General features: G+C 35.4%; 2 protein-coding genes across 3 annotated transcripts; one reads left to right on the top strand and one right to left on the bottom strand.

Annotated features, from left to right (window-relative positions):
- Nucleotides 1–36816: 36816 nt before the first annotated feature.
- cnpy1 (canopy FGF signaling regulator 1) lies at nucleotides 36817–57125 on the top strand. 2 transcript variants are annotated; one of them, XM_076078889.1, is made up of 6 exons: nucleotides 36817–36954; nucleotides 40753–40855; nucleotides 42008–42123; nucleotides 54578–54790; nucleotides 56322–56418; nucleotides 56946–57125. In XM_076078889.1, the coding sequence occupies exons 2-6, from the start codon at nucleotides 40762–40764 to the stop codon at nucleotides 56984–56986; spliced, it is 561 nt and encodes a 186-aa protein (XP_075935004.1). In that variant the 5' UTR covers nucleotides 36817–36954; nucleotides 40753–40761; the 3' UTR covers nucleotides 56987–57125. The 2 variants fall into 2 exon arrangements, with proteins under 2 accessions (XP_075935004.1, XP_075934998.1); XM_076078883.1 differs by lacking the exon at nucleotides 36817–36954 and adding an exon at nucleotides 37670–38860.
- Nucleotides 57126–67596: 10471 nt separating this feature from the next.
- LOC142933760 (homeobox protein engrailed-2b-like) lies at nucleotides 67597–70644 on the bottom strand. Its single transcript, XM_076077980.1, has 2 exons — nucleotides 70149–70644; nucleotides 67597–67913 (listed from the first exon to the last, which is right to left on the bottom strand). Exons 1-2 carry the CDS (start codon nucleotides 70642–70644, stop codon nucleotides 67597–67599), a joined length of 813 nt encoding a protein of 270 aa, XP_075934095.1.
- Between the last annotated feature and the right edge of the window lie 1445 nt (nucleotides 70645–72089).

The raw sequence follows: 72089 nt of genomic DNA, 5'->3' as shown, positions 1-72089 counted from the left end.
CTAATATGAATACAATAAGTGCAACAAACTAGTATAAATACAATAAGTGCAACAAACTAGTATGACTACAATAAGTGCAACAAACTAATAGGAATACAATATGTGCAACAAACTAATACGAATACTATAAGTGCAACAAACTAATACGAATACAATAAGTGCAACAAACTAATACGAATACAATAAGTGCAACAAACTAATACGAATACAATAAGTGCAACACACTAATACGAATACAATAAGTGCAACAAACTAGTATAAATACAATAAGTGCAACAAACTAATACGAATACAATAAGTGCAACAAACTAGTATAAATACAATAAGTGCAACAAACTAGTATGAATACAATAAGTTCAACAAACTAATACGAATACAATAAGTGCAACAAACTAGTATAAATACAATAAGTGCAACAAACTAGTATAAATACAATAGGTGCAACAAACTAATACGAATACAATAAGTGCAACAAACTAGTATAAATACAATAAGTGCAACAAACTAGTATGACTACAATAAGTGCAACAAACTAATACGAATACAATAAGTGCAACAAACTAATATGAATACAATAAGTGCAACAAACTAATATGAATACAATAAGTGCAACAAACTAGTATAAATACAATAAGTGCAACAAACTAGTATGACTACAATAAGTGCAACAAACTAATACGAATACAATAAGTGCAACAAACTAATATGAATACAATAAGTGCAACAAACTAATACGAATACAATAAGTGCAACAAACTAATATGAATACAATAAGTGCAACAAACTAGTATAAATACAATAAGTGCAACAAACTAGTATGACTACAATAAGTGCAACAAACTAATAGGAATACAATATGTGCAACAAACTAATACGAATACTATAAGTGCAACAAACTAATACGAATACAATAAGTGCAACAAACTAATACGAATACAATAAGTGCAACAAACTAATACGAATACAATAAGTGCAACACACTAATACGAATACAATAAGTGCAACAAACTAGTATAAATACAATAAGTGCAACAAACTAATATGAATACAATAAGTGCAACAAACTAATATGAATACAATAAGTGCAACAAACTAGTATAAATACAATAAGTGCAACAAACTAGTATGACTACAATAAGTGCAACAAACTAATACGAATACAATAAGTGCAACAAACTAATATGAATACAATAAGTGCAACAAACTAATACGAATACAATAAGTGCAACAAACTAGTATGAATACAATAAGTGCAACAAACTAATACGAATACAATAAGTGCAACAAACTAATACGAATACAATAAGTGCAACAAACTAATATGAATACAATAAGTGCAACAAACTAGTATAAATACAATAAGTGCAACAAACTAGTATGACTACAATAAGTGCAACAAACTAATAGGAATACAATATGTGCAACAAACTAATACGAATACTATAAGTGCAACAAACTAATATGAATACAATAAGTGCAACAAACTAGTATAAATACAGTAAGTGCAACAAACTAATATGAATACAATAAGTGCAACAAACTAATATGAATACTATAAGTGCAACAAACTAGTATGACTACAATAAGTGCAACAAACTAGTATAAATACAGTAAGTGCAACAAACTAATATGAATACAATAAGTGCAACAAACTAGTATAAATACAATAAGTGCAACAAACTAGTATGACTACAATAAGTGCAACAAACTAATACGAATACAATAAGTGCAACAAACTAATATGAATACAATAAGTGAAACAAACTAATATGAATACAATAAGTGCAACAAACTAATATGAATACAATAAGTGCAACAAACTAGTATAAATACAATAAGTGCAACAAACTAGTATGACTACAATAAGTGCAACAAACTAATACGAATACAATAAGTGCAACAAACTAATATGAATACAATAAGTGCAACAAACTAATACGAATACAATAAGTGCAACAAACTAATATGAATACAATAAGTGCAACAAACTAGTATAAATACAATAAGTGCAACAAACTAGTATGACTACAATAAGTGCAACAAACTAATAGGAATACAATATGTGCAACAAACTAATACGAATACTATAAGTGCAACAAACTAATACGAATACAATAAGTGCAACAAACTAATACGAATACAATAAGTGCAACAAACTAATACGAATACAATAAGTGCAACACACTAATACGAATACAATAAGTGCAACAAACTAGTATAAATACAATAAGTGCAACAAACTAATACGAATACAATAAGTGCAACAAACTAGTATAAATACAATAAGTGCAACAAACTAGTATAAATACAATAAGTTCAACAAACTAATACGAATACAATAAGTGCAACAAACTAGTATAAATACAATAAGTGCAACAAACTAGTATAAATACAATAGGTGCAACAAACTAATACGAATACAATAAGTGCAACAAACTAATACGAATACAATAAGTGCAACAAACTAATACGAATACAATAAGTGAAACGAACTAATATGAATACAATAAGTGAAACGAACTAATACGAATACAATAAGTGAAACGAACTAACATAAATACAATAAGTGCAACAAACTAATATAAATACAATAAGTGCAACAAACTAGTATAAATACAATAAGTGCAACAAACTAATACGAATACAATAAGTGCAAAAAACTATTATAAATACAATAAGTGCAACGAACTAATATGAATACAATAAGTGCAACAAACTAATATGAATACAATAAGTGCAACAAACTAGTATTAATACAATAAGTGCAACAAACTAATATGAATACAATAAGTGCAACAAACTAATATGAATACAATAAGTGCAACAAACTAGGATAAATTCAATAAGTGCAACAAACTAGTATGACTACAATAAGTGCAACAAACTAGTATAAATACAATAAGTGCAACAAACTAATACGAATACAATAAGTGCAACAAACTAATATGAATACAATAAGTGCAACAAACTAGTATAAATACAATAAGTGCAACAAACTAGTATGACTACAATAAGTGCAACAAACTAATAGGAATACAATATGTGCAACAAACTAATACGAATACTATAAGTGCAACAAACTAATACGAATACAATAAGTGCAACAAACTAATACGAATACAATAAGTGCAACAAACTAATACGAATACAATAAGTGCAACAAACTAATACGAATACAATAAGTGCAAAAAACTAGTATAAATACAATAAGTGCAACAAACTAATACGAATACAATAAGTGAAACAAACTAATATCAATACAATAAGTGCAACAAACTAATACGAATACAATAAGTGCAACAAACTAGTATAAATACAATAAGTGCAACAAACTAGTATAAATACAATAAGTTCAACAAACTAATACGAATACAATAAGTGCAACAAACTAGTATAAATACAATAAGTGCAACAAACTAGTATAAATACAATAAGTGCAACAAACTAATACGAATACAATAAGTGCAACAAACTAATACGAATACAATAAGTGCAACAAACTAATACGAATACAACAAGTGAAACGAACTAATATGAATACAATAAGTGAAACGAACTAATACGAATACAATAAGTGCAACAAACTAATACGAATACAATAAGTGCAACACACTAATACGAATACAATAAGTGCAACAAACTAGTATAAATACAATAAGTGCAACAAACTAATACGAATACAATAAGTGCAACAAACTAGTATAAATACAATAAGTGCAACAAACTAGTATAAATACAATAAGTTCAACAAACTAATACGAATACAATAAGTGCAACAAACTAGTATAAATACAATAAGTGCAACAAACTAGTATAAATACAATAGGTGCAACAAACTAATACGAATACAATAAGTGCAACAAACTAATACGAATACAATAAGTGCAACAAACTAATACGAATACAATAAGTGAAACAAACTAATATGAATACAATAAGTGAAACGAACTAATACGAATACAATAAGTGAAACGAACTAACATCAATACAATAAGTGCAACAAACTAATATAAATACAATAAGTGCAACAAACTAGTATAAATACAATAAGTGCAACAAACTAATACGAATACAATAAGTGCAAAAAACTAGTATAAATACAATAAGTGCAACGAACTAATATGAATACAATAAGTGCAACAAACTAATATGAATACAATAAGTGCAACAAACTAGTATTAATACAATAAGTGCAACAAACTAATATGAATACAATAAGTGCAACAAACTAATATGAATACAATAAGTGCAACAAACTAGGATAAATTCAATAAGTGCAACAAACTAGTATGACTACAATAAGTGCAACAAACTAGTATAAATACAATAAGTGCAACAAACTAATACGAATACAATAAGTGCAACAAACTAATATGAATACAATAAGTGCAACAAACTAGTATAAATACAATAAGTGCAACAAACTAGTATGACTACAATAAGTGCAACAAACTAATAGGAATACAATATGTGCAACAAACTAATACGAATACTATAAGTGCAACAAACTAATACGAATACAATAAGTGCAACAAACTAATACGAATACAATAAGTGCAACAAACTAATACGAATACAATAAGTGCAACAAACTAATACGAATACAATGAGTGCAAAAAACTAGTATAAATACAATAAGTGCAACAAACTAATACGAATACAATAAGTGAAACAAACTAATATAAATACAATAAGTGCAACAAACTAATACGAATACAATAAGTGCAACAAACTAGTATAAATACAATAAGTGCAACAAACTAGTATAAATACAATAAGTTCAACAAACTAATACGAATACAATAAGTGCAACAAACTAGTATAAATACAATAAGTGCAACAAACTAGTATAAATACAATAAGTGCAACAAACTAATACGAATACAATAAGTGCAACAAACTAATACGAATACAATAAGTGCAACAAACTAATACGAATACAACAAGTGAAACGAACTAATACGAATACAATAAGTGAAACGAACTAACATAAATACAATAAGTGCAACAAACTAATATAAATACAATAAGTGCAACAAACTAGTATAAATACAATAATTGCAACAAACTAATACGAATACAATAAGTGCAACAAACTAGTATAAATACAATAAGTGCAACAAACTAATATGAATACAATAAGTGCAACAAACTAGTATGACTACAATAAGTGCAACAAACTAGTATAAATACAATAAGTGCAACAAACTAATACGAATACAATAAGTGCAACAAACTAATATGAATACAATAAGTGCAACAAACTAGTATAAATACAATAAGTGCAACAAACTAGTATGACTACAATAAGTGCAACAAACTAATAGGAATACAATATGTGCAACAAACTAATACGAATACTATAAGTGCAACAAACTAATACGAATACAATAAGTGCAACAAACTAATACGAATACAATAAGTGCAACAAACTAATACGAATACAATAAGTGCAACAAACTAATACGAATACAATAAGTGCAAAAAACTAGTATAAATACAATAAGTGCAACAAACTAATACGAATACAATAAGTGAAACAAACTAATATGAATACAATAAGTGCAACAAACTAATACGAATACAATAAGTGCAACAAACTAGTATAAATACAATAAGTGCAACAAACTAGTATAAATACAATAAGTTCAACAAACTAATACGAATACAATAAGTGCAACAAACTAGTATAAATACAATAAGTGCAACAAACTAGTATAAATACAATAAGTGCAACAAACTAATACGAATACAATAAGTGCAACAAACTAATACGAATACAATAAGTGCAACAAACTAATACGAATACAACAAGTGAAACGAACTAATATGAATACAATAAGTGAAACGAACTAATACGAATACAATAAGTGAAACGAACTAACATAAATACAATAAGTGCAACAAACTAATATAAATACAATAAGTGCAACAAACTAGTATAAATACAATAAGTGCAACAAACTAATACGAATACAATAAGTGCAACAAACTAGTATAAATACAATAAGTGCAACAAACTAATATGAATACAATAAGTGCAACAAACTAATATGAATACAATAAGTGCAACAAACTAGTATAAATACAATAAGTGCAACAAACTAGTATGACTACAATAAGTGCAACAAACTAATAGGAATACAATATGTGCAACAAACTAATACGAATACTATAAGTGCAACAAACTAGGATAAATACAATAAGTGCATCAAACTAGTATGACTACAATAAGTGCAACAAACTAGTATAAATACAGCAAGTGCAACAAACTAATATGAATACAATAAGTGAAACAAACTAGTATGACTACAATAAGTGCAACAAACTAATAGGAATACAATATGTGCAACAAACTAATACGAATACTATAAGTGCAACAAACTAGGATAAATACAATAAGTGCATCAAACTAGTATGACTACAATAAGTGCAACAAACTAGTATAAATACAGCAAGTGCAACAAACTAATATGAATACAATAAGTGAAACAAACTAATACGAATACTAGAAGTGCAACAAACTAATACGAATACAATAAGTGCAACAAACTAATACGAATACAATAAGTGCAACAAACTAATACGAATACAATAAGTGCAACAAACTAATACGAATACAATAAGTGAAACGAACTAATATGAATACAATAAGTGAAACAAACTAATACGAATACAATAAGTGCAACAAACTAGTATAAATACAATAAGTGCAACAAACTAATACGAATACAATAAGTGCAACAAACTATTATAAATACAATAAGTGCAACAAACTAATATGAATACAATAAGTGCAACAACCTAATATGAATACAATAAGTGCAACAAACTAATACGAATACAATAAGTGCAACAAACTAGTATCAATACAATAAGTTCAACAAACTAATACGAATACAATAAGTGCAACAAACTAGTATAAATACAATAAGTGCAACAAACTAGTATAAATACAATAAGTGCAACAAACTAATACGAATACAATAAGTGCAACAAACTAATACGAATACAATAAGTGCAACAAACTAATACGAATACAATAAGTGCAACAAACTAATATAAATACAATAAGTGCAACAAACTAGTATAAATACAATAAGTGCAACAAACTAATACGAATACAATAAGTGCAAAAAACTAGTATAAATACAATAAGTGCAACAAACTAATATGAATACAATAAGTGCAACAAACTAATATGAATACAATAAGTGCAACAAACTAGTATAAATACAATAAGTGCAACAAACTAATATGAATACAATAAGTGCAACAAACTAATATGAATACAATAAGTGCAACAAACTAGGATAAATTCAATAAGTGCAACAAACTAGTATGACTACAATAAGTGCAACAAACTAGTATGAATACAATAAGTGCAACAAACTAATACGAATACAATAAGTGCAACAAACTAATATGAATACAATAAGTGCAACAAACTAGTATAAATACAATAAGTGCAACAAACTAGTATGACTACAATAAGTGCAACAAACTAATAGGAATACAATATGTGCAACAAACTAATACGAATACTATAAGTGCAACAAACTAATACGAATACAATAAGTGCAACAAACTAATACGAATACAATAAGTGCAACAAACTAATACGAATACAATAAGTGCAACAAACTAATACGAATACAATAAGTGCAAAAAACTAGTATAAATACAATAAGTGCAACAAACTAATATAAATACAATAAGTGCAACAAACTAATACGAATACAATAAGTGAAACAAACTAATATAAATACAATAAGTGCAACAAACTAATACGAATACAATAAGTGCAACAAACTAGTATAAATACAATAAGTGCAACAAACTAGTATAAATACAATAAGTTCAACAAACTAATACGAATACAATCAGTGCAACAAACTAGTATGAATACAATAAGTGCAACAAACTAGTATAAATACAATAAGTGCAACAAACTAATACGAATACAATAAGTGCAACAAACTAATACGAATACAATCAGTGCAACAAACTAATACGAATACAACAAGTGAAACGAACTAATATGAATACAATAAGTGAAACGAACTAATACGAATACAATAAGTGAAACGAACTAACATAAATACAATAAGTGCAACAAACTAATATAAATACAATAAGTGCAACAAACTAGTATAAATACAATAAGTGCAACAAACTAATACGAATACAATAAGTGCAACAAACTAGTATAAATACAATAAGTGCAACAAACTAGTATGACTACAATAAGTGCAACAAACTAATAGGAATACAATATGTGCAACAAACTAATACGAATACAATAAGTGCAACAAACTAATACGAATACAATAAGTGCAACAAACTAATACGAATACAATAAGTGCAACAAACTAATACGAATACAATAAGTGAAACAAACTAGTATAAATACAATAAGTGCAACAAACTAATATAAATACAATAAGTGCAACAAACTAATACGAATACAATAAGTGAAACAAACTAATATAAATACAATAAGTGCAACAAACTAATACGAATACAATAAGTGCAACAAACTAGTATAAATACAATAAGTGCAACAAACTAGTATGAATACAATAAGTTCAACAAACTAATACGAATACAATAAGTGCAACAAACTAGTATAAATACAATAAGTGCAACAAACTAGTATAAATACAATAAGTGCAACAAACTAATACGAATACAATAAGTGCAACAAACTAATACGAATACAATAAGTGCAACAAACTAATACGAATACAACAAGTGAAACGAACTAATATGAATACAATAAGTGAAACGAACTAATACGAATACAATAAGTGAAACGAACTAACATAAATACAATAAGTGCAACAAACTAATATAAATACAATAAGTGCAACAAACTAGTATAAATACAATAAGTGCAACAAACTAATACGAATACAATAAGTGCAACAAACTAGTATAAATACAATAAGTGCAACAAACTAATATGAATACAATAAGTGCAACAAACTAGTATAAATACAATAAGTGCAACAAACTAGTATGACTACAATAAGTGCAACAAACTAATACGAATACAATAAGTGCAACAAACTAATATGAATACAATAAGTGCAACAAACTAATACGAATACAATAAGTGCAACAAACTAATACGAATACAATAAGTGCAACAAACTAATATGAATACAATAAGTGCAACAAACTAGTATAAATACAATAAGTGCAACAAACTAGTATGACTACAATAAGTGCAACAAACTAATAGGAATACAATATGTGCAACAAACTAATACGAATACTATAAGTGCAACAAACTAGGATAAATACAATGAGTGCATCAAACTAGTATGACTACAATAAGTGCAACAAACTAGTATAAATACAGCAAGTGCAACAAACTAATATGAATACAATAAGTGAAACAAACTAATACGAATACTATAAGTGCAACAAACTAATACGAATACAATAAGTGCAACAAACTAATACGAATACAATAAGTGCAACAAACTAATACGAATACAATAAGTGCAACAAACTAATACGAATACAATAAGTGAAACGAACTAATATGAATACAATAAGTGAAACAAACTAATACGAATACAATAAGTGAAACAAACTAATACGAATACAATAAGTGCAACAAACTAATACGAATACAATAAGTGCAACAAACTAGTATAAATACAATAAGTGCAACAAACTAATACGAATACAATAAGTGCAACAAACTATTATAAATACAATAAGTGCAACAAACTAATATGAATACAATAAGTGCAACAACCTAATATGAATACAATAAGTGCAACAAACTAGTATAAATACAATAAGTGCAACAAACTAATATGAATACAATAAGTGCAACAAACTAGGATAAATACAATAAGTGCAACAAACTAGTATGACTACAATAAGTGCAACAAACTAGTATAAATACAGCAAGTGCAACAAACTAATATGAATACAATAAGTGCAACAAACTAATACGAATACAATAAGTGAAACAAACTAAAATGAATACAATAAGTGCAACAAACTAATATGAATACAATAAGTGCAACAAACTAATATGAATACAATAAGTGCAGCAAACTAGTATGAATACAATAAGTGCAACAAACTAATATGAATACAATAAGTGCAACAAACTAGGATAAATACAATAAGTGCAACAAACTAGTATGACTACAATAAGTGCAACAAACTAATATGAATACAATAAGTGCAACAAACTAGTATAAATACAATAAGTGCAACAAACTAGTATGACTACAATAAGTGCAACAAACTAATAGGAATACAATATGTGCAACAAACTAATACGAATACTATAAGTGCAACAAACTAATACGAATACAATAAGTGCAACAAACTAATATGAATACAATAAGTGCAACAAACTAATACGAATACAATAAGTGCAACAAACTAATACGAATACAATAAGTGCAAAAAACTAGTATAAATACAATAAGTGCAACAAACTAATACGAATACAATAAGTGAAACAAACTAATATAAATACAATAAGTGCAACAAACTAATACGAATACAATAAGTGCAACAAACTAGTATAAATACAATAAGTGCAACAAACTAGTATGAATACAATAAGTTCAACAAACTAATACGAATACAATAAGTGCAACAAACTAGTATAAATACAATAAGTGCAACAAACTAGTATAAATACAATAAGTGCAACAAACTAATACGAATACAATAAGTGCAACAAACTAATACGAATACAATAAGTGCAACAAACTAATACGAATACAACAAGTGAAACGAACTAATATGAATACAATAAGTGAAACGAACTAATACGAATACAATAAGTGAAACGAACTAACATAAATACAATAAGTGCAACAAACTAATATAAATACAATAAGTGCAACAAACTAGTATAAATACAATAAGTGCAACAAACTAATACGAATACAATAAGTGCAACAAACTAATACGAATACAATAAGTGCAACAAACTAATATGAATACAATAAGTGCAACAAACTAATACGAATACAATAAGTGCAACAAACTAATACGAATACAATAAGTGCAACAAACTAATATGAATACAATAAGTGCAACAAACTAGTATAAATACATTTAAGTGCAACAAACTAGTATGACTACAATAAGTGCAACAAACTAATAGGAATACAATATGTGCAACAAACTAATACGAATACTATAAGTGCAACAAACTAGGATAAATACAATAAGTGCATCAAACTAGTATGACTACAATAAGTGCAACAAACTAGTATAAATACAGCAAGTGCAACAAACTAATATGAATACAATAAGTGAAACAAACTAATACGAATACTATAAGTGCAACAAACTAATACGAATACAATAAGTGCAACAAACTAATACGAATACAATAAGTGCAACAAACTAATACGAATACAATAAGTGCAACAAACTAATACGAATACAATAAGTGAAACGAACTAATATGAATACAATAAGTGAAACAAACTAATACGAATACAATAAGTGAAACAAACTAATATAAATACAATAAGTGCAACAAACTAATACGAATACAATAAGTGCAACAAACTAGTATAAATACAATAAGTGCAACAAACTAATACGAATACAATAAGTGCAACAAACTAGTATAAATACAATAAGTGCAACAAACTAGTATGAATACAATAAGTTCAACAAACTAATACGAATACAATAAGTGCAACAAACTAGTATAAATACAATAAGTGCAACAAACTAGTATAAATACAATAAGTGCAACAAACTAATACGAATACAATAAGTGCAACAAACTAATACGAATACAATAAGTGCAACAAACTAATACGAATACAACAAGTGAAACGAACTAATATGAATACAATAAGTGAAACGAACTAATACGAATACAATAAGTGAAACGAACTAACATAAATACAATAAGTGCAACAAACTAATATAAATACAATAAGTGCAACAAACTAGTATAAATACAATAAGTGCAACAAACTAATACGAATACAATAAGTGCAACAAACTAGTATAAATACAATAAGTGCAACAAACTAATATGAATACAATAAGTGCAACAAACTAATATGAATACAATGAGTGCAACAAACTAGTATAAATACAATAAGTGCAACAAACTAGTATGACTACAATAAGTGCAACAAACTAATACGAATACAATAAGTGCAACAAACTAATATGAATACAATAAGTGCAACAAACTAATACGAATACAATAAGTGCAACAAACTAATACGAATACAATAAGTGCAACAAACTAATATGAATACAATAAGTGCAACAAACTAGTATAAATACAATAAGTGCAACAAACTAGTATGACTACAATAAGTGCAACAAACTAATAGGAATACAATATGTGCAACAAACTAATACGAATACTATAAGTGCAACAAACTAGGATAAATACAATAAGTGCATCAAACTAGTATGACTACAATAAGTGCAACAAACTAGTATAAATACAGCAAGTGCAACAAACTAATATGAATACAATAAGTGAAACAAACTAATACGAATACTATAAGTGCAACAAACTAATACGAATACAATAAGTGCAACAAACTAATACGAATACAATAAGTGCAACAAACTAATACGAATACAATAAGTGCAACAAACTAATACGAATACAATAAGTGAAACGAACTAATATGAATACAATAAGTGAAACAAACTAATACGAATACAATAAGTGAAACAAACTAATATAAATACAATAAGTGCAACAAACTAATACGAATACAATAAGTGCAACAAACTAGTATAAATACAATAAGTGCAACAAACTAATACGAATACAATAAGTGCAACAAACTATTATAAATACAATAAGTGCAACAAACTAATATGAATACAATAAGTGCAACAACCTAATATGAATACAATAAGTGCAACAAACTAGTATAAATACAATAAGTGCAACAAACTAATATGAATACAATAAGTGCAACAAACTAGGATAAATACAATAAGTGCAACAAACTAGTATGACTACAATAAGTGCAACAAACTAGTATAAATACAGCAAGTGCAACAAACTAATATGAATACAATAAGTGCAACAAACTAATACGAATACAATAAGTGAAACAAACTAAAATGAATACAATAAGTGCAACAAACTAATATGAATACAATAAGTGCAACAAACTAATATGAATACAATAAGTGCAGCAAACTAGTATGAATACAATAAGTGCAACAAACTAATATGAATACAATAAGTGCAACAAACTAGGATAAATACAATAAGTGCAACAAACTAGTATGACTACAATAAGTGCAACAAACTAATATGAATACAATAAGTGCAACAAACTAGTATAAATACAATAAGTGCAACAAACTAGTATGACTACAATAAGTGCAACAAACTAATAGGAATACAATATGTGCAACAAACTAATACGAATACTATAAGTGCAACAAACTAATACGAATACAATAAGTGCAACAAACTAATACGAATACAATAAGTGCAACAAACTAATACGAATACAATAAGTGCAACAAACTAATACGAATACAATAAGTGCAAAAAACTAGTATAAATACAATAAGTGCAACAAACTAATACGAATACAATAAGTGAAACAAACTAATATAAATACAATAAGTGCAACAAACTAATACGAATACAATAAGTGCAACAAACTAGTATAAATACAATAAGTGCAACAAACTAGTATGAATACAATAAGTTCAACAAACTAATACGAATACAATAAGTGCAACAAACTAGTATAAATACAATAAGTGCAACAAACTAGTATAAATACAATAAGTGCAACAAACTAATACGAATACAATAAGTGCAACAAACTAATACGAATACAATAAGTGCAACAAACTAATACGAATACAACAAGTGAAACGAACTAATATGAATACAATAAGTGAAACGAACTAATACGAATACAATAAGTGAAACGAACTAACATAAATACAATAAGTGCAACAAACTAATATAAATACAATAAGTGCAACAAACTAGTATAAATACAATAAGTGCAACAAACTAATACGAATACAATAAGTGCAACAAACTAGTATAAATACAATAAGTGCAACAAACTAATATGAATACAATAAGTGCAACAAATTAATATGAATACAATAAGTGCAACAAACTAGTATAAATACAATAAGTGCAACAAACTAGTATGACTACAATAAGTGCAACAAACTAATACGAATACAATAAGTGCAACAAACTAATATGAATACAATAAGTGCAACAAACTAATACGAATACAATAAGTGCAACAAACTAATACGAATACAATAAGTGCAACAAACTAATATGAATACAATAAGTGCAACAAACTAGTATAAATACATTTAAGTGCAACAAACTAGTATGACTACAATAAGTGCAACAAACTAATAGGAATACAATATGTGCAACAAACTAATACGAATACTATAAGTGCAACAAACTAGGATAAATACAATAAGTGCATCAAACTAGTATGACTACAATAAGTGCAACAAACTAGTATAAATACAGCAAGTGCAACAAACTAATATGAATACAATAAGTGAAACAAACTAATACGAATACTATAAGTGCAACAAACTAATACGAATACAATAAGTGCAACAAACTAATACGAATACAATAAGTGCAACAAACTAATACGAATACAATAAGTGCAACAAACTAATACGAATACAATAAGTGAAACGAACTAATATGAATACAATAAGTGAAACAAACTAATACGAATACAATAAGTGAAACAAACTAATATAAATACAATAAGTGCAACAAACTAATACGAATACAATAAGTGCAACAAACTAGTATAAATACAATAAGTGCAACAAACTAATACGAATACAATAAGTGCAACAAACTATTATAAATACAATAAGTGCAACAAACTAATATGAATACAATAAGTGCAACAACCTAATATGAATACAATAAGTGCAACAAACTAGTATAAATACAATGAGTGCAACACAATAAGTGCAACAAACTAGGATAAATACAATAAGTGCAACAAACTAGTATGACTACAATAAGTGCAACAAACTAGTATAAATACAGCAAGTGCAACAAACTAATATGAATACAATAAGTGCAACAAACTATTATAAATACAATAAGTGCAACAAACTAATACGAATACAATAAGTGCAACAAACTATTATAAATACAATAAGTGCAACAAACTAATATGAATACAATAAGTGCAACAACCTAATATGAATACAATAAGTGCAACAAACTAGTATAAATACAATAAGTGCAACAAAATAAGTGCAACAAACTAGGATAAATACAATAAGTGCAACAAACTAGTATGACTACAATAAGTGCAACAAACTAGTATAAATACAGCAAGTGCAACAAACTAATATGAATACAATAAGTGCAACAAACTAATACGAATACAATAAGTGAAACAAACTAAAATGAATACAATAAGTGCAACAAACTAATATGAATACAATAAGTGCAACAAACTAATATGAATACAATAAGTGCAGCAAACTAGTATGAATACAATAAGTGCAACAAACTAATATGAATACAATAAGTGCAACAAACTAGGATAAATACAATAAGTGCAACAAACTAGTATGACTACAATAAGTGCAACAAACTAGTATAAATACAATAAGTGCAACACACTAATATGAATACAATAAGTGCAACAAACTAATATGGATACAATAAGTGCAACAAACTAATATGAATACAATAAGTGCAACAAACTAATATGAATACTATAAGTGCAACAAACTAATACGAATACAATGAGTGCAACAAACTAATACGAATACAATAAGTGCAACAAACTAATACGAATACAATAAGTGCAACAAACTAGTATAAATACAATAAGTGCAACAAACTAATATGAATACAATAAGTGCAATAAACTAGTATAAATACAATAAGTGCAACAAACTAGTATGACTACAATTAGTGCAACAAACTAATACGAATACAATAAGTGCAACAAACTAATATGAATACAATAAGTGAAACAAACTAATATCAATACAATAAGTGCAACAAACTAATATGAATACAATAAGTGCAACAAACTAGTATAAATACAATAAGTGCAACAAACTAGTATGACTACAATAAGTGCAACAAACTAGTATAAATACAATAAGTGCAACAAACTAGTATAAATACAATAAGTTCAACAAACTAATACGAATACAATAAGTGCAACAAACTAGTATAAATACAATAAGTGCAACAAACTAGTATAAATACAATAAGTGCAACAAACTAATACGAATACAATAAGTGCAACAAACTAATACGAATACAATAAGTGCAACAAACTAATACGAATACAACAAGTGAAACGAACTAATATGAATACAATAAGTGAAACGAACTAATACGAATACAATAAGTGAAACGAACTAACATAAATACAATAAGTGCAACAAACTAATATAAATACAATAAGTGCAACAAACTAGTATAAATACAATAAGTGCAACAAACTAATACGAATACAATAAGTGCAACAAACTAGTATAAATACAATAAGTGCAACAAACTAATATGAATACAATAAGTGCAACAAACTAATATGAATACAATAAGTGCAACAAACTAGTATAAATACAATAAGTGCAACAAACTAGTATGACTACAATAAGTGCAACAAACTAATACGAATACAATAAGTGCAAAAAACTAGTATAAATACAATAAGTGCAACAAACTAATACGAATACAATAAGTGAAACAAACTAATATAAATACAATAAGTGCAACAAACTAATACGAATACAATAAGTGCAACAAACTAGTATAAATACAATAAGTGCAACAAACTAGTATAAATACAATAAGTTCAACAAACTAATACGAATACAATAAGTGCAACAAACTAGTATGAATACAATAAGTGCAACAAACTAGTATGACTACAATAAGTGCAACAAACTAGTATAAATACAGCAAGTGCAACAAACTAATATGAATACAATAAGTGCAACAAACTAATACGAATACAATAAGTGAAACAAACTAAAATGAATACAATAAGTGCAACAAACTAATATGAATACAATAAGTGCAACAAACTAATATGAATACAATAAGTGCAGCAAACTAGTATGAATACAATAAGTGCAACAAACTAATATGAATACAATAAGTGCAACAAACTAGGATAAATACAATAAGTGCAACAAACTAGTATGACTACAATAAGTGCAACAAACTAGTATAAATACAATAAGTGCAACACACTAATATGAATACAATAAGTGCAACAAACTAATATGGATACAATAAGTGCAACAAACTAATATGAATACAATAAGTGCAACAAACTAATATGAATACTATAAGTGCAACAAACTAATACGAATACAATGAGTGCAACAAACTAATACGAATACAATAAGTGCAACAAACTAATACGAATACAATAAGTGCAACAAACTAGTATAAATACAATAAGTGCAACAAACTAATATGAATACAATAAGTGCAATAAACTAGTATAAATACAATAAGTGCAACAAACTAGTATGACTACAATTAGTGCAACAAACTAATACGAATACAATAAGTGCAACAAACTAATATGAATACAATAAGTGAAACAAACTAATATCAATACAATAAGTGCAACAAACTAATATGAATACAATAAGTGCAACAAACTAGTATAAATACAATAAGTGCAACAAACTAGTATGACTACAATAAGTGCAACAAACTAGTATAAATACAATAAGTGCAACAAACTAGTATAAATACAATAAGTTCAACAAACTAATACGAATACAATAAGTGCAACAAACTAGTATAAATACAATAAGTGCAACAAACTAGTATAAATACAATAAGTGCAACAAACTAATATGAATACAATAAGTGCAACAAACTAATATGAATACAATAAGTGCAGCAAACTAGTATGAATACAATAAGTGCAACAAACTAATATGAATACAATAAGTGCAACAAACTAGGATAAATACAATAAGTGCAACAAACTAGTATGACTACAATAAGTGCAACAAACTAGTATAAATACAATAAGTGCAACACACTAATATGAATACAATAAGTGCAACAAACTAATATGGATACAATAAGTGCAACAAACTAATATGAATACAATAAGTGCAACAAACTAATATGAATACTATAAGTGCAACAAACTAATACGAATACAATGAGTGCAACAAACTAATACGAATACAATAAGTGCAACAAACTAATACGAATACAATAAGTGCAACAAACTAGTATAAATACAATAAGTGCAACAAACTAATATGAATACAATAAGTGCAATAAACTAGTATAAATACAATAAGTGCAACAAACTAGTATGACTACAATTAGTGCAACAAACTAATACGAATACAATAAGTGCAACAAACTAATATGAATACAATAAGTGAAACAAACTAATATCAATACAATAAGTGCAACAAACTAATATGAATACAATAAGTGCAACAAACTAGTATAAATACAATAAGTGCAACAAACTAGTATGACTACAATAAGTGCAACAAACTAGTATAAATACAATAAGTGCAACAAACTAGTATAAATACAATAAGTGCAACAAACTAATACGAATACAATAAGTGCAACAAACTAATACGAATACAATAAGTGCAACAAACTAATACGAATACAACAAGTGAAACGAACTAATATGAATACAATAAGTGAAACGAACTAATACGAATACAATAAGTGAAACGAACTAACATAAATACAATAAGTGCAACAAACTAATATAAATACAATAAGTGCAACAAACTAGTATAAATACAATAAGTGCAACAAACTAATACGAATACAATAAGTGCAACAAACTAGTATAAATACAATAAGTGCAACAAACTAATATGAATACAATAAGTGCAACAAACTAATATGAATACAATAAGTGCAACAAACTAGTATAAATACAATAAGTGCAACAAACTAGTATGACTACAATAAGTGCAACAAACTAATACGAATACAATAAGTGCAAAAAACTAGTATAAATACAATAAGTGCAACAAACTAATACGAATACAATAAGTGAAACAAACTAATATAAATACAATAAGTGCAACAAACTAATACGAATACAATAAGTGCAACAAACTAGTATAAATACAATAAGTGCAACAAACTAGTATAAATACAATAAGTTCAACAAACTAATACGAATACAATAAGTGCAACAAACTAGTATGAATACAATAAGTGCAACAAACTAGTATAAATACAATAAGTGCAACAAACTAATACGAATACAATAAGTGCAACAAACTAATACGAATACAATAAGTGCAACAAACTAATACGAATACAACAAGTGAAACGAACTAATATGAATACAATAAGTGAAACGAACTAATACGAATACAATAAGTGAAACGAACTAACATAAATACAATAAGTGCAACAAACTAATATAAATACAATAAGTGCAACAAACTAGTATAAATACAATAAGTGCAACAAACTAATACGAATACAATAAGTGCAACAAACTAGTATAAATACAATAAGTGCAACAAACTAATATGAATACAATAAGTGCAACAAACTAATATGAATACAATAAGTGCAACAAACTAGTATAAATACAATAAGTGCAACAAACTAGTATGACTACAATAAGTGCAACAAACTAATATGAATACAATAAGTGCAACAAACTAATATGAATACAATAAGTGCAACAAACTAATACGAATACAATAAGTGCAACAAACTAATACGAATACAATAAGTGCAACAAACTAATATGAATACAATAAGTGCAACAAACTAGTATAAATACAATAAGTGCAACAAACTAGTATGACTACAATAAGTGCAACAAACTAATAGGAATACAATATGTGCAACAAACTAATACGAATACTATAAGTGCAACAAACTAATATGAATACAATAAGTGCAACAAACTAGTATAAATACAGTAAGTGCAACAAACTAGTATGACTACAATAAGTGCAACAAACTAGTATAAATACAGTAAGTGCAACAAACTAATATGAATACAATAAGTGCAACAAACTAGTATAAATACAATAAGTGCAACAAACTAGTATGACTACAATAAGTGCAACAAACTAATACGAATACAATAAGTGCAACAAACTAATATGAATACAATAAGTGAAACAAACTAATATGAATACAATAAGTGCAACAAACTAATATGAATACAATAAGTGCAACAAACTAGTATAAATACAATAAGTGCAACAAACTAGTATGACTACAATAAGTGCAACAAACTAATACGAATACAATAAGTGCAACAAACTAATATGAATACAATAAGTGCAACAAACTAATACGAATACAATAAGTGCAACAAACTAATATGAATACAATAAGTGCAACAAACTAGTATAAATACAATAAGTGCAACAAACTAGTATGACTACAATAAGTGCAACAAAATAATAGGAATACAATATGTGCAACAAACTAATACGAATACTATAAGTGCAACAAACTAATACGAATACAATAAGTGCCACAAACTAATACGAATACAATAAGTGCAACAAACTAATACGAATACAATAAGTGCAACACACTAATACGAATACAATAAGTGCAACAAACTAGTATAAATACAATAAGTGCAACAAACTAGTATAAATACAATAAGTTCAACAAACTAATACGAATACAATAAGTGCAACAAACTAGTATGAATACAATAAGTGCAACAAACTAGTATAAATACAATAAGTGCAACAAACTAATACGAATACAATAAGTGCAACAAACTAATACGAATACAATAAGTGCAACAAACTAATACGAATACAACAAGTGAAACGAACTAATATGAATACAATAAGTGAAACGAACTAATACGAATACAATAAGTGAAACGAACTAACATAAATACAATAAGTGCAACAAACTAATATAAATACAATAAGTGCAACAAACTAGTATAAATACAATAAGTGCAACAAACTAATACGAATACAATAAGTGCAACAAACTAGTATAAATACAATAAGTGCAACAAACTAATATGAATACAATAAGTGCAACAAACTAATATGAATACAATAAGTGCAACAAACTAGTATAAATACAATAAGTGCAACAAACTAGTATGACTACAATAAGTGCAACAAACTAATATGAATACAATAAGTGCAACAAACTAATATGAATACAATAAGTGCAACAAACTAATACGAATACAATAAGTGCAACAAACTAATACGAATACAATAAGTGCAACAAACTAATATGAATACAATAAGTGCAACAAACTAGTATAAATACAATAAGTGCAACAAACTAGTATGACTACAATAAGTGCAACAAACTAATAGGAATACAATATGTGCAACAAACTAATACGAATACTATAAGTGCAACAAACTAATATGAATACAATAAGTGCAACAAACTAGTATAAATACAGTAAGTGCAACAAACTAGTATGACTACAATAAGTGCAACAAACTAGTATAAATACAGTAAGTGCAACAAACTAATATGAATACAATAAGTGCAACAAACTAGTATAAATACAATAAGTGCAACAAACTAGTATGACTACAATAAGTGCAACAAACTAATACGAATACAATAAGTGCAACAAACTAATATGAATACAATAAGTGAAACAAACTAATATGAATACAATAAGTGCAACAAACTAATATGAATACAATAAGTGCAACAAACTAGTATAAATACAATAAGTGCAACAAACTAGTATGACTACAATAAGTGCAACAAACTAATACGAATACAATAAGTGCAACAAACTAATATGAATACAATAAGTGCAACAAACTAATACGAATACAATAAGTGCAACAAACTAATATGAATACAATAAGTGCAACAAACTAGTATAAATACAATAAGTGCAACAAACTAGTATGACTACAATAAGTGCAACAAAATAATAGGAATACAATATGTGCAACAAACTAATACGAATACTATAAGTGCAACAAACTAATACGAATACAATAAGTGCCACAAACTAATACGAATACAATAAGTGCAACAAACTAATACGAATACAATAAGTGCAACACACTAATACGAATACAATAAGTGCAACAAACTAGTATAAATACAATAAGTGCAACACACTAATATGAATACAATAAGTGCAACAAACTAATATGGATACAATAAGTGCAACAAACTAATATGAATACAATAAGTGCAACAAACTAATATGAATACTATAAGTGCAACAAACTAATACGAATACAATGAGTGCAACAAACTAATACGAATACAATAAGTGCAACAAACTAATACGAATACAATAAGTGCAACAAACTAGTATAAATACAATAAGTGCAACAAACTAATATGAATACAATAAGTGCAACAAACTAGTATAAATACAATAAGTGCAACAAACTAGTATGACTACAATTAGTGCAACAAACTAATACGAATACAATAAGTGCAACAAACTAATATGAATACAATAAGTGAAACAAACTAATATCAATACAATAAGTGCAACAAACTAATATGAATACAATAAGTGCAACAAACTAGTATAAATACAATAAGTGCAACAAACTAGTATGACTACAATAAGTGCAACAAACTAATACGAATACAATAAGTGCAACAAACTAATATGAATACAATAAGTGCAACAAACTAATACGAATACAATAAGTGCAACAAACTAATATGAATACAATAAGTGCAACAAACTAGTATAAATACAATAAGTGCAACAAACTAGTATGACTACAATAAGTGCAACAAACTAATACGAATACAATAAGTGCAAAAAACTAGTATAAATACAATAAGTGCAACAAACTAATACGAATACAATAAGTGAAACAAACTAATATAAATACAATAAGTGCAACAAACTAATACGAATACAATAAGTGCAACAAACTAGTATAAATACAATAAGTGCAACAAACTAGTATAAATACAATAAGTTCAACAAACTAATACGAATACAATAAGTGCAACAAACTAGTATAAATACAATAAGTGCAACAAACTAGTATAAATACAATAAGTGCAACAAACTAATACGAATACAATAAGTGCAACAAACTAATACGAATACAATAAGTGCAACAAACTAATACGAATACAACAAGTGAAACGAACTAATATGAATACAATAAGTGAAACGAACTAATACGAATACAATAAGTGAAACGAACTAACATAAATACAATAAGTGCAACAAACTAATATAAATACAATAAGTGCAACAAACTAGTATAAATACAATAAGTGCAACAAACTAATACGAATACAATAAGTGCAACAAACTAGTATAAATACAATAAGTGCAACAAACTAATATGAATACAATAAGTGCAACAAACTAATATGAATACAATAAGTGCAACAAACTAGTATAAATACAATAAGTGCAACAAACTAGTATGACTACAATAAGTGCAACAAACTAATATGAATACAATAAGTGCAACAAACTAATATGAATACAATAAGTGCAACAAACTAATACGAATACAATAAGTGCAACAAACTAATACGAATACAATAAGTGCAACAAACTAATATGAATACAATAAGTGCAACAAACTAGTATAAATACAATAAGTGCAACAAACTAGTATGACTACAATAAGTGCAACAAACTAATAGGAATACAATATGTGCAACAAACTAATACGAATACTATAAGTGCAACAAACTAATATGAATACAATAAGTGCAACAAACTAGTATAAATACAGTAAGTGCAACAAACTAATATGAATACAATAAGTGCAACAAACTAATATGAATACTATAAGTGCAACAAACTAGTATGACTACAATAAGTGCAACAAACTAGTATAAATACAGTAAGTGCAACAAACTAATATGAATACAATAAGTGCAACAAACTAGTATAAATACAATAAGTGCAACAAACTAGTATGACTACAATAAGTGCAACAAACTAATACGAATACAATAAGTGCAACAAACTAATATGAATACAATAAGTGAAACAAACTAATATGAATACAATAAGTGCAACAAACTAATATGAATACAATAAGTGCAACAAACTAGTATAAATACAATAAGTGCAACAAACTAGTATGACTACAATAAGTGCAACAAACTAATACGAATACAATAAGTGCAACAAACTAATATGAATACAATAAGTGCAACAAACTAATACGAATACAATAAGTGCAACAAACTAATATGAATACAATAAGTGCAACAAACTAGTATAAATACAATAAGTGCAACAAACTAGTATGACTACAATAAGTGCAACAAAATAATAGGAATACAATATGTGCAACAAACTAATACGAATACTATAAGTGCAACAAACTAATACGAATACAATAAGTGCCACAAACTAATACGAATACAATAAGTGCAACAAACTAATACGAATACAATAAGTGCAACACACTAATACGAATACAATAAGTGCAACAAACTAGTATAAATACAATAAGTGCAACAAACTAATACGAATACAATAAGTGCAACAAACTAGTATAAATACAATAAGTGCAACAAACTAGTATAAATACAATAAGTTCAACAAACTAATACGAATACAATAAGTGCAACAAACTAGTATAAATACAATAAGTGCAACAAACTAGTATAAATACAATAAGTGCAACAAACTAATACGAATACAATAAGTGCAACAAACTAATACGAATACAATAAGTGAAACGAACTAATATGAATACAATAAGTGAAACGAACTAATACGAATACAATAAGTGAAACGAACTAACATAAATACAATAAGTGCAACAAACTAATATAAATACAATAAGTGCAACAAACTAGTATAAATACAATAAGTGCAACAAACTAATACGAATACAATAAGTGCAAAAAACTAGTATAAATACAATAAGTGCAACAAACTAATATGAATACAATAAGTGCAACAAACTAATATGAATACAATAAGTGCAACAAACTAGTATAAATACAATAAGTGCAACAAACTAATATGAATACAATAAGTGCAACAAACTAATATGAATACAATAAGTGCAACAAACTAGGATAAATTCAATAAGTGCAACAAACTAGTATGACTACAATAAGTGCAACAAACTAGTATAAATACAATAAGTGCAACAAACTAATACGAATACAATAAGTGCAACAAACTAATATGAATACAATAAGTGCAACAAACTAGTATAAATACAATAAGTGCAACAAACTAGTATGACTACAATAAGTGCAACAAACTAATAGGAATACAATATGTGCAACAAACTAATACGAATACAATAAGTGCAACAAACTAATACGAATACAATAAGTGCAACAAACTAATACGAATACAATAAGTGCAACAAACTAATACGAATACAATAAGTGCAAAAAACTAGTATAAATACAATAAGTGCAACAAACTAATACGAATACAATAAGTGAAACAAACTAATATAAATACAATAAGTGCAACAAACTAATACGAATACAATAAGTGCAACAAACTAGTATAAATACAATAAGTGCAACAAACTAGTATGAATACAATAAGTTCAACAAACTAATACGAATACAATAAGTGCAACAAACTAGTATAAATACAATAAGTGCAACAAACTAGTATAAATACAATAAGTGCAACAAACTAATACGAATACAATAAGTGCAACAAACTAATACGAATACAATAAGTGCAACAAACTAATACGAATACAACAAGTGAAACGAACTAATATGAATACAATAAGTGAAACGAACTAATACGAATACAATAAGTGAAACGAACTAACATAAATACAATAAGTGCAACAAACTAATATAAATACAATAAGTGCAACAAACTAGTATAAATACAATAAGTGCAACAAACTAATACGAATACAATAAGTGCAACAAACTAGTATAAATACAATAAGTGCAACAAACTAATATGAATACAATAAGTGCAACAAACTAGTATAAATACAATAAGTGCAACAAACTAGTATGACTACAATAAGTGCAACAAACTAATACGAATACAATAAGTGCAACAAACTAATATGAATACAATAAGTGCAACAAACTAATACGAATACAATAAGTGCAACAAACTAATACGAATACAATAAGTGCAACAAACTAATATGAATACAATAAGTGCAACAAACTAGTATAAATACGATAAGTGCAACAAACTAGTATGACTACAATAAGTGCAACAAACTAATAGGAATACAATATGTGCAACAAACTAATACGAATACTATAAGTGCAACAAACTAATATGAATACAATAAGTGCAACAAACTAGTATAAATACAGTAAGTGCAACAAACTAATATGAATACAATAAGTGCAACAAACTAATATGAATACTATAAGTGCAACAAACTAGTATGACTACAATAAGTGCAACAAACTAGTATAAATACAGTAAGTACAACAAACTAATATGAATACAATAAGTGCAACAAACTAGTATAAATACAATAAGTGCAACAAACTAGTATGACTACAATAAGTGCAACAAACTAATACGAATACAATAAGTGCAACAAACTAATATGAATACAATAAGTGAAACAAACTAATATGAATACAATAAGTGCAACAAACTAATATGAATACAATAAGTGCAACAAACTAATACGAATACAATAAGTGCAACAAACTAATATGAATACAATAAGTGCAACAAACTAATACGAATACAATAAGTGCAACAAACTAATATGAATACAATAAGTGCAACAAACTAGTATAAATACAATAAGTGCAACAAACTAGTATGACTACAATAAGTGCAACAAACTAATAGGAATACAATATGTGCAACAAACTAATACGAATACTATAAGTGCAACAAACTAATACGAATACAATAAGTGCAACAAACTAATACGAATACAATAAGTGCAACAACCTAATACGAATACAATAAGTGCAACACACTAATACGAATACAATAAGTGCAACAAACTAGTATAAATACAATAAGTGCAACAAACTAATACGAATACAATAAGTGCAACAAACTAGTATAAATACAATAAGTGCAACAAACTAGTATAAATACAATAAGTTCAACAAACTAATACGAATACAATAAGTGCAACAAACTAGTATAAATACAATAAGTGCAACAAACTAGTATAAATACAATAAGTGCAACAAACTAATACGAATACAATAAGTGCAACAAACTAATACGAATACAATAAGTGCAACAAACTAATACGAATACAATAAGTGAAACGAACTAATATGAATACAATAAGTGAAACGAACTAATACGAATACAATAAGTGAAACGAACTAACATAAATACAATCAGTGCAACAAACTAATATAAATACAATAAGTGCAACAAACTAGTATAAATACAATCAGTGCAACAAACTAATACGAATACAATAAGTGCAAAAAACTAGTATAAATACAATAAGTGCAACAAACTAATATGAATACAATAAGTGCAACAAACTAATATGAATACAATAAGTGCAACAAACTAGTATAAATACAATAAGTGCAACAAACTAATATGAATACAATAAGTGCAACAAACTAATATGAATACAATAAGTGCAACAAACTAGGATAAATTCAATAAGTGCAACAAACTAGTATGACTACAATAAGTGCAACAAACTAGTATTAATACAATAAGTGCAACAAACTAATATGAATACAATAAGTGCAACAAACTAATATGAATACAATAAGTGCAACAAACTAATATGAATACTATATGTGCAACAAACTAATACGAATACAATAAGTGCAACAAACTAATACGAATACAATAAGTGAAACAAACTAATACGAATACAATAAGTGCAACAAACTAATACGAATACAATAAGTGAAACAAACTAATATAAATACAATAAGTGCAACAAACTAATATGAATACAATAAGTGCAACAAACTAGTATAAATACAATAAGTGCAACAAACTAGTATGACTACAATAAGTGCAACAAACTAATACGAATACAATAAGTGCAACAAACTAATACGAATACAATAAGTGCAACAAACTAATACGAATACAATAAGTGAAACGAACTAATATGAATACAATAAGTGAAACGAACTAATACGAATACAATAAGTGAAACGAACTAACATAAATACAATCAGTGCAACAAACTAATATAAATACAATAAGTGCAACAAACTAGTATAAATACAATCAGTGCAACAAACTAATACGAATACAATAAGTGCAAAAAACTAGTATAAATACAATAAGTGCAACAAACTAATATGAATACAATAAGTGCAACAAACTAATATGAATACAATAAGTGCAACAAACTAGTATAAATACAATAAGTGCAACAAACTAATATGAATACAATAAGTGCAACAAACTAATATGAATACAATAAGTGCAACAAACTAGGATAAATTCAATAAGTGCAACAAACTAGTATGACTACAATAAGTGCAACAAACTAGTATTAATACAATAAGTGCAACAAACTAATATGAATACAATAAGTGCAACAAACTAATATGAATACAATAAGTGCAACAAACTAATATGAATACAATAAGTGCAACAAACTAATATGAATACTATATGTGCAACAAACTAATACGAATACAATAAGTGCAACAAACTAATACGAATACAATAAGTGAAACAAACTAATACGAATACAATAAGTGCAACAAACTAATACGAATACAATAAGTGAAACAAACTAATATAAATACAATAAGTGCAACAAACTAATATGAATACAATAAGTGCAACAAACTAGTATAAATACAATAAGTGCAACAAACTAGTATGACTACAATAAGTGCAACAAACTAATACGAATACAATAAGTGCAACAAACTAATATGAATACAATAAGTGCAACAAACTAATACGAATACAATAAGTGCAACAAACTAATACGAATACAATAAGTGCAACAAACTAATATGAATACAATAAGTGCAACAAACTAGTATAAATACAATGAGTGCAACAAACTAGTATGACTACAATAAGTGCAACAAACTAATAGGAATACAATATGTGCAACAAACTAATACGAATACTATAAGTGCAACAAACTAATATGAATACAATAAGTGCAACAAACTAGTATAAATACAGTAAGTGCAACAAACTAATACGAATACAATAAGTGAAACAAACTAATACGAATACAATAAGTGAAACAAACTAATATAAATACAATAAGTGCAACAAACTAATACGAATACAATAAGTGCAACAAACTAGTATAAATACAATAAGTTCAACAAACTAATACGAATACAATAAGTGCAACAAACTAGTATAAATACAATAAGTGCAACAAACTAGTATAAATACAATAAGTGCAACAAACTAATACGAATACAATAAGTGCAACAAACTAATACGAATACAATAAGTGCAACAAACTAATACGAATACAATAAGTGAAACGAACTAATATGAATACAATAAGTGAAACGAACTAATACGAATACAATAAGTGAAACGAACTAACATAAATACAATAAGTGCAACAAACTAATATAAATACAATAAGTGCAACAAACTAGTATAAATACAATAAGTGCAACAAACTAATACGAATACAATAAGTGCAAAAAACTAGTATAAATACAATAAGTGCAACAAACTAATATGAATACAATAAGTGCAACAAACTAATATGAATACAATAAGTGCAACAAACTAGTATAAATACAATAAGTGCAACAAACTAATATGAATACAATAAGTGCAACAAACTAATATGAATACAATAAGTGCAACAAACTAGGATAAATTCAATAAGTGCAACAAACTAGTATGACTACAATAAGTGCAACAAACTAGTATAAATACAATAAGTGCAACAAACTAATATGAATACAATAAGTGCAACAAACTAATATGAATACAATAAGTGCAACAAACTAATATGAATACAATAAGTGCAACAAACTAATATGAATACTATAAGTGCAACAAACTAATACGAATACAATAAGTGCAACAAACTAATACGAATACAATAAGTGCAACAAACTAATACGAATACAATAAGTGAAACAAACTAATACGAATACAATAAGTGCAACAAACTAATATGAATACAATAAGTGAAACAAACTAATATAAATACAATAAGTGCAACAAACTAATATGAATACAATAAGTGCAACAAACTAGTATAAATACAATAAGTGCAACAAACTAGTATGACTACAATAAGTGCAACAAACTAATACGAATACAATAAGTGCAACAAACTAATATGAATACAATAAGTGCAACAAACTAATACGAATACAATAAGTGCAACAAACTAATACGAATACAATAAGTGCAACAAACTAGTATAAATACAATGAGTGTAACAAACTAGTATGACTACAATAAGTGCAACAAACTAATAGGAATACAATATGTGCAACAAACTAATACGAATACTATAAGTGCAACAAACTAATATGAATACAATAAGTGCAACAAACTAGTATAAATACAGTAAGTGCAACAAACTAATATGAATACAATAAGTGCAACAAACTAATATGAATACTATAAGTGCAACAAACTAGTATAAATACAATAAGTGCAACAAACTAATATGAATACAATAAGTGCAACAAACTAGGATCAATACAATAAGTGCATCAAACTAATATGAATGCTATAAGTGCAACAAACTAATATGAATACAATAAGTGCAACAAACTAATATGAATACTATAAGTGCAACAAACTAGTATAAATACAATAAGTGCAACAAACTAATATGAATACAATAAGTGCAACAAACTAGGATAAATACAATAAGTGCATCAAACTAGTATGACTACAATAAGTGCAACAAACTAGTATAAATACAGCAAGTGCAACAAACTAATATGAATACAATAAGTGAAACAAACTAATACGAATACTATAAGTGCAACAAACTAATATGAATACAATAAGTGCAACAAACTAATACAAATACAATAAGTGCAACAAACTAATACGAATACAATAAGTGCAACAAACTAATACGAATACAATAAGTGAAACGAACTAATATGAATACAATAAGTGAAACAAACTAATACGAATACAATAAGTGAAACAAACTAATATAAATACAATAAGTGCAACAAACTAATACGAATACAATAAGTGCAACAAACTAGTATTAATACAATAAGTGCAACAAACTAATACGAATACAATAAGTGCAACAAACTATTATAAATACAATAAGTGCAACAAACTAATATGAATACAATAAGTGCAACAACCTAATATGAACACAATAAGTGCAACAAACTAGTATAAATACAATAAGTGCAACAAACTAATATGAATACAATAAGTGCAACAAACTAATATGAATACTATAAGTGCAACAAACTAATATGAATACAATAAGTGCAACAAACTAATACGAATACAATAAGTGCAACAAACTAGTATGACTACAATAAGTGCAACAAACTAGTATAAATACAGCAAGTGCAACAAACTAATATGAATACAATAAGTGCAACAAACTAATACGAATACAATAAGTGAAACAAACTAAAATGAATACAATAAGTGCAACAAACTAATATGAATACAATAAGTGCAACAAACTAATATGAATACAATAAGTGCAACAAACTAATACGAATACAATAAGTGAAACAAACTAAAATGAATACAATAAGTGCAACAAACTAATACGAATACAATAAGTGCAACAAACTAATACGAATACAATAAGTGAAACAAACTAATACGAATACAATAAGTGCAACAAACTAATATGAATACAATAAGTGAAACAAACTAATATGAATACAGTAAGTACAGTAAGTCCATCGTAACCCAGGACCTAAAGTGGGAGCTGAACATCAGCTGCATTACCAAGAAGACTCAGCAGAGGATGTACTTCCTGAGGCAGCTGAAGAAGTTCAACATGCCAAAGACCATGATGGTGCACTTCTACACTGCCATCATTGAGTCCATCCTCACCTCCCCATCACCATCAGGTACCATTGTATCCTTTGCTCTGCTGAGCAGCTGATTTGCTCCATACTATAGCAGTCGGGCTCATCAACAAGGCCCGAGACCCCAACTGACAATTCTTCTTCACAACCTAAATATACACTTGACACTTTAATAACAGACTTATTTTAACAGACTCTTATATTGATTGTTTGTTTATCACATTTTGTTGTACATTTTCATATCTATTTTTAATTATGTCTATTGCACTGTGTTTATTGTCATGCACCAATCACCGGGTCAAATTCCTTGTATGTCCAAACATACTTGCCAATAAACCGATTCTGATTTTGATGTATAAAAGAAGAAAGTGTCATTACGTCATCAAGACAGGATTCCAATTTTGCATTGGTACCAGACTTTAGTGCTAGTTCTATTAAAATGAATTGTGCGGGCATAGCAAGTCCCACTATAACCCATCATTTCATTTAATTCAATTCAATTTATTTTGTAAAGCCCAAGATCACAAATTTGCCTCAGAGGGCTTCATTCATCATGACTGTGTTCTACTAAACCTTCTACTAAAGAATTCTCTTACACAAATCAAAATAAGTAAATTATGTGATTATGTGATTGACTGATATTTTGAATCTAAATGTGCATGTTTGTTTTCCTTGTTTGCTCTCGAAACAGATCATGGCTCCGCAGCAGCTGCATTATAGCTCAACTCAAGTTAGCTACATCATGATACATGACCAAACTAGTTTGCTGACAAAATCAGTTTATTAATGGCTCTGAGTATAACTGGTTGGACTCGATGATATGGCCTGTCTGTGTTAGATCAATATAAGACTTGACCGTATGCAACAATGCCTGCAGTTTGCCTTAGTGGTTTACTTCATACCAGTCGTCTAACATGATTTGCTAGCACACATAAGTCATGACAGAGATAAAGCTAGAAGGGCTGTACAATTTGCTATAACTCACCAACACTGCAGCTCCATGTCTGTTTGTTTTACACCTTTACAAGGATTATTTCTGGCTAATGTTGAGGGTTTTATCTCCAAATGAATGTAGGACGTCTCAACAGAGATATTGCTGGCTAACGTTAGCGAAACAATGTGCAATTGCAAATTTAGTTAATTGACAAACAAAGTAACAAGTACCGGTGTAAAGGTTCAGATTTATAGACGCATTACCAGTCCTTGAAGTGGGCAGGTACTCATCGGTACCGGCACTTCTCACAATCTGTCGGTACTCTCAATCTCTCCACATCAGGTTCTCTGGGCAAATCATAATGGAGTGCAACGATTAGAAAGTTGTTGGTCATACCATCTTTATTTGTTGAACAAATAGCCTATAATGAAACATTTCTTGAAAGTTTTCTGAATCTGCTCTTTTGATTTACAGAATATGGTTTTACCAAACGGCAACCTCCGGTTCTGTAAAGTGAAGCCAATGCAGAAATGTCTTAAACTTGCATTTTATCTACTGACCACCAGGGGGCGACTCCTCTGGTTTCAAAAATAAGTCTGATTATATGGAAGTCTTGTATAAAATTACTCTACTTCTCTCTTGATTTATTACCTCAGTAAACATTGTAAACATGAGTTTATGGTCTCAATCTCTAGTTTCAAGTCTTCTTCAATACAGCATGATGTTCATTTAGTACATTATGGTCCATTTAGAGTTGACTGTAAAGCGGAGTTTTCTTTGGGGCGAGGCTACGTTGTGATTGACAGGTTGCTGCGGCTAGCAGAGTTGTATACGGTGTCTCTACGTCACTCCTCCGCATTCCAAATATGGTCACCTCCGTTCAGAAAACAAGATGCTGATAGCCGTGATCCAAGATGGCGACGGCCAAAACGCTTTATAAAATGTGGCAATTGGTGCCACCTCCTGACAATAATAGAGAGAAAAGGCTGACATTAGCCCTCCTGAATATTATTAAATATCATTAAGAGTTTGATGTTTGGTTAGTCAGTAATAACAAAGATACTCCATTACAATCAAATACATGTATACTAACGGCGTGGCACCAAGAGTTCAGTGACGTAATGACCTTTAATATAATCCTTGTTGCAGTGTATGTGAATAACATCAAGTGACAGGAAGTAAACATGAACCCAAGCTGTTGCCTAGCAATGCCAATCCATTAAAATGATCTACTGGCTCTTTGTGAAATAAAATATTGTTTTCGGTCTTTTAGAGAGTGCTACTAAAGATAAAGTTAGCTTAGCATTAGCAAAGAGTGAAAAAATAGAGAAGGCTCCAATTTCATCTCAAATTTATCATCCCTTTTTGTTTGTCAAGTAATTCTCAGTTTACACGACACAACTTAAGCCGATATTTTGCGTGGCGATATTGTATCGATACACGGACGCTAAGTATCGATCTTTTATTATATAAACTATTTTAAAAAATGTACTAGAAAAATCAAATCAATTGCTTTTTCAGTCCACTAGATGGTGCTGAGTTGTTTTCTGGTGAGGTCAGCAGAGGTGCCGGGTCAGCGTGATTGGTAGGAAGTTGGTCAAAACAAAGATGGCGACATCGGAGAAAGAAATCAGAAATGCACCGTCCGCGTTTAAATCAGACGTCTGGACTTATTTTGGATTTTTTAACAAGGGAGGGAAGAAGGACATGGATATGACGCATGGATATGACGCATGGTTATGACGCATGGTTATGACACATGGTTATGACACATGGATATGACACATGGATATGACTCCGGCGTTTTTTCACCGACACAGTCGTGCCCAAGCTCTACAGAAGTGAAGCTTAAAGTTGAGGAGTTGCCGTTCAGTTAGTGGGATTCCTGCATGTGAAGTGTTTCGCTCACACGCTCAATCTGGCCTCACAACGGGGTTAAATCTGCCAACAGTAGCCAGGCTCATGGGGAGAGTGCAGCACATGACTGGCTCTCTGCCCTCGACGTCCACGCATCGCAAGTTATACCGAGTTATATAAGTCTTATATCCTACTTATATAAGTTATAGACACGTTTGCATTCAGTTAAGTTGGACTATGTAGTGATACAAACAGTTCAGTTTGTCAGGTTTATGCAACATTTATGACATTGTTGGTCAGTCTGTCTGCTTGACAATCCTATTGTGCTGCAATAAAAATGATTGAAGTGAGATGAACAGACTGAAACTTTTATCTTATTAGATAAAACATGTTGACACAGTTTTCCTTTGGGGACATCATTTGAAGTTGAAAAAAGTAATAAATCGCAATATATGTTATCGCAATACTCAGAATATCGCAGTATCGTGATAATATCGCAGTATCGTGAAAATATCGCAGTATCGTGATAATATCACAGTATCGTGATAATATCGTATTGCGGGACCTCTGGTGATTCCCACCCCTAGTAGCTACCTGAGCTGTGTTGCATTTGCAGTTGTTGTTGTTGCACCTGGAGTGTTGGATTTTTGCATGAATAAAGATCACACATAACAGTGACAGATCTGCATAGGGGTAATAGTAAAAGAGTGTGGAAACAGCCTTTTTTTGTGTGCCGACGACATCATAACGCTGCAACCGTGTCGCTTCTCGCGTGTGTTGTCCTGATAAGGGATATCATAGGGGATTCCCCCGGTGGAAGTTCTGGGTGATCCATGTTAAAGTTGACCTGTGGAGTTTTGTAAACAGACAAAAGTCATGTTTACATTCATTGTAACTCACCAAAAATAATTGTGTGATTCCCTGAGGTCTAACAAATGTGTTGAATGCATTCTGTTCTTTAAAAAAAATGTTGATTACTTTGCAAAAGTAATCTAAATGTCTCTAATGTACATGTATCTAAAAGACTGCAACTCTGAGCACAAATCATTCGTATTTGTTCTCAAATAGAGATTCCAAAACAACATTACAAGTGAACTATTTACAATCCACTACCTAAAACTCAAAAGCACACTTTTGCTAACCTCTGTTAAATGTTGTCTAACAGCTTTTACCCAGCTCGGATTAGTCTGACTCTACCTTTCACATGCAGCGCTGCACGTCATGATGTACTGAGGACATTTATCTCTACCTTGATGTTATAGACCACATTCAATTAGTAGGAGGGAAACCAGGTCAGATCCCCCTGTGAAGACACCACCTGGCTCCCCGTCTAACACTCACTGACACACATGCACACAAGTGAGAAAGATTTACAGTGTATTGGTTGATTAACCCCAGCATAGAGGAGAGCTTTTATGTTTTTAGGTAGTGTTTTAATGTGATCTATTTTTTTAATTTTAGCATACATTTAATTTGCATGGAACCTTTTATACTTAAATAAAATCTGTTTTTATTAAAGCTTACATCTGTGTATTGCATTTACCTAACCATAACAGGGAGAGGGTTTTTTGGGGCATGGTAATTAGATTGCGTTGTATTTATTACATTGTATATATGGACCCATATTAATAATCTATATTCTGGTATTTGTTAGCAGAAATTGAAGTCTCATTTTCTTATTCTACGACAGCGTTCTGGAACACACCGCCTGAGACACGTAGCGGTGTGATTGGTCTGTGCTCTGTGAGTTTGGAACATGATTGGTTGAGCAGACCGGTGCCCGACCGAACGTGGCTCCACAACAGCCGGGCACGTAAAGACACACGCTGCACTGACAACCGCGCCAAGTTAGACGGAACTAGGCGGAGGGACACGAGACGTCACTGTGCCTTCAAGATTAAAGCAGAACTCGTCTCGTATGGAGTAGGCCTATAATCAATGTTTACTTACTGGGACTTACCGTCTTCATGTTAAGTGTGCTCTCAATCCACATCTATTACCATAGTCAATATAGTCGTGTCATACTCAAGTATTGCAAAATGTTGTTAAAAATGTGTTTTACGTTGAAAGTCACGACCGGAAAGTAAACACTAGTAGTGTGAATGAAGCTGTCAGTGAGTTGTGGTGAGATACTAAGCATGTACAGAAAAAGTAGTTCACGACAGCTCGTCATCGTAACGTTAGTCACAACACCGCTGAACGACCCCGCGTCCGCTGCCAGCTGACTGTAGCTTGCTCTCATCGACAGGTAAGACAAGCTACCTGCTAGCCGACCAGCTACCCCACAGCCTCGGTATGTACCGCGGGCACTACTGCCAAATATAGGATCGTCATTTGGTCTCGCGTAATGGCCAACACTGGTAAAACACGTAATAAAATAGGTTTTACGTTTTGTCTCGAGTCAGCCCACATTTCGGCATGCACCCAATACACCAAGCACCGCAGGTTAGGATCCTAGGTCTACTTTATGTTGGTTCTCCTGTTCTTCTCATTTGACCGAAGTACCCAACTGCACTTCATTGTCACAGTGTACACTTGTTTGCTTTACTTCCCACATGTGTTCCAAGATTTCTTCAACAGAACACACGATGCACGTCTGCCCGCAGGCTGAGCGGTACAACACTGCCAGAGGTTTCGGGTGCAGTCACCATCTGCTACCATCAAACGACCGACTGAACACCTCTAGCGTTATCACTGAGTGAGGCGTGTGTGTGCAGCACGCGCTGCCAAGAGTTGTCTTTGCAATGGCTAAAGTAACCTAACCTGAGCCAACAAGGAAGGCAAATGGAGAGGCTGCAAATGCGTGTCACCTGTCCGCGTGCATGTGGCAATGCAGGCCACTTTAGGGTTGCCCGACATCCTACAGAGTTGACAACTCTTCACAGGCAGTCCACGTGAACTCGGTGGAGTGAGCGCATTCAAGGGTCTGGACCCAAGCAAAGTCCAGGGTGATCTTCTTTATTGTAATGTAACCTCCGCCTTAATTGTTTGTATGCACATGTAATTGTTTTGCCACATGTAATATTAGTTATTTAAAATCAACATTTTGAGCAACTAGTTAGGTGTAAATAAAAACGTGAGTCCCATCTAAGGCCAACTGATGACAGGAGAGCATGTGAAAGCCCATACACACCTACTGTACACTCAAACAAACCTATTTCCTGCGTCCTGGTGAATTGTTACGCACCAATTCATGGTGAAAATGTCTTTTCATTTGCTAGTCTGCTGTGCAGTGTTAGAATAAAGTCATATTTCTGTGTAAGAGACGCAGAACACGGCTTGGGACTCTGGTCTCTGAATGAAACAAAGTTCTGGTCAGGATTAAATCTCACCATTGTGTGGCTTGTTGTCTTCACAAATGTTCCTGGAGTCTGGAGACCGTCCCAAACAAAGCACAGATGTCTATAAGCGAAGGGGACGCAGAGACAGTGACCCTGAGCTACCGGTCAGAGGAGACCACTGCAGAGCAACCTATTCTATTCCTCCGTTATCCTTGAAATGGAACAGGTTTTTATAACAGTGGGCCAAACATTCCATTGTAGTTGACAGATTGCAACCATTGCTGTTGAGGTCGCATGCTGCCCCTTACTTTACCAGAGGCATTGCTGCGTCTATTAGTCACCTTCCAAATATGGCTGAACAATGAATCTAAATTGTATGAAAATATCAATATGGCCTGCAGGGTCATGTTATCTGTGTTTCTAAATGAAGTGTTGTTGTCCTGGCCTACACGTCATGTTCTACTGAACTAAAGATCTTTGTTTGGTTCAGATCACAGCAAAACAAAAACAGAATCATTTTAATGTTTATTAATGATAATGACAATAATGATAAATAATAAATTATTATTTTCTCAAATATCACAAATGCAACATCAGTCAAAATAGACATTTAGATATAAATGAAATTTCAGAGATGTTTTGGAATACATTTATTTATCCAAAGTGCTCTTTAATTATTTGTTTTTCCCAGTAAACCTCAAACACATCGAAGTGTGACCCCAGAACTCTGCTAGCTAAATACTGAACTGTGGACTTTGCATTCTGCTTAAATCCTAAATTACACCTTCGTAATTGTGTCTCACCTTCACTCCAGCCAACCACTGCTTACACGTCAGGGTGAGGCGGATGTTTCAATCCAGACTGGCACCAAAGGTAAAGACGCTTAATGATAAACACAACAACAGCATGCTGCAGCTGATACATGAGGGAATCATTGGTTCCTAAAGAAGATCCACCCATCACACATGTAATGGGAATGCTACACAGTTACTCACATTCATTGTATGCTTTGAAACTGAATTTTAGAAGCTGAAATACCTTTAAATCTCAAACACGCAAACTTGTCACCTTTAAGCAAAATTGGCCTCTTTGAATGTGAAATAGGACGCCAGCGTGATTCATGAGAGTGAGGGGCTTTAAATCTTTGTCACTCCTGTTGCATGCCTGAATATTTGAGTGTGTGATACCTGATAGCACAATCCTTTAGAGCAGGGGTCTTCAATGTTTTTCAGGCCAAGGACCCCCAAACTGATAGAGAGATGGAGCAGGGACCCCGACTATATATATTGTATAAAATAGTGTTTTATATTAAACTGGGCCTAGTGCCATGTATAAACATACCTCTTTATTGTGCATTCAATACTAAGCTATTCAAATAATACACAGGTTCATATATTCATGTTGTTATTTTAAACATGTGCAAGGTACAGTGAGTAGGGAGACCGTGCCACTGCCATTTATAAACATACCTTGTCAGCTGATACCAATGCCAATATCAACATTGTCTGTCAATTGCATGATAATCATGCATACAAACTATTCACACTGATGTTTTATTTTAAACATAAATGTGGAAACGAAAAATTAGTGATGACCTATAAGTGCCACTGCCATGCATAAAAATACCTGTTATCTTTCATACAATACTGAACTATTACAATAATGACAGATTCATGTTTTGAGAATTTTTTAATTTTTTAATTTTTTATTGTCTAATCAACCAAAACTTTCGCGGACCCCCTGCAGTACCTCCGCGGACCCCCTAGGGGCCACGGACCCCCTGTTGAAGACCTCTGAATTAGACTGTATGGGCCCAGTATTAGAGGTGAAATGCTGCACCCATTTGTTTGCAGCATAGCCAGATCACACGCATCTTTAAAGCCCCTGAACAATGAGCATCCACCCAACAGGCCGTCTCTCTTCTTTGGCCAGTTAGAATCTCAGGACTATGTGGACATGCAGACACTGAGTTTACATATCCCTCACATCCGCTTTTTCTCCACCTGTTAGGTTGCATCAACTTCCACCTTTACTGGGTTTTGGTGACTACAAATTACAAATGATTCCAAATTAATTTAAATTGTAACTGTCTGTTCTCTTATAAGTCAGAGAGCTCATCAAAGAATCAAAATAATACGTATGACAGTATGATAGTATGTGGACAGTTAATACAAATAGAAGTAGAGAGAAGGAGCCCCTGGTTCCTGAAGTGTTTCTGTGTTCCCGTTTCATTTTGTTTCTTTGAATGAACACAGAGAGTCAGGACTCTGCGGGATAATGTAACGCTCATAGCAGTTTGAATTATGTGCACTTTCTTTCTGACAAATCAGGTTTGCTCTTTGTCATTTTGGCGAATGGCTCTAAATACTACAATACCCATGAGCCTCTGCCCCTGTTGCTCTGGAGAAGGAACTAGTCCGAGGCACAGCTCAGAGCAGTAGCAAATTCCAAACGCTTCTTTGTTGACATTGTTATAATTCCTGAATTCATCCAAAATTGACCCAGAGTCCAAAAGTGAATTGATTTCAGCTGCAAATTGTAAAATCCATTTTCTCAAAAGCGTAAGCATCTGTTTCCAGCTGTTTGTTCGTAAATGATTGTAGTTGAGAGATTTTCTGACTCACTTCATGTGCTGGCGAATAATTCAGTTGAATGGAAAAGGGCAGTTTTGCTCATTGAACTCCTTTATAAAAGACGTGATGATGGGATGTAATGTGCTACGGTCTAATTAGACTCTCAGTATAACTGTCTGCCTGTCCTGTTAGGTCACCAATATGGCCTCATGGATTATTCAGATGACTGTGATGGTGCTGTCTGTCTTCACCAGCAGCAGCCAGGGGAAGAGGGACAAGGAGATCTACTGCTCTGGTAAGTCCCCGGTGCTCTAACTGTACCATGATGCTGGTCGTAATGTGACCAGTCGAGTTATTTAACAGACATTCAATCTGTCAGGTTTGAAGTTTGAAACTGCTATGCTATTTGACCCAGTGACACTAAGGTCCATTCCCTCTCTATTAACACCGTTGAAGGTGTTGGTTTTGAGTTTGTTGATACATATGAATATTATCTGGGCTGAACAAAAACATTACCTGCAACCACTGTTGTGCCAACTCATTTTCAGCATCATTTAAAAAGAATAAATGAGTTGCTGCGATCTTTCTTTATATTCTATCTGAAGGTCAGACTGTCAGCAGCTGTACCTTAATGTCTGTAATATGCTCCGTATACACACGAGCACAACGTTACACCAGGAAGGAGCTGTGGAAGATCTAACCTTTACTGTGTAACATCAGCCAATGTTTGCACGCCACAGCTCTATTGTTACAGTGTATACGTTGGTCAACAAATAGCAGTAGTTAGTGGTGCAACATGCCCCAAAACAATGTCTCCGTTCAGCAGTCCGTCCTCCAGAGAGCACCGGTAACACTGCTCTATGTCGTGGTCACAGTAACCATATCTGAGAGATACTTTTCAAAAATGCTTACGATATGTATTTATCTTATACAATGCATTTTGGCCTCTATATTATTATATTATTGTTGGGTCATGTATTTAACTCAAATATTGATTTTGGTCTTGGCCTTAAAATTCCCAAAATCAGTTTGGCTCACCGATCACTTTCACCCCAAGTGAACATGACGAAGCTTCAGCTGACCGTCTGTGCCAATAAGAATAATGAATCAAAATCCAACAATAAAATCCAGACGATAAAAAGACAGATGTTTGTATTCAACACTAATCGTGCTTTCATTACTTTCAGCTGGTATTTTGTATATTATATATTATATTGTATAAAATATGATCAGAAACTCTGTCCTCTGAAGTATGAGTGTGTTGGACAGATGCCTGTTGCAGCTCATCAGACGAGTTAGTCAGTTCAGTTTGATAGTGACATGTAGCACTCTTTAGTTACCAGGAATGACCTTCTAAATAACTTCTACGTGTACTGTCTCAACTGATGGTCCCTATGAGCTACAGCTTGTCTTGTTGCCATCACTGAGGTTTACCTGTGTTTCCCAGCATGCAAAGCAATTGTGGATGAACTGAACTACTCAATCAGTCAGGTGGACCCAAAGAAAACCATCAACGTCGGCGGCTTTAGACTCAACCCTGACGGAACCATGAAAGACAAAAAGGTACAGCACACTGATGTGAAGACACCACTCTGTCTCCTCCAGCTCTTGGTTAAATGTAGTGATTGAAGTGAATGCTGGTTCACACTTAGCTAGCTTCTGTTCACAGCAGGTCAGTGGCACGTCAACAGGCGCTGATACAGGATCCCTGAAGACAGAGTGGAGATATTGACATACTGAAAATGCACAACTACAAAAACTTGCAGAAAGAGAGAGTGACATCATTGTGTACAGATCAGCTGTTTAGTATTTCACCGTCTATTTAGTCATATATCAGTAGTTATTCAATACATTCCATTCTTTTCTATGATCACATGGCTCGTTGGATTATCCATTAGATAATCCAACATTGTTTAAAACATTGTTTAAAGGGGCACTACACCAGTTTCACATTTCAATTGACTTACAGAGGAGTACTATTGCAGAAAGTGTGATGTCTTCTGTGGCTCTGGAGGATCTTTGTCTAGTCTGACAAACTATGATGTCATAGGGATGTTGTTTGGGTTGTCTCAGCTTAAGATGTTTGAGATTTTAGGTGTGGAGGCTAACATGCAGGGAAGTTCTAATGAATTATGCGAAATGTCTATTTCAGTATTGAACATTGTAGGTTTTTTTTGTTCCCCGACATTATAGAAGTGCGATAACAAATCACTGTAGTATAGTAAAGTAAAATGTGAATGGGGATACTCTGTAAGTTCATAATGCTCCCACTCTTTTAAGCTTATATGCATTAGGTTGCACAATGAATAGAAATTGTATTGAAATGGCAGTATGGCCTACTCTACGGAAACCCTAAACGGACATGATTCAAACATTTTTAATGCCGTTGTCTCTTATTACTTAAAATGTTTGCATCCAATCAGCTGACAGTAAATGGCTTCTGACGGCCCAGATAGAGCTGACAATGACGGACTTAGTGAAGTTAGCTGAAGGATACACGCTACATACAAAATACATATATGGAAATAAGATTAAATAGATTATATTCACAAGCAGTATTAAATGATTCCTGACAAGAAGACATCTCTGACTATACACAGTCACAAAATATAGCATCAATCTATCAATACTACTACTGCAGTTTCACAGACAGCACGCACAATATTGCGAAATGTTTGAAAATACCATTTTGTTTTATATATTGTAGTCTGCAGTGATGTCTCGGCCTACACATCATATTCTACATACTCAGAAAACATTTAAATATCTTGTTCAATGAAAAAGAGAATAATGATGAAAATATGTCATTCTAAATAGCAAAGTACATATACACAGCTTTCACTTATCACTTATTGCACTAACTTATTGCACAAGAAAATTGGTGTGTAGCATTGTACTGTATAAAACATGAATAAATATTATTGCCCAATATATATAATTTGCATAGCATAGGCTGTTGGGTTGTGTGGTTGGTGGTAGTGGCAGACAGCAGTGATTACATTGTGTTAAGAAGCCTGACTGCCGTTTGAATGAAGGACCTGTGGGTAACGTGGCCTGTTACTGAAGGAGCTGCTGAAGGCCCCAACAGTCTCATGCAGTGGGTGAGAGGTTTTGGCTAACACCCTTCTCTTTCTGTCCCGCTCCCTGCTTCCACCTCCCAAGAAGAACACTGCGGAGAGGATGCGTCATAAAATGTTCTTAACAGTGTCCCGCACACTCCGAAAAATCACAGTCTCCTCAGCAAATGAGGATGACTTTGGCCCTTTTTTTACAGAACACCTGTGTTGTCTGACCAGTCCAATTTATTGTTGAGGTGAACACCCAGGTATGTTCTCACCATCTCAATATCCAATCCGTGTATGCCCAGCGCTGTGGTCTGTGTCTTCCTATGGAAGTCTATCGCCATCGCTTTTGTCTTGTTGGCGGTCCAAGACCACCAATTGAGGCAGACCAGAGAGCTGTTGTTTGTTCCACACCAGAGTTTGAGTCCAGCATTCACACCAAACAACCCCACCAAAGCTACAGAGGGGGTGACTGCTCCAGGGTTCAACTCGAGCGAAAGGCTGGTGTGAAGACGCCCTGAGGGGCCTGTGGCTTCAGCGCGTTCATTAAGCTGCACTTATTCACAGTCAATTGAACATCCAGTCTCTGTACACTCCACTTTGGATTGTAGCAGATGAACGCAGGTTTGGCTCTTACTTTGTTTGGAAAGACCTATTATTTGTTGTTTTCATTAGTGCCTACATTAAATTCATGAATGGTAGATGGGGAAAAATTCAAAAACATTAGCTGACTCAAGAAATAGTTATTCACTTGCTGGTCTGATTAGAACGATACAATGCATTTATGAAACATCTGAGTTGCATTTTAAACCTTAGCGGAGCTGAAAATGCAACTGAAACAGCTAGCGGGTAATAAAATACATGTTTATATTCCATGTGTCATTTCTAGAGATGATCGGCTGCCAATCGAAACAGACAGTTTTAGCCGTGTGTAAATGTGTCTGGCAAAAAAAAACTTGGCCAATCAGTTTAAATGTTTTTTTTGTCGGTTACACTTACACACGATGATAGTTTTTCCTCAGTACACAGCGGCACAGACAGTAACGTCACACACATCGTCTGTGTGGAAGTTAATGTCAAAAAATCAACTTGTTACAACTGCAAGTCCAATATAATCCGTGGAGGAACAACTATCTTAATCAGACACTCATTCTATTGTATTTCATCCCCATCCTTCTTCTCAGTGTTCCGGAGGTTTCTTCCATCCCAGGTTTCTGCCCGTAATGCCTTGAATTGATCTAAATGTTTCTTTCAAACGGACTGAAAGGGTTTACTCTGCTCTGAAATAGACATTAATTGTTGATGTAAATAACTATATATATACAGGTGCACCTCAATGAATTAGAATATCATCGAAAAGTTAATTTATTTCAGTAATTCAAAAAGTGAAACTCGTATATTATATAGATTCATTACACACAAGGTGATGTATTTCAAGCGTTTATTTCTTTGAATTTTTATGATTATGGCTTACAGCTAATGAAAACCCCAAATTCAGTATCTCAGAAAATTAGAATATTACATAAGACCGATTTAAAAAAGGATTTTTAATACAGAAATGTTGGCCAACTGAAAAGTATGTACAGTATACAGTACGCACTCAATACTTGGTCGGGGCTCCTTTTGCATGAATTACTGCACCAATGTGGCGTGGCATGGAGGCGATGAGACTGTGGCACTGCTGAGGTGTTATGGAAGCCCAGGTTGCTTTGATAGGGGCCTTCAGCTCGTCTGCATTGTTGGGCCTGGTGTCTCTCATCTTCCTCTTGACAAAACCCCATAGACTCTCTCTGGGGTTTAGGTCCATAGACGCTCTCTGGGGTTTAGGTCCATAGACGCTCTCTGGGGTTTAGGTCCATAGACTCTCTCTGGGGTTTAGGTCCATAGACTCTCTGGGGTTTAGGTCCATAGATGCTCTCTGGGGTTTAGGTCCATAGACTCTCTGGGGTTTAGGTCCATAGATGCTCTCTGGGGTTTAGGTCCATAGACTCTCTCTGGGGTTTAGGTCCATAGATTATCTCTGGGGTTTAGGTCCATAGATTATCTCTGGGGTTTAGGTCCATAGACTCTCTCTGGGGTTTAGGTCCATAGACTCTATCTGGGGTTTAGGTCCATAGACTTTCTCTGGGGTTTAGGTCCATAGACTCTCTCTGGGGTTTAGGTCCATAGACTCTCTGGGGTTTAGGTCCATAGACTCTCTCTGGGGTTTAGGTCCATAGACTTTCTCTGGGGTTTAGGTCCATAGACTCTCTCTGGGGCTTAGGTCCATAGACTCTCTCTGGGGCTTAGGTCCATAGACTCTCTCTGGGGTTTAGGTCCATAGATTCTCTCTGGGGTTTTGGTCCATAGATTCTCTCTCTTAGCGGTTGTGGAGCCGTCGTCCTCCTCCTGAAGTCGACCACCATCTCTCTGGTCTTGGCCACGTTCAGAAGCAGGTGATTTCTACCGGCCCACTCCACAAAGTCATCCACTACTGCCCTGTACTCCTCCTCCCGTCCGTCCCTTATACACCCGACCACTGCAGAGTCATCAGAGAACTTCTGCAGATGGCATGACACAGAGTTGTACTGGAAGTCAGTGGTGTAAACAGGAAGGGAGACAGAACAGTTCCCTGTGGGGCTCCAGTACAACTGACCACCGTATCAGACAGCATGCTGCCCAGTCGGACAAACTGTGGTCTGCCTGTGAGGTAGTCAGTGATTCAGGAGACAGTGGATGAGTTAACCCCCACCACCCGCAGCTTCTCACTCAGTAGCACTGGTTGGATGGTGTTGAATGCACTGGAGAAATCAAAGAAAGTGATTCTCACAGAGCCACCGGGTCCACCCAGGTGCGATGGATTGTAGTAGTTATAGTTAAAGTTTAAAGATATGCAAGACTTTACGTCACATTACATTTTTAGCGTTTTGACATGTTTGGCGGCGACAATCCCAATATCTGCTGCCTCTGTCGAGTGGACATTTTTCAGCCCTGAAACGCATGGCGTCCATGACTCAAGAAGGACCTCTTGCTGAAACTCAAACACACCGATGTTCTGTACAACCGTGGTATTAAACTCTTTGTAATCAAAGAAAGGAGGATGGACTTTGTCTTGAAGTGAACAGCAGCTTTGGTAAGTGAACTGCTTTTGTGTTTATACATCTGCAGTAGCGTTACTACTGTGTTCATTTTTGTGGATGAATGCGTGTTTTAGCGCCCCAGTTTTGCTAGAATGTGCAGAGGCCTGATGAATCGTGTTATTTGGGTTTTATGTTATTCTACATGCTTTGTTGTCATATAAATATATGTGACTGGTTCTTGTGAGTTTGTTCTTGTCATTGTGTTAATTACGTTGATTTTGACTCTATGCATTCTCCGTTAATGACGAAGCATCCCGTCATGCACGTATTCATGTATCTGCATTCTGCAGTTAGTGTATTTGTAGCCCTCATAGGTGTTGAGCTTCATGTAACATTTTATTTCACTCTTCAAACGTTGCAGTGTTATGTGAATATGCGTTTTTTTACACAAAACAAATAACTGTAGCTGTGGCGTCATAATGAGGTTATTAGGAGGTGGTTCAACTGTAGTAGGACAGCACTGAAGGCCCAGGTATGAAACACACGGCCCGCCACTGCTCAAAACCCGATGTTACAAAATGTAGTCTGAGTGATGCTGATAGTGGTGAGGTGCTGGCATGTTTGCTAAATGTGAGCACAATGTGCCCTTTTTTATTCATCCTTTATTTATGCAGGGGGACCTTATGATTTATGATTATCTTATTTAAGATTGTTTTTCACTACGAGGATGTTTACCAAAACAAGATGTCCTCTGTGATGCAATGAGAATATTCCTTCTTTAACAGAATGAATGTAAAGTGATTCTAGTATGTTTGAATGTTACTTTAGGAGTTTTAATTAGATGGCTAACAAGATAATGTTGTGAATTGCAATTATTTTGGCCAGTATAATCGTCCCATGCCTTTTCAACACACTGTGTTATCTACTTAGTTGTCGGTGAGCTTCTGATTGACGGTGAACATTGTGATGCCTACAAAGTCAAATATTAGATGAAGAAGAGAAGATGTTATCAAAGCCTGCCGATTTACTGACCTTGTACATACGGTTCATATAATTGCTTCAACCTTTTGCCTTTGTTCTCACTTGTATTTGCATTGCTCATTTTGATTTTGTTAAATATGTAAATATGCCCAGGGCTCATTATAACTCTAGGAGTGATAGGATTGATAGTAGTAGAGATAATGTTATCAGTTTATGTAAGACTTCACAAATTGACCATTTATAGTTCTTACAACAATAGTTATTCTGATAAAATGTGATTTATTACAGACAGCTTTAACAGGTTTTCAGGAAGGAAATCAGAAATGTGAAGTGATTTTTGGACTGTAATTAAACTCTGTAATGGTGCTCAGTGGGAACATACTGAGTACATGTTTACAACGGGTGTAAAGGGGAAATGTGGAGTTGACACTTGTAGTGCTACACACTAGATTGTAAACAGTTTACAACACACCTGTCCATCTCGTGTAAAAAAAGAAAAGCCAGTTTTATTTATACTCCAATATCACAAATTTGTCTCAAGGGGATTAACAATCTGTAGAGAATAGGACACCTTAAAGAAACAAATGTGCACTGTAAAATGACATTATTAGTGTTGAATATTGAATGAGTCGATGTGGTGTTAAAATCCCACTGCAAATTGTTGAGAAAAGACACTAGTGTTGTAACACAGTGTTAATTTAACCCAGACCAGTGTGGACCTGTAGAAACACTGGTGATGTAGCGTTTGTGTAACACTAAGAGACGTCATGGATCAATGAGTTGACTCCCCCTGACTATAACTTGCAGAGGGCAAAGTTCATGTCTTACTTGGGTTGCGTAAATGGCACCAACAAAAAGCCAGGACTCCATTTTTTGACAAAAATGTTTTGACTCTATGACAAAAGTATCTGACACACCATGAACAGCAGCCCTGATGGAACTACTGTTCATCTCAATGATGGATACTGCATTTATGTCATCCAAGAGTCCTTCATGGTGCTGCTGATGCTGCTGTCTGTGTCATTCCTGGCTTCTCATTAAGCAGTTGTCTTTAGGTGGATTCATTTAGATATGAATGCTAATTACTCTGTGTGTGTGTGTGTGTGTGTGTGTGTGTGTGTGTGTGTGTGTGTGTGTGTGTGTGTGTGTGTGTGTGTGTGTGTGTGTGTGTGTGTGTGTGTGTGTGTGTGTGTGTGTGTGTGTGTGTGTGTGTGTGTGTGTGTGTGTGTGTGTGTGTGAAGAAATAGCAGTAGTGTAGCTGTAAACTCAAGACAGGCAGAGGCTATGCTAACATGCCCATTGTAATATATTGAGTAAACAACAAATAAAGTGAACATTATAGCATCAGTGGTTTATTTGTCTAACAGTGGAGAATGGTTTTTCTTTTCTTTGAATAGGTTATTATAACTGTGCTCAGCTTTACTGCTGTCATGCTGTAGTCACCAGGCCAGGATAGTGTGGTTCCACCAGAGAGGAGCTCCTCCTCTGCCCTTAGCTGACACTAACCTCCACCTGTTGCATTGTTTGGTCAATGAAATGTTACTGAGCCACAGAAGGAGCCAAACCTTGATCCCATGCCCTCCCGGCTCCCTCTTTTTCACAAGCTTTTGACCTAGTGTGAATCGGAGAGGGAGGGATGTCACAGCTTAGATGCCATCAGTGAGGAGGATTTGCAGGTTTTAAGTCTCTGCTCTTTGGCCTCCTCACAGTAGGACTTCCTGGGGGCATGGGGCTGCTCTGTGGCACAAAAGTTAAACCTGCCTGCTGCAACAATGACACATTTAAGGCCTCCAAAGACATTGAACTTAGTTGGAGCGGTGAGCTGATCTCATGGTGTCCGGTGTGAAGTCATGCATTGAGAATGAGAGGATGCACAATGTCAAGCTGACACAGTGACACATAATATCATGGCCCATAAATGTGACTGAGTGAGCTGACATGCAGTTTACTGATTTTGGTTTTTAATCCACGGAGGTCTTGGCTCTCTGCTGGGTGCTTAAAGGAATGGTTCAACAGAGTAAGAGAGAGAGAGACATTGTAACTGTTCAGCTACCAACATGCCCCATTCCTTGTTTGTTAAATCGATAAGCAGAAATGTATAAAAGACACTTTGTGGTTTTAATGGGAGTTATGTCCTTGAGGAGTTTTCAGTAGGAATTCTGGGAAGGATCATGTCACTGACAACAATGACATGCATCAAATATTCCGTTATTTGCCCTGATTCTGAAAAGGACAATATTCCTACTGAATGAATATCCCGTTAATATTCCTAAATGCAGCTGTGCATACTGCAATGTACGTAAAACGGCACCACGTGCACGTCCTACAGCAACACCCTGAACCATTACATTGTCATGTTGCTCCTGTGGTGTTCCTCATTGTCACCGTTCTTCAAGTTTTGCAAAATAAAGATAAGAAAGCCTTACAAACTGTTTGGCTAGTTGGTTTGTGTACAACACACAGAGCTGACCATTAACAGGCTCCAGTAAAAAAAACAATTGAGCCGCTTATTCAGAATGTGCTGAAGACATGTCCAGAGAATGCTCCTTGATAATATCAACATGTCTTATGGGAAGATGATACATTCAGAATGAGTCTTTATTTGGAATATCCAACAGGAATATACGCTGATTACATGACCTGCATCAAATTCAGAATACTCTCATAATCAGACTAATACTGTGATATCAGTGTGCATGCAGACGTAGTTATTGTTACAGAGGGAACAGTGTGGTCCTCTGTATACCTTCCAAAGTCAAACTAATCCACCTACCAACACTGAAGCTCAATAGTCAACACATAGCTTGTGTGTTTGATGTGTACACAGACAAAAATGTATGGTTTGAGAGGGAGGAACTACTTGACGAGCGACAGGGTATCCATCTACCCAGTACACTGTAGAGTGCTATGGTGTGGTGTGGGTAGACAAATACGGGGAAGTAGAGGCTTTGGTGCACAAAGTCACCGTTGTTCCAGCAAAAAACACAGCAACTGTTGTTTTTTTATTCCTGTTTGTGAGCAGATTAAACGCGTGAGCTTTCCAGATCTCCTCAGCTGTATTTTTGGACTGTTCCTTAAGATCGCGATGACCAGCAACAAGGACATGATCCATCACTGACCTACCACTGAGAGATAGTTCCAGCACTTATCTCCTCCTAAAACTACAATTATTATTCTTTTCTTTTTGACAGAGCCAGGCTTACAGTTTACCCCTTCTTTAGTTCCTCATGCTAAGCTAAGCTAACCACTTCCTGACTCTGGATGGATGTTGATCTTGTCATTGACAATGACTAATGGAAAGCAAAACAGCCTCTTTCTCAAAGATATGCCCCATCACTTCTAAGCACTGTGCCTGGCGCCAGCTGCTCTCCATCCTCTTCCACGTTCAGCAGTTAACCAGCTCTAGGCTATGAATTAATGCTATGCTAAGGATGCATATCATTTACAGTCAGAATTGCCAGCTAATTACAAATGGCTTCACTATTTCTCTCTTGCCATAATGAAGGGATATTATCATCAAAACTAATATGGTGAACTTTCTTATTCACTAATCCATGCTTTAAATGGCATATTGGTCAAAATGACATTTCAGCTTCTCTTTCTACTCACTGCTTTAATGACTATCATTATTATTATTAATTTATGGGTCTTCATTGGTCCATAACACCAGGACAATGAAATTGAAAGGCCCCTGTCCACAGCGGTGCAATAATGGCTCCCTATCCAATGGGAATTGAATGGAGGATAGCATCCCTGAGAAGCCTATTCTCTGGCCCAACCGGTCTCTCCGCCCCCCACCCCACCACCGCCCCCCAGCCCCATTCTTCAAACAACGCTGTGACTGACAGCTCCCTTTCACAAGACTCCGACTGGCAAGGAAGGGGTTTAATTCCAAACCATTTTGTAGCATGGCATGATAAAGACTCCGACCTAAGCACGGGCTGAGATGGACCGACTTGGTTTTATTGTCGGGCCGGGGGAGTTGTCTTTCTTTTTCTTCTTTTTTTTTAATGGGGTTTGGATGAGATTGAGGATTCAGTTTGAGTTTACTTTCAAAACCCGGTTGTATCAAATTCATATATTTGATGAGAAAATGCACCTTTGAGGTGTAATGATGTCCTAGAGTTGTCCTATGTAGTTTGATAATTGTATTATTTCAGACAGTAAGAATATCTGCTTATTAAACACAGAGGACACCTTCTACCTCACTACACCTGACAGCCAGAGAACCAGCTGTCCTCTTGTAAAGATAATGCATTGTTATAGATGAAATAAATAAAGTAGTTCAGCTTGGCTTCAATGCAACATGTAAATGATACTCACCTATTAATGCATTCATAATAATTTATCAAAATGTATCATAATATAAATCTCTGAAAGACACTTTCCATTTGATTACTTTTCAATGTTCCTACTTAATATATCAATTTTACTGATTGACACGAGAGTATTTTTACTTTTGAAAGTTTTTATTTTTTATTATTTTGAATGCAGAACCTTTACACTGGAGGAGCCAGGCAACTATAATATAAAAAGAAAACTTGCCACATTTACAAAAGGTACTTTGCTGTACTTCGTTTGTATATACAGTATATGTATATATATATATATATATATTTGTATTCCCATTTGAAAACTACCAAATCAAATGACTTTAACAATGTTATCTCTGTTATATCTTCCATTAGATCTGCCTAATCATTCAAATATGGCACTTAAGCACATGTCCAAAACCTTAAAGTAAGTTCAGAGGATGTAATCATACCTAATCGTAATAAGTGGAAATGAATATTTGTATGTATTTGAGCTCTGTCCCCTGATGAACATGAATCAGGAGTCAAAGTTGTTGCTGAACCAAACCACCAGAACACAAGAGAGTAGAATCAGCCCATGAAATATAGAAATAGAAGGAAACCATTGTGCTGTAGTTTTAGGTAGAACATTGTAAATTGTATTTTGACAATATAAACTTAATCAATAGAAACAATAATATAAATAAAAGTAAGAAATGAATAATGTCCACTAAGCCATCTCCAGGAGAAATATGCCACCATAAGATGTGGTTGAAAGCCTCAATAGAAGCCAGTAAGCAGAGCTTCTTGTGTCCTGTGTTGGTCCAGCACCACAACATGAATCACCAACAACTGTGATTTGGGCTTAATTGCATGAGTAACTTCTGGCTGGTTCCAGCCCCTCAAAAGCGGCGACTCGCTGCTTCTCTTAGTTTTTATTGATAGGAAAGAAAATATCTGGAACTATACAAAACATTTTGTACATTCTTAGACCAAAATATTGGTTTATTGAACGTAGATGATGAAAAACAATCAGCCCCACTTAAATCTGTCCCACAGATATGTTGGACTAGACATAATCAATAATTTCACCCACGCAGTGGATGACATGTCACCACTGGTGTCAAAGTCATCACAAGCAGATTTTGATTGATAGGTGAACCTCATCGTCATTGGCCTGCGTGACCTACATCCCTCGGTGCTCGCCCTCCAACCTTTGGCCCTGTGCTGTAACACATTCTGTTGACCAGCCAACTTCCTTCCTCCTCAGCACAACAGTGTTGTCAAGCTCAAGGGATCTCCTGCTGAATGAATCCAACAGTTAGAGAGGTGGGTGGACCTTAAAGATGGAGGGATTAGACTCGTTTTTACTAGGAAGGAGCCATTTGTTGAGCGGAGGAAGAGGCAGGAAAACAGAGAATGCAAAGGAAGGAAAACAGATGGCGGAAAGGCCCTTTGTCACTTTGTGACATCTCGAAGAGAGTGTGTGTGTGTGTGTGTGTAATGTAATGTAATCAGTAGGCTTGGCCCGGAAAGGAACACAGTCAATTCTGAAAAGAGACAAAGGGTTCAGGGAATAATAAATCTGCACCGTTACAAAATCCAGTTCATCGGTAAGATGCCCTCCAACCCTTCCCTCTTCCTCTCTGTTCCTTACCCCTACAACCCTCCCCCACACCCACCCTGACACCTTTTGACCAAAGAAGACAAGGAAGATTTCCTCCTTTGATCATTGGAGGATGGAGGGGGGATGAATGGGCCAAAAGAAGCAGCAGAAGCAGAGCAGGGGCTGAGAAAATGAGCTGTTTACACTGCACTTGGCTTCTGTGGAGGCCTCCTGCTTCTCCCATCTCCTCCTCTGACCCCACCCCCACCCAATGGCTTTTCTCAGCCCGCTTGGAGGTGTAAAGAGCACCCCCCCATTCGCCCTTTTAACCGCCTGTCCTGGCCCCCTCATCCCCCCGGGCGTCACCCCTGTCACCCAATCTCCTTCCGGGGATGGTGGGAGCAGGGTGCTGCACCTGTCTTGACCCGTCTAGACACCACCGCCTCGCTGTTTTGTCCTCAAAAGGGGGGAGAGGAAGAGGATGGTGGAGTTTGGACGGAGAGGTGGGGAGGGTGTGCGCTCAGGTTAAAAGTCAGAGTTGGAGGGTGAGGTTTGTTAGTGAGGACGGAGAAAACCCAGCGGAAACGAGAGGTCACCCTGCTGACCCGCACAGAGCCCTGTGGTGTAACACAGCTGACACCGGGGCAACCCGACCTCTGAGGACTGTCGGCGTCACAGTGCTTCAGAAAGACTTTTTATTTCCTCACCATTAGCCAACCCTTTGTGTTCTTTGGTTGTCATGGCAGCGTCACATGTGCCATCGTAGATCTGGAAATGTACTTTTAATATTTTAGGTTATTTGTTTTATTTGTTTTACCATATCTTCAGCTTGGTCTACTTGTGTTTACCCAAAATTCAGAGGCATTTGAGTTAGTATAGGAAACATTGGGGAAATGAGAGGAATGTCATAGGACAAAAGATCCAGACCGGAACACAGGACGTCAGTCCACTCAGAACACCAAACAGCTCAACGTCTGCTCTCCATGTTCTCTCTCTCTCTCTCGGTTGTGTGGCCAGGTACCTCTGGCTCGCTCAGCGACTCACCTCAGCGAGCTCCTTGATGGGGTGTGCAACAGCATGAGCGACTACGCCCTCCATGTGGACCCCGACACCCAGCACAAACGCTACATGAGGTTTGCTCCCAGGAGCAGCGGGGCCACCGGGGACTTCCCCGACTTTAAAAACTTCCAGTTTGACGGACCTGAGGCATCCAACGCCCTGAAATTCGCAGTGAGTGCAAAAGTGCAGAATTAAAGTTTATTTGTGATGGAGCTGTAAAGTGGACTAGTTTAGGGACATGTCTAGGTTGGAGGCTTTAATAGGCTTTAAATGGATGCAATAATAATTTAAACTTAAAATCAAAAGAGAAAAAAATATTCACAGAAATATTGGAACGACACATATCAAAGAAATTAGAACTCAGAAAAATGAACACACATATTTTTGAAGCTTCCAAGTATCTGGAGTCTTTACATGTATAGTGTTCGTGCCCACTGGTTTCAGCATGGTCCATGGTCCATGGTCCATGGTCCATGGGTCGCTCCTCACACACAGCACACTCACACAGTGTCTGATCCCACGCGTAGCCGTATCTCCTCTTTGATTCTGTAATGTAAATGTGTCACGTCTGAGCTAGCCTGTCCTCTCTACAGCAGGACTCGTTTGTGTGGCACAGCCTGTTCACTGATGTCTGTGGCTACTGTAGCGGGTTGTAACTCGGCTTTATATGAACAGCTGCTAGCTTTGCAACATTACGGCATGTTGCGTCATGTGACTGGCGCATCGGTAGAGTTTTTTTATGAATGGGTCTTAAATGTGGATCATGTTTCCAGGTGCAATAGAACATACAGATGATTTCTGCCGTGTTCACATGATCCAATAACTACTCTCACATTCAGAGTGACCTGAACACATCGTGAGCTTTGTGCTGTTTCATTCAGACATTTATGATCAAATGAAGTCAACACCAGAGAGCAGCTGTATGTATCTTGCATGTGACATGCTCGATGTAACGTTCTAGTGTAGTACGGTCACATGGCGAGGTCTCGCTTGAAAAACATCCCTCTTTAAATTCAAGCATGTCGTAAATCCAACGGATGTTTGATGAGGACAGGGCAGTGGATTGGATAAAGGTTCTCCATGCAAGAACAAAGTGACGTAGAGAAGCACCTCAAAGGCTTTACTCAGTGTTTTAAACTCACTCCTTTTATCATATTATTTAGTCTGACTGACTAGAGGTGCATGTCCACATGGTGTTTGCTGTACTACACATCGGCATGATCTGGTTAGCGTAGACAGACCTGAAGCTGATTTAAATAGTCCTGAAGGATCTCGAGCCAGATATAAAATGGGAGTTCCCGGTGCTCTGTTCAGGATTCAAGATGTATTAAAGCTCCAACCTGATCTTGCTGCTCACCTCAGTTATTACCCTGAACCTGACATTCACATCACATCACATCTACATATTGCCGGTCAGGTTCCATCCAAAGTCTTCAGGACTAGCTGAAAGGACTAGCTGAAATCAAAATGGAGTAAACTGGTATCAGGTTGTGAATATAAGTGAATCTGAGGAGTTGTGTCTTAGCGGTGTGGTCAAAATGGCTGAACAGTTTGGCAAGCGGAGAGGAAACATGGCGTCCGCCCTGCAAACAGCGTGAGCAGCATTGTGCGGAGAGACTCGGTGTGTGTTGTGTATGCATGGCCGAGCCTCCGCTCTGCTTCCCCAGGCCAAGTCTTTCTTCTGCGCTTGTTTTTCTCTTAGTGTGAAAGCGTCGTGGAGGAGCTGGAGGATGATATCATCTCTCTGTTCAGCCAGGACACAGAGCATGTGCACCAGGAGTTATGCAACACTGTCTCAGGTACCAAGCCCCTACAGTGCACACACTCTCCACCACACAGGACGTCTACAGCACTCCTCACATCAGGTGCAATCTGTTTTATTACAATAAAGCCGGGGAAATTCATGGCGAATTTATCTCAATACACGGATGTGGTAATATCCATAACATTGATAGAATAGCTCACGTGCTTTTGTTTCTGCATTTCAATATATTCACAGCTGAGTGTATTTCCCTTTGCTTGGAAACACAAAGATGATTTGTAGAATGTACTCGTCTGTGGTTGTATTAAGTATTTCCCCTGTTGGGTGTTGGCTTCCAGAGCCTTATGTAACAACAGAGATGAGAGAGACGCCATGTTGTTAGAATGTGACTCAGCTGAAAGACGCAAGACAGAATTATACCATTTCACACAAACGGAGCACAATAAACCATCGTGGTAAACTCCTTCACCATGCGACATAATACAACCTTTTAATGTATCTGTTTATTAATGTCATTACCTCAACACGACTGCTCATATTGTTCTCTCTTGTCTTTGATTTCAGACTACTGTAAAGACAGCCGCCACACAAACCAGGAGTTGTAGCGCTCTACAGCTTCAGCGGTGGAAGGCGGGACCAGTTTTGTAATAGAGATCATAAAAAAGAGGCTTTAACAAAATCAGTTTTTCACAAATAATTGTCAATCTTTTTAAATAAATAAAAGGATGAAATCTTGAGAAAGCATTTTGTTCACGTTGTTCTTTGTCTGCGGCTTGAAGTCGCTGCTCACTGGAGTCAGGCCGGCGTGTTGTCAGCTGCTGCTTCTTATTGGTTTTCTGGTTTTCTGTCTTAACTACGATCCGGCACACTAATGAAGGTGTGCTTCTGCTCTGTTTGCATGCTTTCAGTCAGTGTGACTCCGTCGCTTTGAGCTGCAGGAGAAATAGAAGTTTGAGACTCAACACTGCAAGACTTCAAACCTCTTCTGGGTCCAGCTTCTCCAAACGTTCTCTATCACAGTGGGACTCTCTATTTTCTATTGTTCTGTAGACTAAATGATAAATCAAGAAATTGAAATAAAACAATTTGAAATGATTATTTCAGTTTATTTCATATTAATTTCTGTTATTATTATTAATAACATTGTTATTATAAATATAGTGATATAATCCTTGCTGGCGCAAAGTCCCATCATGATTTTAGTTTTGAAGATGATTTGACCTTTGCTGCTCTTTAAATGATGAAGATGAGGAGCGTACAGCTGCAGCTGTGAACAGTCAAGTGTCTTCTCATACTAACTACAGGTCTACAGACTGCAGCAGACGTTGGAAGCATCCATTGTCTGATTGGGCCAGATGCAGCAGCAGCTGCTTGGTGATTGGCTAGCACCCTGTGCATTGATATGCTAAAGGTTGCGTGTCTGCAGGGGGAGCATGTTGGTGACAGAGACCGGGTCATACTGAAGCTCCTCTCGATATATTCAAACATTACTCAAACCTGACTTTCAATCAACCTCTCACATTTGACCACTAAATTGTAGGAATGTAACACCTTAAAACGGTGTTTCTGCAACCTTTACATGGACAGACTTTTTTTTTTAAATCCCTGTTTTCTAAAAAGTCCCGGTTTTCCACCGGCACTTAAACGCAGCATGCATTTGTGGATCTGTCTGAAGCTGGGGACCGAGGAAACAGCCTCAGAACTCCACGCGCTCATGAACCTGATCCTTGTGCACAGTTAAAACAAAAGAATGTCACAAATGTTTTTAGACTTCTGCACACGCAGGAAGCTTTTCAAAGGCCAAATAAATCAGATCTGTGACACTGATGTAAAACACCGTAATGTGAAATCTTAATATTTATTTATGTGCATTTGTAAAACTGATTCATTTGTGTTCAAATTGCTTGGTATTCGTGTGTGCATTGAAACACACATTCATGAATACCCCAAATTACACACAAATACACAAGTGCACATTTGTAAATCTTATTATTCATTTTAAGAAACTTGTGCCTCTGAATCGGTTTTGGCAATCGATCACACATTCATACAATGTGGTAAAGCCCGCAAATAGCAGGAATCATGCAAGTGCATCACCTTCAAGCGCTACATTTAGAAACAATAAGAGAAAGAGTTTTCTATTCATCATGGTGCAGCTCTGTCCATGTTTATCTGTCTATGTGAAGGCCAGTGGGCGTGACCAAACCAACGCTCATATGAGGTTACATATATGCGGTGATCTCTATACACATTGGTGCTTTGGCGCTTGCTGTGAGGCAACCTTGGTGCTTCCTAGCATGTCGTGTAGCGCTGGTATGTAGCCCATGGTTAGTCAGATTAGAGGTGGGATCTCTATGATGGTAAAATATAGCTTCACATCTAGCTTCACATCGAGCCCAAACTTAATGCAATATGAACAACACAGTATTACAGACGTTATAGAGAAACGTGGCTTCTCACATATTTCACTTGCCCCTAAATTTGGCAAAAGATTGGTGAGGAATTGTGGGTAACTGTATGTTTAATTGTAACGCTCAGTCATAAGAAACACAGCGCTGACTGGTGGTATTCTATAGTTTTGCTATCGTGTGTGTGTGTGTGTGTGTGTGTGTGTGTGTGGTATCTTCCTCCTCTGTGCCATAGAGCTGCATTATAAACACACACACCGTCCTGCTGCCACAAACGCTCACTATGCACTATTTCCTGCTGTTTGCGTCAGTGACCAGATGTTTTAGACAATGACTGCTTATTTGTTGCCCTGTTACCCTCTTAGTTAATTACACTAACAATGTTCTCTTTGATAATGCAAAATGGAGGAAACTTGTGAGTTATGCTGAACAGATCACTATGACACCAAACCATCTGAGAAGTGGTGTGAAAAAGACTTTAGTTTTATGTTGGGTGGATTACATCCACATTAATTTGAACACTTAAACAGATGTCCATATAGCATTTTTTTTTCTGACTGACGGCTTCTTTTTTAAGAGCGCATGTGACCGCCTGAAGAAGAAGCGCTGCCTCAAGCATCTTTCTCTCAAAGCACTCAGACTTTTTTGGTGCCGCCGCTTCAAGTTGAAAATCTCTGAACTTTTCAGCTTTTTAGCTACTGCAAGATTTAGCGTTAGCGTTCCACAGCTTGATGGAGGCACACGGTTCTGTCTGTGGATCATCAGCAAGTTGGAATATAGCAAAGTGGATCACAGGACCGATAACAGTACTCAGTGATGGGACCCACAACCATCAATGTCTGATTACAAAACTGACTAAGAATGTCTGTCCAGACAAACACAATTTCAAACAATTGTATTTATTGGTTTCTTTGATACGGGACAGTGCACATTAATAAAAACATTGCTGTAAGTGCACCAGAGTTATTCTTCATCTGTAGTCCCAAGAGGCAGATGTTACAAAGTAAACCTAAAAACAGAATATAAGATTACATTTACAAGGTTGTACAATATAGACCCTTTACGATGCGTGCACAAACAATGAAAGAAGTGAGAATATTAATATAAGTAGTATCATCATTCAGGAGACTCTTATGCTACATTGTCAAGTACTAACAACACATGCAACACAGAGGCTCACATTCAACACACACAAAGCAAACAATCATTCTATATATATTCACTAAACCTACAACAATTCTACATAAACGCTGTATCCCCTATGCACAGTAGATCTACCTTCAGCAACTCCCCCCCATAACTACAGAAAATACATTTACAGTCCGTTTACATCCAACTCACTCCAGAATGATGTCGACATCCTCCAACAAAGATGAGCCAGCAGCACCCAGAAGACCTTTCTCAACTCCCGTCTCAGTCACTGATCAGAACACAGTTCTTCCTCCACTTAGTTAAACAGAAGTTAGTTTGTCAAGACGGATGCCAACAAGAAAAAGATGCAACCTTTTCCTGAAGCACTCATGAGCTCGGCCTGCTTCCTGCAGTCGCTCCATGCACCGCCCACTGTCTCAGTCAGCCCGCTCTAGTCCTCTTCTTGTGTTGATAACCGTGCACTAAGCTCAGCCTCTGTCTCCCTTCATTTACGTTAACAAACTAAACCGAAATACGCTCGTCATTCATCTGCAGTCTCAACAAAAACATCTCTTCTGTCATTCCTCAAACAGACAGTGTTTGCTATAAAACACTACCAGCAAGAGCAAGGGCTCACCAGCTTGAATGTGTTGATGCTACAATAAGCATTCATTTCTAGATGATAATGCTGGAAACATTTACAAACACACTCTTACCAGTGATTTTAAACCATTTACCATTGTAAGCCGAGAGTGTGCAGGTTCTGCATCTTACATAGCGCTGCACCTGCTTATTTAGTTAGATGACCCGACAGACATCCAGCATGAACAGGTCTACCTTCACGTTTCCACCTTTCTGTCTGCTGATCCTACCAACCTCCCTGCCCGTTTGGTTTCCTGTCTGCCCAGTCATTGGAGTCGCAGTAGGACACATACGAGATCATGGCGTAGCTGCAAGACAGAACAAGGGTTACCAGCAACCCTTGCACCCGTTAAATGCTCATTTTCCCACAGCCCATTAATTGACGATTGAGCTTGAGATTCAGGTGTTGGGGTGTTCACACCCGTCTGACGTTCATGTTCCTCGCCTCCTCTGATGTTCTGTGTCTCTGCAGCGTGGCTGGGCACAGGGGTCTTAAAGTTGTTGGAGTCCAAGAAGAACTACAGAGTGCAACCTCAACTTTGGTAGCTGTCGAGCGCAATGCCATTTAAAGGCATCCTTGTTTTCTTTGCTGGTGTTGCAAACTAGTGACATTTCCAACAGCGAAAATAACATCCCACGCTGTGAGTGCCGATAACGCTGTTTACGAAGATGTCTACGGTCTACATAGCTAGCTGCTGCAGGGAGGATATGGCCGGTGGGGACCCTCCAGAAGCACAGCTGCCCAGAGCACACACCGACCGGTGGAGCCTTTGCTCAAATCTTCCTCTGATGGCAACAGAAGCAGAATCCTTTTGCTGTAATGAATGTCAATGTGGGCAGTTTGTGTTGGATACTGTTACCGACGACAAACCAGAGAGAGCCAGCCGTGAGAGCGTTCAGGCTGGTCCCATCCTGCGTTCGTACCTATTTATTTATCAGACTCGCAGCTCACGCACAATGCATCCTGGTACATGTAGGCACAACAGCACTGCGGAATTTGTTTCTTCAGTGGACTACATTTACCATCAGCACTGATTGGACATCCACATGAAAGGTAGCAAGTTTTCACTATTAGGAAGAGATGGAGGTTATGGTGGAAGGCAATCGTTGATCTGGGACATGAACTTCTGTCTCCTGCATGAAAGTGGACAAACCCGTCCACCACCTCCACACACCTCATAAAGGACACAGTAATGTCCTGCATGGACACTGAATATTCACCTGGGACATAAATAATGAGGTGTGCAACTGTTCAATACAGATGTCATTGTAACATCCCGTTAGCTTCCTCATGTCTCTGTGTGTGTGTTCTTGTGTCTCTGTGTCTGTGTGTGTGTGTGTGTTTCCCCTGATTACACTCATCCTACTCACCTGCCCATTCCACCCAGCTGCCTTCAATCTCCTCATCACCCCACACATATATACTCCCCTGCTTTCCCTGTTCTGGTTGTCAGATCGTCCTTGTTTGTTCCTTGACTGTGCCTCCCTCGTGTTTGTTCGGTGTTCCAGAGTTTACTCCTGGTTGGTACCTTTGCCTTTTTGTTTTCTGTTTTGGATTTATGCCCGCTCCGTTGGAGTCGCTTTCAGTTTTTGTTTATGACTTTTTAAGTAAAGAAACCTTATTTTTCAACTCCACCTCGTCTCCAGTGTCTGTCTGCGCTTGAGTCTCAGATCTGCCCCCTCGGACGTGACAGTCATTCCTTACTGGGCTGTCAGCTGATGAGGGTTTTCTGCCTCCAAAAGCAGCTCTGTTTCTGAGAAATACTTGAATAATGACCTAATCCTCTTCTGAATATTGATTATTGAGTAGAGCACTATTTGTTATGCCTATGTCATGACCGAGAGATGTATCATTACAGCCAATGATGGCACAGCTCGGTCTATCGGTTACTTTAGGACATGTACTTACAGTGTTTGGAGAGTATTATGACGGAGATATGACGACTTGAGAATCCCTCAACTGTTGTTTTTCTGATACTCAACATTCACTTGTTAAATAGAGAAACCTGGAGACAAAGTGTGGTTTTGTGTTCTTGTCCTTTTGCTCTTATATTATAAAGTTTGGTCACTGAGCTGCGGCATTAACTTGTATTCTAACAAGATTAAAATATATTTGTCCTGGAGATTAGCATAGTTAAGTCTCCCTTCTTTTGGCTTTTGGGGCGGCTGCAGCAGGCTTTGATCAGTGTTGCGCGGCGAGGCCCAGGCTTGGCCTGGCCATCCGAGGCCCGGGTGTGAAATTGGTCTGATGTCATCCCCCATTCTCCTCCTTCACCAGCTTTTAGCTGCCGTAATTATATTTCCGCCACAAAGCCCTCGTCCCCTTCATTCCATATTCCAAGTTTGACTAGGAAGCATTTAGAGAACTATGGCTAAATTACTCAGTGGGGGGAAGGGGGACTGGACGGGCCGTCTTTTGTCTGACGGAGACACAGGGGACATCAATACTTTGTGATATGTACTTTTCTTTTCTCTGCTCGTCTGCCCTTTGCCTCTGCCTGTTGGAGGGGTTAAGTTTATGACAAGGAGATGGATGAACTTTGAGTAAATACGATGTGTTTTGTTTTTAATGTTTTGCCCCCTTGATACTGTTTTTAGCCAGAAAACAACAGGACAGATTTAGCAGCATTTGTGCCTCAACAAGCAGACAAGACGCCGGTGCTTGGTTTTACTGTTACCGCTCTCTTTAGTCCAAATGGTTCATCATGTTTCTAAGAGGTTGTACATGAAATGCTTGACATTTGGAAAGTTATAAAAAGCTTTTGGCTCAGACCCAATATCAGAATACATCTGAGAAATAGATTTAATTTGAACAGAATATAATTGATGCAACATCAGAGCCATGATGTTCATTTCTCACCATTTCTTGGCTGTAGTGTTGTCACCTGCTGCTCTTTGCATGGACACCCAAAGCATTTTGACCTTCATCCAGGTTCTCTGGCACATTATCCCCCCCCCCCCCCCAACACACACACACACACAACCCTTTAGACTGACAGCCCCACACTGTGCACAGAAACCCAGCTCGCAGCTTTTCTCCCTCTTTCCTCTCTTAAGTCAAGAGTAGCTCAGCTCATCAAGTCAGCGGCCGTTGGGCGTTACTTCCACATACAAGCCAGCTAAGAAAGGAAATGCAGATGAGGGCTCCAGCAGCCATTCACAGAGATCAGGTCAATGCTGCTGCCAGTGGACGAGTCACAGAAAACCCTCTGGCTTTCTCTTGATGGATCTCCTCCTGCTTGCCATATTTCTTTCTCTATTTCTCCAACTCGGTCAGATGTTCAGGTGAACAACATATCCAGAAAGTACACATCCGTGATGCTCTGAGATACTTGGTGGACTCAGTTCATTCGACTGCTGGATCATTTTTGTGAAGGAGGCAGTGTTCTGATGGACACTTTAGCTTTCAGGAGTCGGTCCTTTCAAGCTCCATCTATGATGTGGCAGACTTTGTTACTGAGACTTCGACAAACTGATCGGGACAATAAAGTCAAAGTAAAGAGCAAGAGGCTAAGTTTCCAAACGTCGCCTGCCTTTTTACCATTTTATCTGCAAAGCCTCAGAACTCTCAGTACTTTGTCAGTTGTTTTTGTCATGTGTAAAAGACAGGAACCCTCAGTTTGTGTGGATGCTGCGTATTCAAAAATAAGACTCTACAAACATTTTCTCAAATCCTCTGAATGACTCTCATAGACAGACACAAGCAAACTTATTATCAAAGATTACATGCTAACTTATTCATCAGAAAGTCAATGTGTAAGGTTATGTTATGCTTCCAGAGCTCTGTTCTCACAATCTTCACTATTCAAGTCATTATTTGATACCTTTTTATTCTCAGATCATTCCTCTGGGACCAGTTCAGTTCTTCCTAAGTGCCTTTCATATTGTGTTGGTGTGATCAAGCAGAGCAACGATCCTGAATTAAACATGAATATGATCCAATTCGTAGACGCTGTGCTGCAGAGATCAAAGTTCTGATGACCTGGAGCAAAGACTGTTGCTTCTGGTTGAGAGAGTTTGATCGTTGCTAAACACACTGCTACATGAATAAAGCATGTATCTTCATACTTGTTTGATGATGTCATTGCATCAGAGAGGTGTTGGCCCAACCGGACCAGAAAGGCAGGAGTCATCTCTTTAATGAATGTGATTGATTTCATGTCCACCATCAGACACTATGGTGTATATGATTTTCAGCCTAAATTAGTTTCTCAAAATGTTCTGGTCCCAGTTTGGAGTCTCAGAACTGTCAAGACCAGCAATTATGATTGGAAAAGACTGAATCTGAGTATTTACATAATCCGTTTTTTAAGAACTTCGTATCTCCAAAAATCCAAAATATCATGATTAGGAGCATAGACACCTCTGACACAATGCGATCCAGTTCAAAATGCTTGTGAACCAAGAAGTGTTCTTTTATCAGAGAAGTCCTCCAACTCGTCTAAAAACATGATATCAGAGCTTCATTCGGATTTATTCAAAAAAAAAAGAAAGGGTATTTAACATGTGGGACGACAACATATTAACTGACATTACATTAGACTGGATCGATTTTGTTATATTTAATATGGGCTTCACTTTGTGATATTATTGCATCGTCATGAACCCGGGTATCATTTGACCCATTCTCTCCAGCCTGCAGACACACATGATACAGTAGATATTGATATCAGTTCTCTGTCAAACAGCCTTTTGTTATGTATTTTTAAAAGTGAAGGTAAAGTAGAAGGCTGTGGTTTTTAGGACAAGTCGGTAGTGATAGCTGTGTGTGCAGACTAGAAGTGTCCTCCATGTGTCTGCCTCCTCAGTCTCTCTTTGTCATGCTAATCATGAGGAAGATATTTCAATACAACCACCCGCTGACTCATCAAATCAACTTCACAGCAAAATACCAAATGTTTGGCCAGTGTGACTTTTTTGTGTGTGTTTCAGGGTATCTAATTTTAATACCTTCTGGAAATACACATTTGCATTGTTGTCTTTTATTTACCATCACACTGTTATGATATAAATTATTTACATCATATAAAAGAGACCCTCAGCTGAGAGGGAAAAACACTAACTGTGTTCGTTAAAAATCCTGATGTCAAAATGTAATTGTAGAAAACACAGCTGCTCTTTCTTTACAACACAGTAAATATCCGCTGCTTGTATTTACTAACGTTTAAGGCAGATGCTCGTCCAGGTTTGGGATTGAATGCAAGAGAAACGGACCTCCTAGAACACAGTAGAGAAAATCAACAGAAACATTCACAGCATCGTAAGACCACGGTTTGGTTTGGATCCACATCAGTTAGACCCGCAGAAGGCCTGACGCGTGTAGCATTCTAACACACAAGTTATTGCAGGAAAAATAAGTTATGTAAACACTCCAGAGCCCCGTTTCCACATGGCTGCAGATGTTCCATGTATAAATAAAAAATATATTGGTCTTTGTTAACAACTCATACACTTTGCTTGTTTTCTTGAACATTCGTAGAAGTACATGACAGCCTGCACTAGGTCCATGGTTGGGCCGGAGGGTGCGGGGCCAGAGGCGGCCGACGGTCGGAGATGAGCGGGGAGAGAGTCATGTTTGACGGAAGTCTGGCTTTAGGACAGAATGATGATTGTTTGGAGGTGTTCGTATCAAATCCGAGTGTCCCGGTAATTTATCTTTTCAAATAAGCGTTAATAGAAAATCTAAATCAAAACGAATGTGATCTTTAAATAAAAACACATGATAAATTCAAATGGAGCCTGGAATGGGCTGTTGTGTTCAGTTGCGTGTGGGGTAAATTGCCAGCTCTTCAGTGAGGACTTATTTAGTATTAAACAGACATTCACTACAGTCTACGCCGACAGAACACAATAAGAACGAAGAGGGGAAAGAGAGCAGAAAGGAGCCAATAAAGTCAGAAAGTACAAAACACAGACAACACGAAAGCGGCTATTTTCTTAATTCACAGTTCCCAGAATGCAGCAGAAAAAAAAATATCTTTGGATTTCAGCATATCGTTTTCATTTTCAATAAAGTTCCTCACACACAACAGTCGAGCCTAACGGGACGCGGGGCTGCAGTGCGCGTGACGGATGTCCAGTCCAGTTTCCCCATGCCTCGAGCTCGTCGTCTTCTCGGCTCCTATTGGATGTCGTTAACTCGCTTTCCCCGCCTCTTACAACATCAGAGACACTCGGTCCATTTATGTTTACCTTTTCTCTGCAGTTGAAACGTTCAGTGTGTCCACTGAGAACAACTGTCCGGTGTCTTTGAATAGGTCTGTAGGCTACACCTTCTAAAGTCCTGAACCATCAGGCGAAAACACTGTTTCTGGTCCCCATTTGACCGTGATGTGTCCCGCGTGTCCACGTCTATGGACCTCGACTCTCGCGCTAGTCCCGATAGTGCATGCGTTCTATATGCGTCAATAACGCTATTCTGGAAAATACAACTCCAGTAGTGTGACGTCACCGTATGGTAACATTAATTATAACGTTGAAAAATGTCAAGTAGTCCTTATTTTATTAGCGCATCATTTGAGTCCCATCAGTGTTTTGTCCCTAATATAAATGGCAGCCTGTCGGAAACTATAGCGCCTCATCTGCCAGCGGCTGCTAACAGCTTAGCACATAATGCATGTTTACAGCAGCAAGCAGATGGTGCTCAGTCTTTTTTGAAATGTTGAAGAGTGTCCCTGATGTGACACACTAGGCCGTCTGAGCGGATTGAACCCGTTTAAACACCTCTAACAGTAAAGGTGAGCGCGCGCACCCATAGCTGGTTTTTAGGTTTTCGGAAGTTGCGGTTTGTAGGTTGTTATGTTCTATAGAAAATGCCGACTTCTGGCTGTGACGTGAACGCAGTAGAATTTTTGGCTCGGATTGGATATTGTCACTACAGCCCCGACGACACGTATAGCATGTACGCACACACGCGCGCACACACACGGTCAAAGCAAATGTCCCAATATCGTCTCTGGTTGAGTTTTAAATATGCTGGTACTGGAGTGATTTTATTGCATGGTTCAGAACCCCCTCCGGTCCCCGGGCCCCCTCTACTCGCTGTCCGACTTGCCATCCTTGGACCCGGCGTGGTTGTACAGTCCCTGCGCCATGAGATGCAGCGCCAGAGAGTTTTTATTTCCGGTGGCTTTCTTGATTTTGGCCCGTTTGTTCTGAAACCAGATTTTGATCTGAGACTCGTTAAGGCCAAGGTCCAGGGCGAGGCTCTGCCTCCGCTGCTCGGTCAGGTACCGGTTGTTTTGGAACTCAGTTTTTAAGCGGTGGAGCTGCTCCGCGGTGAAGGCCGTCCGGGGCCGCTTGTCCTCTTTACTCGGGGTCGGAGCCTTCTTTGGCTTGCGGGATCTGGGCCCTTGGGTGAGGGCGGGGGTGAAGACAAAACACGTTAGGATTCTGAAAACAGGATTTGATCACATTTTGCTTCATATAGGCAGACTTCACATAATAATAACTGAAGTTATCATTACCTTAGTTATTACGGTAGTTATAAGGTAACATGTAAATGAGTCATTAGTGTGACTGTCAGGTTTATGATAACATGGTGCCATGATAGGAAAGGAATAAGTTCAATAATATTCATACATATATATTTCCAGGGGTCCCTCTGCTGCTTTCATAAGTCTTCGAGGTCAAGGAATAATTTTAGTATGATTTAACTCAATAAAAAAGTTATGGAATGTATAAGAATTGAAATCATAGTTGTAAGGATTTACCTCTCAGTAAAATGATGAACCGATCTCACGGGCTATGAGGGTTCGATCTGACTTTTCTTGATCAAACTAAAGTGATCTACTTCTTGATATATATATATGATACTTTATCATTTTGTTGTACCGGTAAGTCAAATATTTGAAAGAGGAGGTTACGTCAATCTAAAGCGAAATACTCTGAGATATACCTCAGTCACAACTTTTCATTCCACCCTCAACAGCACTGAAATAGAGTTTAGAGTAAGAAGCCATCAGGCTGCAGCACGTCCTCCGGCTCTGCTGCAGACTTCAGTGAGACCGGGAGGAGGGGGGTGCAGATGGGGGTGGGGTTAGGATCTGATGGAGGATGGGGAGTTAGGCGCCTCTTTCCCTCCCTGTTACCATAGGAACTCCATTTAAGAAAAAGTAGTTTCCTAAAAAGAGCGTTGTTTCTATTATAATATCCAGACGGTTCTATGGTGACGAAGTCAAAGAGCAAATGAATGAGAACGAACGGAATCAAATATATTAGAGCTTTGGTACGGAAGTGTAAAAATATAGCATTGTGTCATCCAACAGTTCAAAGTTATGTTTTATCCCACTACAGTAAAGGGCTTCGTTTGGTTTGACAACAATCATTACACTTTTATACAATCTTATCCAATATAATCTTATAATAGAATATAAAAGGGTTTCAAAGCTGTGCTTGGGTTAGCAGCAGCCTCCCTGACCTCTCTCAAGGCCCTTTGTGCTCATTTCCATAAGCTCGGCCTAGACCTCGATGGAAACTTTTGTTTTTGTTTTTCATACAACAATAAACACAACATTTAGGACTGTTTCCGCTTCGTTTTGAGTTGTTTCAGACGCTCCTTCTCATCGCGACATCTTTCCCTCCGCTGGGCTGCTAGTTTGTTTGAGAAACATTATTTAACAGTTGAAGGCCTTTTCGAAAGCACGACAAAGGAAAAGTCCAAGTTTCACCTCAAACAACTGGATAGAGCAAAGGTTTCACTGTATCTTATCAAACGGAACCTGTTCATTTAAAAGAGCAGAGCGGAGCGACGACACAACAACACGCTGAACGTCTGAAATACCAACTCTCTCAAAGCCCAAACATTTCACATTTGGTTCATAACGTAGACATGTTGTCAAAAAGCGTTTTTTATTTCGTTGGCGGATGAAAAGACATTGAAGTTCTGTTTAATATTTCGCATCGAATGCTGCTGTTTTTTTGGGACACACGGCCCTCACTTTTTAGACCCCCCATTGTCAAAAAAATATGCTAATGGTACATCAACAAAGAAGACTGAGGAACAATGGCGTTAAACTTGGTTTTACTTCACTTCTCCATATTTTTCACTTTATGTTCGACTCGTATTTCATTTTAATTTCATTTGCACAACAATCTTCAACAACAGCTATCGTCTCGTGCACTTTATCGTCATTTAAAGCCAAAAATACAATTCCACCCAAAATAACTCGAATTACTTTGTAATTTGCGTTAAAGTAGATTGTTTTATGTGAAATATGTCTGTGTCTTTTCTATGAGTGTTAAATCATTTTTTTAAATTGTGAAATAATTAAGATAATATAGTAATGATGGTGCAATAACTGCGTTGTCAATTGTTACAAGTGATATGTCCATTAAGTAGGATTGGGGGTTGCAGGGCTCACAGAATAAAATGTCACTCTTTTTTCTAAAGAATTAACCTCCACAGCTTTTAATCGGAGCTCTTCTCTCTCTGGAAGAAGAACTCTGCTTTCTGTAATTCACCTCTTTTTAAGGGACTCAGTAAATTAAGTATAGGCTTCCTTAATTTACCTTCAATAATGAATTCATTATTTGTTTATTTTTTTTCAACTAACAAAAAGCGGCCGAACAATATTCCCCCACCAACCTGCTGACGGACGGTCTGAGTAGCGGGTACAATAAACCCAGGCTGGCCACAGCATCGGCTTGGACGCAGGGGCCGAGCCGGCCTCGGGGCTGCTGCAGCGGTCCCCACCGCCCCCACGACCCTTCACGGCCACATCACCGGCTATCAGGTCAGGCCTCCTGGTCTCAGTGTCCGGATGCTGGTCGTCGGATGCTCCCGTGTCGTCCTCCTCCTCCTCGCCTCCTGCTCCACCCTGCTGCGGGTTGCCAGTTTTGGAAGACTTTCTCCCTGTCTGCTCCTCTCTTCGTATGATCACTCCCAGACAGTCTCCATCCTGCACCAGAGTCCCGTCCTTCCTCTTTCGGCCAAAGTCCGGTCTTAAAATGTTGTCGATGTAAAAGTTGGTGATCCGGTGGGACTGCTGGTTGCCAGGTGGGAGGAGAGGTCGGATTGCCCGGTTGGACTCCTCGCCGGAGTCCTCTGGGCGCTCTGGGTCTCGGCGAGCATTTTCTTCCATAATGATGAAGCCTGCTCACCCTCAGCACCTCTTTCTCTGCGCCCTGCTGCAAAGTAGTAATTCCAAGTTCGTGTTGTCCCTTTCACTTTCTTATCAGTTAATTAGCCTGCTATATTTCTGACTCCAAAAGCTAACACGTCGATGAGCTACACTAATTCCTTTTGGGGCAGAATTGCGGATATTTCTTTTGCTGTGAAAACGCGCCTTTTATGATTTTGACAAAGAAAAATCATGCTTCAGTTTCTGGTAAAAGCCTACTCCTCATGGCTGGACCTGGTGCTACAAAAATGTAAAAAGATTGAAAAAAAACTAGAGTCAAGCCTCTTGAATTGTTCCGGGTCCTTGCACACAATTTTTGATGCTTCCAGCAGAACTAACTGCTCTGATGAAGACGCCGCTGAAATACTTTCACTATGGATTTTGGTTCTCATTTATGATTGGCTGCGAGACACTGTGATGACGTTGTACTACGGGTCTCTTAGACACGTGCCTCGGACCAATAGAGCGGAAGAGTTGGTGTCACGTGAGCTTCCCGGAATTCCCTGGAGATGCAGATTAATCCAATCCACCCAGTGAGTTTATGATGCATTCAGGTTACAGCGGAAATTTCTTATTACTTGAACATTTAAAGGCACAGATTGAATTCTTAATATGGTTACGGTTGTTCAGCCCAGCTCTCAGATAGTAAGTGATGGCCCCGCTTACAGTCATCGCATGACCATTCAGAGACATTTACACAAGACCAAGCTGAAATACAGCTGCACGACCTTGAATGCAGCTCAACATATAATTCCAAATTGTTGTGAGAGCTGGTGGTGTGGGCCCAACATGATTTATAACTCAGTTTACCCAAAACAAAGACATGTAAAACAGTCAACGCACTTCATTTTTCTACACAACATGGCGCGTTGTTAAAGGACAGAGAGGCTGATGTTTGGCTATATTTCCTGGTCAGTGGCCCAAAGAGTTGTGGGCAGGGCTGTTTGTGCTGTTAGGTGTCACAGTAGGCCTGGTTTGTATTTTAACAGTAGGAATAATTATTTAACTTGACTGAATTGAAAAAATAATTAAATGTAATTGCGGCTGTGGAGTGCTAACCCAGGCTGAGGTAAAGTGTATTTATTGGTGGCCTTTTCACCACTTGAAATGTATAATTTACATTTAGTTTCAATACTGGGATGACCTGCAAGCTCTGCTGCACCATCTTTCCCACAGAGCCTAAATGCAGCACCCATCAGTCATATTACCAGAGTATGAAATATAGTGGATCACAACACAGTGACTGCAGCGTCTCAGTCTCCTGCTTTTTCTTTTAAGACTCATTCAGTCATTTTGGAATAATATAAATATTCATCAGCCAGTTTCCTGATGTATGCAACATTTAGTAGTTGTCTGTTACCTTATTGTAAATATTGGCATTACATCATGGATTGTGCCTTTAAGCC

Source organism: Anarhichas minor, unplaced genomic scaffold, assembly GCF_050575085.1.
Source record: "Anarhichas minor isolate MPS153535 unplaced genomic scaffold, ASM5057508v1 ptg000006l, whole genome shotgun sequence".
NCBI lineage: Eukaryota > Metazoa > Chordata > Actinopteri > Perciformes > Anarhichadidae > Anarhichas > Anarhichas minor.
This window is presented reverse-complemented; position numbering and strand designations above follow the sequence as displayed.

What these genes read in the sequence shown, in the direction of transcription:
- cnpy1 (XM_076078883.1), top strand. Translation starts at nt 38,834, where the DNA reads ATGTTTCAATCCAGACTGGCACCAAAG. An exon ending in AATCCAGACTGGCACCAAAG is followed by an intron (nt 38,861 to 40,752) that starts GTAAAGACGCTT and finishes CTGTCCTGTTAG; the next exon opens with GTCACCAATATGGCCTCATG. An exon ending in CCAACGCCCTGAAATTCGCA is followed by an intron (nt 54,791 to 56,321) that starts GTGAGTGCAAAA and finishes TTTTTCTCTTAG; the next exon opens with TGTGAAAGCGTCGTGGAGGA.
- LOC142933760 (XM_076077980.1), bottom strand. Translation starts at nt 70,644, where the DNA reads ATGGAAGAAAATGCTCGCCGAGACCCAGAGCGCCCAGAGGACTCCGGC. An exon ending in CTCAGACCGTCCGTCAGCAG is followed by an intron (nt 67,914 to 70,148) that starts GTTGGTGGGGGA and finishes CCCTCACCCAAG; the next exon opens with GGCCCAGATCCCGCAAGCCA.